Raw genomic sequence first — 57,858 nt, 5'->3', positions numbered from 1 at the left:
CAGAGGCTTCAACATCCTTTAAAGGATTTGGATTCTTCAAAACATGAACACCACTTGGTTCAATAGTAACAACATCTAAATGCTCTACTATTTACATTAGAGGTACTCTTTAATTAAAATTAAAATTAATATTACTTATATTAAAGGTGTTTTTTAATTAAAATTAAAATTAACATTATTTAAAAATTTAAAATATCATTTTATACACTATATTAAATGATAGATATTGCAACAGGTTAAATTGGTCTGTCATTTTATATTTTGTGACGGTAAGATATATGACATATGTCTTCCCTCACATGTTTTCTATATAGATAACGTTATGTTTTTTTTATAAGGTAGTAAGAATTCGTAAAAAGTATTACTAAGTTGTTGAATTTTTATAGGGCTACCTCAATTAATGGAATAATTGAGACAAAAGTTACTTTTATAGAACATCTAAGGTTTCTTTCTTTTGGTTAAACATGTTTTTTTCTCTTTGAATATATACCTTTTTGCTTAGATAGAACTTTATATTTTTAACGGTATTCCTAAAGGAAAGTTTTTGAAGCCTACCATGGGGAAAATCAAGATGAATCTTTAAAATTGGAAAGGTAAAATGTGAAGTATGATAGGCCAAATTCATTTGTTTAATTCTATCATTGGTGGAATTTTTAGGTTTTCTTTTAGAACTTTTCAATGGTTGATTGCTCTTATAAAGGAAATTAAGGGATGAATTGAAATTTTGTTTGAACTGGAGATTATGCTTCAAGAGTGGTTAGTGATGTGAATGCAATAACAAGAATACATGATTCTTTGACATTCTTAGGAGCAACTTGAGTTGGTCATGAAATGACACTTTACTTAGAATTGGATCAATGTTCTAATTCAAGAACTCACAAAGACTTTGCACCAAACCAAAGCTCATATGGAAGTCCATATATTGTCAAATGGAATCAAACAACAACGAAGGAAGAACAACAATTAAGAGCCGAACAGAAATGAAAGGTAAAGCTACTGCACCGAACAGAAAATGAACACAAAGCTGGAAAACATAAATTTAAACGGTGGAAATGAAAGGAAACACTAAGAACTAAAAAGCTACCGAATGGAATTGAAAGGAATGAGATAAAGAACACTTATGGAGTGAAGCTTGCTGAATTGAGACTTGGAAAATGTAGTCACGCCACTTGGAGCCTTGTTCCAAGATAAGTGATAGAATGCCGCCACTTGAAGCTCACCATTGGCACACAAGATAAGGCAAAGGAAGAAGAAGACACAAGACTCACAATTTCTCTCTAAATTTGAGTATAGTCTCTCTACTTCTAAATTCCAAATCTGATTTGTACAATGGCATCACCTTTATTTATAGCCTATAAGGTGCTGAAATGCAAAGCCAAATGTGCCCCAAATGACACTCAAATTCGACGCCAACTAGTGCATGAAGGAAGTGTGACTTTATTTCCTAGTTTGGCACCTCCTAACTCCTATCTACACTCCCCCTAGTATCCCTTACTACTTACATACCTATTTATTACATCCGCACCCCTACTCTATAAAAGAAATAAGAAGAGCCATCTTTTGATACTCTTGTCCCAAAGCTCTTGCCATGCTCCTAGTAATTCGTTGGGCTTGGGCTTGAGCATCCTCTACTTGGTTTCCATCATACTCCCCGGGTTGGAGAGAATTCGTCCACGAATTTGGGAAACCTGCAGCAAAAGGAGTGAGATCAGTAATATTGAAAGAATTACTTCCAAGATAAGTAGTAGGCATATCTAACTCATAGGCATTATCATTAATCCTCTTGATGACTTGGAAAGGGCCATCACCACGAGGCATAAGTTTGGACTTCCTTAGAGAAGGAAATCTATCCTTTCTCAAATGAAGCCAAACCCAATCGTCGGGCTCAAAGATTAATGCCTTTCTCCTTTGGTTGGCAGTGTCAGCATACTTACCAACTTTCTTCTCAATTTGTAACTTGATGCGGTTATGTAAATCCTTAATAAAAGAAGCCTTTTCAAAACCGTCATTGCATAGAACCTTATCAAGTACATGAATGGGAAGAAGATCTAGAGGTGTGAGGGGATTAAACCCATAAACAACCTCAAAAGGAGAATGGTTAGTGGTGGAATTTACTACCCTATTATAAGCAAAATCAACATGAGGTAGTAAATCCTCCCAAGCCCTTGGGTTCCCGGAAATAAAGCATCGCAATAATTGACCCAAAGTTCTATTAACCACTTCAGTTTAACCATCAGTTTTAGGGTGGCACGGAGTAGAAAACAGAAGTTTTGTGCCTAGTTTCCCCCATAAGGTCCTCCAAAAGTGACTTAAGAACTTAGAATCCCTATCGGATACTATACTTCTAGGAAGTCCATGTAAACGAACAACTTCCTTGAAGAAGAGATTTGCAATATGGCATGCATCATCCACTTTGTGGCATGGAATAAAATGAGCCATTTTAGAAAAACGGTCCACTACCACAAAGATGGAATCCTTACCCTTCGATGTCTTGGGCAGTCCTAAGATAAAATCCATAGAAATATCAACCCAAGGCATTGTAGGGATAGGAAGAGGGGTATATAAACCATGGGGTTGGACCTTAGATTTAGCCTTCCTACATGCTATACATTTATCACAGAAGGTATGTACGGATTTGCGCATGTGAGGCCAAAAGAAATGTTCATGCAATGTTTCTAAAGTCTTAGCTACCCCAAAATGTCCCATAAGCCCACCCTCATGAGCCTCTCTAACAAGAGATTGTCTTATGGATCCTTGGGGAACACAAAGTCTTTTTCCTTTGAAAAGAAAACCATTATGTAAGAAAAAGTCTTTGTGACCTCCCTTGGAACACTCTTGATAGATTAGAGAGAAATCTAAGTCATCATGATAAAGTTCCTTTATGTGATCAAATCCTAAATATTGAACATTCAAAACATTTAACAAGGTATATCGTCTTGAAAGAGCATCGGAAACCACATTAATTTTACCTTGTTTATGTTTGATCACATAAGGAAATTGCTCAATAAACTCCACCCACTTAGCATGTCTCTTATTAAGCTTGCTTTGGCTTTTCAAATATTTAAGGGACTCATGATCACTGTGGATCACAAATTCCTTTGGAAAAAGATAATGTTGCCAATTTTGCAAAGCTCTAACAAGAGCATAAAGTTCTTTATCATAAGTGGAGTAATTGAGATGACTCCCTTTGAGTTTCTCACTAAAATAAGCTATGGGGTGTCCTTCTTGAAGGAGAACGGCCCCAATGCCTATATTAGAGGCATCACACTCTATTTCAAATGTCTTAGCAAAGTTAGGAAGGGCTAAAATGGGGGCTTTAGTTAATTTATCCTTCTAAGTTTGAAAAGCGTTTTCTTGCTCTTGTCCCCACTTAAAAACCACATCCTTCTTTACTATGGCATTTAAAGGTGCGGCAATTGTACTAAAGTCTTTCACAAACCGCCTATAAAAACTAGCAAGTCCATGAAAACTTCGTACTTCATTGACATTGGTGGGTGTAGGCCAATGTTGAATTGCTGCAACTTTTGTTTGATCTACATGCACCCCTTTATGACTTACCACAAACCCTAGGAAGTCTATATGATCTAACGCAAAGAAACATTTAGCATGATTAGCATACAATTTCTCCTTCCTAAGGGTTTCTAATACTTGTCTAACATGTGACTCATGATCTTCTAAAGACAAGCTATATATAAGAATATCATCAAAGTAAACCACAACAAACTTGCCAATGAATGCTCTTAATACATGATGCATGAGTCGCATGAAGGTACTAAGAGCATTAGTCAAGCCAAAAGGCATGACCAACCACTCATATAAACCAAATTTGGTCTTAAAAGCGGTTTTCCATTCATCACCATGTTTAATTCGAATTTGATTGTAACCACTCTTAAGATCAATTTTGGAAAATATTTTAGACCCATGTAATTCATCCAACAAGTCATCTAACCTAGGAATGGGATGCCTATATTTGATGGTAATGTTATTTATAGCGCAACAATCCGTACACATCCTCCATGTCCCATCCTTTTTTGGGACAAGTATGACAGGCATAGCACATGGACTCATGTTATCTTGTACCCACCCCTTAGCTAATAAATCCTCAACTTGTTTTTGAATTTCTTTGGTCTCTTGGGGATTGGTCCTATATGCAGGGCGATTTGGTAAAGAAACCCCGGGCATGAAGTCTATTTGGTGTTCAATCCCTCTTAGAGGTGGTAAGCCTTTAGGAGGATCTTGAAACACATCTTCATATTCATTTACCAAATGGTCCAAACATGTGGGACTATCCTTAGCCGACTCACATTCAATAGGACTAGGAATAGCTAAAAAAATAGGCTTGTGAGTAACTATTACCTTTTTAACTTGTTGGGTAGATATGAGAAGGCTTCTCTTGGAATTTTGTTTATCATTTTCTTTCTCTCTCTTTTCTCTCATTTTGACTTGGTCCTCATGCACTTCCTTTGGAGAGAGAGACTTAAGAATGACTTTGTGCCCATGGAAGTTAAAAGAAATTTTGTTGGTAAAGCCATCATGAAAAACTTTTCTATCAAATTGCCATGGCCTACCTAAAAGTATATGAGTAGCTTCCATTGGAACAACATCACACAAGACCTCATCTTTATATTTGCCAATGGAAAATGTAATGAGGACTTGCTTGTTCACCACTAACTCACCCACCTCACTCAACCATTGTAACTTGTAGGGCTTGGCATGAGAGATGGTAGGCAATCCAAGTTTGTCTACCACTCTTGTGCTTGCCACATTAGCACAACTCCCCCCATCCACAATTAAAGAGCATACCCTATCATCAATAAGACACCTTGAATGAAAAATATTTTCTCTTTGAGTTTCATCAAAAGGTTTTAAAACTTGTCCAAGCATGCGTCTTATTACTAATAGGTCACCCTCATGTGGGCTTTCACTCTCACTTGGGGATCTAGAAGGTGAGGAATGTCTAGAAGATTCGGACTCATGCTCACTACCATCTACCCCATCATGCATATACATAGCTCGTTTAGAAGGGCAATATGTCCATAGCTTAAGCATTTAAAACACTTCTTACTAGACGATTTAGGTGGTGATTTAGGCCTAGAATTGGAAGTGGAAGGCTTAGACTCTCTAGGTTTGAAAGTAGAGTCCTTAGAAGGGATATTTGAAAAAGAGTTATTTTTATTTTTCCAAGAAGAGTGGTAGTAGTTATCCTTAGACAAATTTTTGAAAGCATTTTTCCTAGCAAGTTGACTTTCAATTTTACTAGCAAGGTGAACCACATTTTCCAAAGAAGAATATTCTTGTAACTCTACCACGTCTTGAATGTCCCTTCGAAGGCCACTCACAAACCTAGCTATCTTAGCTTCCTCACTCTCATCCATATTAATTCGAATTAAAAGCGTGTCTAGTTGGTTAAAGTAATCATCCACACTTAGCGTGCCTTGATGAAACCGTTGGAGTTTCAACATTAGGTCTTTCCTAAAGTGTGGGGGTACGAATCTAGCGCGTAAACATGCTTTCAAATCGTTCCAAGAGACCACGAACGGTCTCTTGTGTAGGTCAATGTCCATGAGATATTGATGCCACCATTGCATGACATAGTCCAAAAATTCAAAAGAAGCTAATCTAACCCTATGCTCATCTCTAACCCCATTTACATAAAAAATTTGATCAACCTTAGCCTCCCATCCTAAGTATACATTGGGATCACTTTCACCACTAAAACTAGGAAGTTTTACATTAGGAGAACAAGGGCCAGCCACATGTTGGCGCCTCTCTTCATGGTGATGATGCCTTGGCCGTGCATTGTCTTCATAATAACCATGAGAAGAATGGGAATGCCTTGAAGAATGCCGAAGAGGAGGATGAGGTCTTCTCTCCCGGTTTTGATGGATTTCTTCACGTCTTAACTCCAAACTTTGGAGCCTTGCCTCCATTTGTCTTATCACATCAAGATAGTGAGCATTTGATTGCTTGGCATTCTTTAAGTCTTCAAAAAGAGCTGCCTTTTGAGGTGAGCAAGGTTTGGAGGATTCTCCACTAGAAAAATGAGCGATGATCAAAAATACAAAAAACAGAAACAAACAGTGAAAGAAACTTGTTAGACAAATAAAGTGAGATGTAGGTTGTTGGAAAAATGCCCAAGAAAGTACTCAAGCCACTCCAAGAAAGTATTCTGTCCTCAACCAAACCTTTCTTGTGGAATGGAGGAGCTTCAAATGAAACAATGTCACAGCAAACCAACTTACTTAAGAACAAGTCTCCACAAAACTTTTAGAAGAACAAAAAGACAAGCAAGAAAAGGTATAAACAAGAAAAGCTAAACCAAAAAAACAGAAAGCAATGTATGACAAACTGGAAAAGAAAATGAATGAAAGACAAGCAAGAAAATAAGGAACTCAATGAATAAAGAAGGCACACCAAAAGAGTCCTAAAGAAAAGTGTTAGAGTAGATTGAATAAAACAGAAAACAGCTACTGGAAAAAAAAAATTTAAATGCAAACTGTGCTATGTTTACAGATTTAACTGGAATGATTGAAAGCGAACTGGAATGTGAAAAATTAACCACAGAAACTTCAATGTCTTAACTCAATAATGGCACTGGAATGAGGTAAAAACAGTAAGCCAATTGAGAGAAATAAATTTTTCAAAATTGCTGCCCAATTACCGTATTCTTTTCGGCAGTATTATACACTTTCCGTATTTTATTTATCATTTTGTCTGTACTTGGAATTTTTGAGTAATTCTTTTTTCTATGCTTTTGTAACACTTTGAAGAATGTAAATCCAAATTTTCAGAAATTTCCAGTGAGCCAATTAATTGCAGTAAATTGAAAACAGAGTATCCTATTTAGGAATGAAAAACAGTATGATGAACTAGCAAAGACATAATGGAATTTGTGTAAAGGAACTTGTATAGAATGCAAATACAAGCATGAACTCAAATCTAAAAATGAAAATGCACAAAGGATCAAGCAATAAACTCAAAAAACAGAGAGTAAACCGAAGCAAGAAACAATCAAAGCAATAAAAGTACTACAAGAAGTAATGACAATTATGGAATAACATGACTAAGACAAAACTTGACATGATTACAAAATTAAAAAACATATCACAAGATATAACAACAAGTGAAAGAAAGCTTAAGGTAAGCTCTAGGAAGGAGAGTGCCATTCCAAAAGAGCAGCCATACTCATATGAACAATGAGTGCCATAATCCTTTTCACAAACACTTGGTGTAACAAAAGAAAAACAGCAAGAAAACTCAAAATAAATCCTAAAACAGAATGGTAAACAACTTGAATTAAAGAGCTCTTGAAAGTAAAGTGCAATACAACTCAAAATTTAAGCAAAAACAAGCCTAGACTCTAGATACCACATGATGTGAATGCAATAACAAGAATACATGATTCTTTGACATTCTTAGGAGCAACTTGAGTTGGTCATGAAATGGCACTTTACTTAGAATTGGATCAATGCTCTAATTCAAGAACTCACCAAGACTTTGCACCAAACCAAAGCTCATATGGAAGTCCATATATTGTCAAATGGAATCAAACAACAACGAAGGAAGAACAACAATTAAGAGCCGAACAGAAATGAAAGGTAAAGCTACTGCACCGAACAAAAAATGAACACAAAGCTGGAAAACACAAATTTAAACGGTGGAAATGAAAGGAAACACTAAGAACTAAGAAGCTACCGAATGGAATTGAAAGGAATGAGATAAAGAACACTTATGGAGTGAAGCTTGCTGAATTGAGACTTGGAAAATGTAGTCACGCCACTTGGAGCCTTGTTCCAAGATAAGTGATAGAATGCCGCCACTTGAAGCTCACCATTGGCACACAAGATAAGGCAAAGGAAGAAGAAGACACAAGACTCACAATTTCTCTCTAAATTTGAGTATAGTCTCTCTACTTCTAAATTCCAAATCTGATTTGTACAAGGGCAACATCTTTATTTATAGCCTATAAGGTGCTGAAATGCAAAGCCAAATGTGCCCCAAATGACACTCAAATTTGGCGCCAACTAGTGCATGAAGGAAGTGTGACTTTCCTTCCTAGTTTGGCACCTCCTAACTCCTATCTACACTCCCCCTAGTATCCCTTACTACTTACATACCTATTTATTACATCCACACCCCTACTCTATAAAAGAAATAAGAAGAGCCATCTTTTGATACTCTTGTCCCAAAGCTCTTGCCATGCTCTTAGTAATTTGTTGGGCTTGGGCTTGAGCATCCTCTACTTGGTTTCCATCAGTTAGCCACGATTAATTAGAAAACTGTAGGCTTACATTTTAAAGTGGTATTAGAGTGATTAGTTTAAGATAAGAGAATTGGACCTCATCCATTAGGTTAACTTTGAGATTTTCTTTTTAGTTCCTAAAATTGGGTTGTTTTGATGAGATAAAGGCTTATTACTAAATTCAATACTATGCGAGTGAGACATACTTCTTCTACAATTCTATCTAGCATAAAACCTTTGATTAAAATGGTTAAGGATAAGGTTCGTTCGGTGTTGATAAATAGTAAGACTATTAATTTATGAAATGATGTTTGGTGTTGTAATACATCTTTGGTCAGTTTGTTATAAATATCGATTAATGTGTCTATCCAACTCTCTGTTAAGGTGATTAATATTTGGGATGGAGATTGATTCCTTTTATTATTATGTCAACACGTGTTTGCCTTGGTAACAAACTTCTTTAAAGGATTATGCTATAAAGAATAGTAAAGATGAATTAGTTTGGACTAATTATATTAATGGCATTATTTCTTAATAAATTGCTAAACAATTTTTGCACGAGAGTAGAAGTTAATGTTAGAATATATGGCCTTAAATGAGAGGGGAGTGAATTGTTTAAGGAGGATTTTTGAAAACTTTTAAACTTAGAATGGAAATTCTTTGAAAACCTTGATTAAGGATTCAGTTTTTCCAAAACAAACAGCAAAAACACAAAGCTGGAAAAACAATCGGTTGTTTTAGCGAAACAATCGGTTGTTTATACCAGTCTCAAAAAGACAAAACAGAATTTAAAGAGATAGGGATAGAGAAAATGTACACAGTTGTTTATACTAGTTCACTCCAAACCCAGAGCTACATCTAGTCTTCTCAGAACCCTGAGGAAATCCACTAAGTAATCACACCTTGATCACTTACACAACTACCAAGAGAATGACCTTGAAAACCTCAAGAAACACACTCTCCTTGGCCAACACTAAGATTGTTGATCTTGAACACCTCAAGAACACACAACCAATCTCAGCAAAACACACAAACAAAATTGTTCAGCAGTTTACAAAGATTACACTTGTTACAGATGAATATCTGAAATCAATACAAGTAGAATCCTATTCCAGCACCTTGATCAATCTCTAAACTCTTAAGCAATCTCAGAACTCTTTGAAAAACTCTTAGTTAAAAACTTTGTCTCAAGATTCTTAATCCTTAAAAACAGTTTTTCAGAATATATTCAAGGATATAGTTTGTTATCAAATCTTAACAAACTCTTAATTGCATTTAAAATAGATTGGTCAAAGCATTTAATGACTGGAGCGTATTCAGTTAAAGCATTTAAAGCTCAGTCAAAGAAAACAGTTTTTCTGTTATGGTTTCAAAATAAAAAATCGATTGTTTCCTCGAATCAATCGGTTGTTTTGTTACTTAACAGATTTCACCATTCAAAAACAGTTTTCAAACTTTCTCAAAACACCTAAGTGTAAACAATCGGTTGTTTCGACAAAACAATCGGTTGTTTTAACTTAGTTTGAAAAACATTTTACTTTGATAAAGATTGAGATGCTAATTGCTTGAGATTTAATCTAAGGGTGGATTACAATATTAAACTACCCCAGAACAAAGCTTAAACCAGCACAACAACACCAAGCAAAGCAGAGGCTTCAACATCCTTAAAAGGATTTGGATTCTTCAAAACATTGAACACCACTTGGTTCAACAGTTAATTCATGGTTGAGCAAAATCTAGAAGACTTTTATTCCTTTGACTAGGTTTTTGGTGATTTGGAAGTTAATTTTTAATAGATTGTCTTTGGATGTTAATTTGCATAAAACTGATAGTCATATTTGTTCTATATGTGATATTTGTATGAAATTTCAGGAATATGTTAAATATTTTTGGTGGTTGCTCAACTTTTGAATTGGATTCAAGGTATGATTTAATGTGTTATTGTTAAATTAAAATTCAATAGAACTCGAATTGTTTTGATTAAGTGTTTAACAGTTAAGTTCAAATCATGGAAATACTTCGTCCAACAAATACAAGACTTTATTAATATTAGATCACGACAAACACAAGTGTTTCATTTATTATCGAACACAAACAACACATGTGTCCTATTTGTTTCATTTGATAAAAGAAAGCCTTAATTAAACGATATGAACATAATTTTTAAACTAACATTCTTCATGGAATATTCTCTATGTTTATTTTGTGTTTACAGAGAAAGTCTTCATCTTATGTTAAACGAGAAGATCTCAAGAGCATATGTCTACATCAAATATCTTTTGGAAGATATGTTAAAGTTACTTCACACCATCAACCATCCAAACTTTGAAAAGACTATTTGTCTTGTACGGTGCCATGATTTTTGTCCAACTTTGAAAAAACACTTTGACCTAGCCATGTTTAGCCTTGGTGGCTTTCTTATGTTGCTCAGATAAGAGAATCACATTTAAAAATTCATGTCATGCATTTAATGCTTCTCCAAACTTGAACATGGGCAGACCCAATAAGAAGAAGAAGTTTTTTGAAGATCCTCATAACATCTACAAAAGACTTGTAATGACTATTTTCTTCTCAAGTTTTATATATAGAAGATATTCATGAAGAAAGATTGATGAAAGTCTTGCAATAAAACAAGCATAAAATCATAAGTTATCATTATTTTTTTATAGTTGTGAGAAAAAACATTGTTCATGTTTGAGAGCAACCTAAAGGAGTAAATCCAGCTTATATCTATCGTAAGACATAACCTTTCTTTAGTGAGCAATTTGGTGTTTTTTTTAATAAAAAAAATATGTATATACTCTATCCTAATTTATGTAACTAAACTAGTTAGAGTTTGAATCAACTAAAAGAACAACAATTAAAGTATGTTATATTTTTAATAATGTTAAAGTAAACAAACTAATAGGAAATAGTTATTTTGAGAAGACCTTTATGTAAATGTGTGTGGATTGAGCTTTATAAAAAATGGAAGGAAATTGAAAATCTCAACTACACCTAAACATATAAATCATTTTCATTACATTCTCACTAAACATTTATTCATCTCATGTCAAAATAATTCAATAACCAATATAAATAATGTAAGTTAAATAAGTACTATAGTTATTTGACATAACATTTTATGATCATTCAATAAAAAGGAATATCACATTAGTAAGAACCCCTTGCCTAAGCTACATTCTCTAGTATAATAGAAATCATATATAATGATCTCCTTGGTGAAATAATTAGTGAACAGTTGACTGAGAGACTCCTCACTTAAACAATATTTGGTCGCTTGAGAGAAGAACTTTTGAGTTGAAATCATGTTATCGAGTCCATATCCTCCTTAAAAGAGATAAACTTTGCTTGAGTGAGATATATAGAATTAGGAATAGAAAAACTAACAACATAACCAAAATAACAAGTTGTTCAATCTCATACTTTATTATATCATCTTTATTAAATTTTGAAGCTAATTTAAACTAGATTGATTCCATCATCTTGTCACTTAAAGACTTTAAATAAAAATCACAACTCATTAATTTCACAAAGTTAAAGTAATATATATCTATACATTTAACAACCTACCATCTTATTCAATTCATAACATACAAATATTTCCTTTTATACTCAATTTACAATTAACACAAAAAAATCATTAACTAACACATTTGTTTTCCAAAAATTACATGCACGTATTAACCTAAAATCATCAATTAAGAAAAATATAATTTGAAGGAGATGATGAATTAAGAAGATAAAATGAACTTCTAGATCACTTTAAACATGAAAATCCTAATTACAAAACATTTCAATAGTCAAACTCAAAACCCAAATACTAAACTTTCTGATACCCAACAGCTCTTTATTTTTATTTATTTTTTAACAAAAACAAAAGCTCAACATAACTAAAACCTAATTGTAGTTAATATCTAAACTCCCCATGAGTATTACTCTTATCACTTAATTAAATATACATTCACTTCTACAAATCATTCATACTTTAAACACTTAATTATTTAAATTGAAGATTCACACATTTTAAATTTAATTATTACTTTTCGATTATTTCATACTATACAAGTCGGTCGGTATTCAATATCGAAGATTCTAGGATCATTCGACCCGGTTCCAAGCAGTAGACTAACATTAATAACATCCAAATATCGAATACTCACTCGAATGTCAGAGAATATTTTGTAAGTGTTCTCCTGATCGAAATCAAAATGTAAGAAGAAGAGGAAGGAAAACGCAACTAAAGGAAAGTAATCAATTGTTCAGAGTCGGTAAGACGTACTATCTTAGTCTCTTACAAATACACATACATTTATTTATATAAAAAACACAAATACTTTAAGAAGTAAATGAAAAATAATAAACATAATTAGAAATTTGATGAAGATAAAAAATGAGAACAAAAATTGAGAATAAAAAATAAAATTCCCAAAAATGTTAAGAACCAAAAACTTGTTTAAAAAAATAGTATATAATTCATACTTAGTAGTTAATGACAATCAAGTACGAAATAAAATAAATCGAAAAATATAAATATTTTTTTTATAGAAACCATAACGATAACTTTTCATGATGAGCAGCAAAATGTAAATTTAAAACTTATTAGGAACAAAAGCTTATTTTTGTTTAATAATTATTAACACCTGTTTTTGTTTGATATAAGAGATGTAAACAGGTTGAATGAAAATAAATAACAAAATAAAGATGTTTGATTGGAAATATAAAAACAATATGAAAAATAGAGAAATGGTTAAAATTAGATAAAAAAAAAACAGAGAAATGGTTAAAATTTACAATTTTTTTAAAATACGGATAATGACATATATTTAAATATATTTTTGTTTTGTTTTTATCTTAAGAATACTATATAAGTCGATTTATTTTATTTATCAAAACATTATTTAAATCACTTTTAAAAAAACTTGTTTTAAGGGAAAATAATAGGTTTTTAATTAAGGATAAATAATAATAATAATAATTAAGAATTTTCATCAGATTTTGTTTTATTAAGCCATCATCAATATTTATTTATTTATTTTTCTATCCAGATATCACTTTCTGTTTTCTCATTTTCAGGCATAACCTAACCAGAGATTTCGCCTTGTCAGAAAACGATGACAGACGCCGTGGCCGATTCACGCAACAATGCGGCGGTGCAAGCCACCAACGACGACGCATCCGCCAGTAAATTGTAAGGGCACCTCCTCAATTAATAATTACACATTGGACTTATTTTTCTTATCATGCAATTGTTGCTGTTTCGAAATCAACTATGATGTTTTTTTTTGCCTTTTTAGTTTACTGATTAGCTATTTGGGATTTTCATTCTTCACCATGATAGGGATTAGGGAATAACATTCTTGAGTTGTTGTTTCATGTGTTTTTTTTTTTAATTTTTTATTTCAATACCTTTTTTTTTTGCTTCCCCATTTTAGTAGATTAGGAATAGGGTAATGTTTGGATAAACTTTCCCTTACAAGCTAAAATGAACTTCTGCAACTCAATTTTTTGGAGAAGTTGGCGAGAGAACTTTAACAGAAGTTAAGTGTACAGGTTGATGTAGCTTATTGGGGTTGGGGAAACTTATTACATTCTGCTGTCTTATTTTCTTCTCCTACATGTGCTTATGTATAATTTATCCAAACAGAGCCTATATCTAGAAGCTGCAGTGTTTGTTGGCTTGCGCTCATGGTGAATTATCCCAACAGGGCCTAGGTTTGTCTAGAAGCTGCAATGTTTGTTGACATGCAACATAGGCAATAGTTAGATAGTGGTTATAAGTTATATACCCCCCTTTTTTAAGACACTGTCCTAAGTATGATTCTGCAAGCCCTCTTAAGTAGCTTTCTAAAGAAAATGAGATATTTATTTATTTTTGTTTAGTGTATGGGAATTGCTTCATTCTCGTAATTGATGACTTTGTCTTTTTAGGTCATTTACTAGTTCTAAATTTTTAATGTATACTGATACACCTTAGTTTCTATGGAGCTTTCTCTTAAAGATGGCTTGTCAAGGGATGATGCAATGGAAAAGTTGCATTTTTTACCTGTGAAAATGAATATTGCAGGAGGTTAAGTTACAGGGTCCCTATAGCATAAGCACTAATGAAGGAAAATCTTGTCCCAGTATTGGAATTCTCTATGGTCGGGGAAACTGCTTTGGGTTTTTGATGAAATATAACAATGTATTGCATGTAAAGTGAATGTTATTTATTCATGACATGGTTTTGAGGAAACACTGGAAGGATAAATTACTTTTATCGGAGTGAGTGTGAAATTTTATATAATGAAACAAACACAATGAAACACATATTTTCTCTGTTTATTTTATTTTCAAATGCTATTATGTCAGACCATCTGAATTGTTATTGATAACAGCTTGGTTTAATTTTAAATGATATAATATTATGGTTACAGTGTCATCTATTTATTGTTTTACAAATATTGTAGACCGGAGAAGAAACTGTGTAGAGTTTGAAACTTCGTGTGTAAGAAGTCAGTCATCTATTTTTTTAAAAATATTATAGAAAACCAATTGAAAATATATGTGCTATGGGTTTCAAAATTGAAAATGGGTCTAAATTTTACATGGACTTTGATCCATAATAGCAATATGATTAGATCTACCTATCCTTTCTGCGTACTGGAAAAAGTCCTGTCCCACATCACAAACCTTATCAAAATCCATGTAACATTGATTCCGATTATGTTGGTATTATTCTCACCCTTTTTTAGTCATAAATTTTCATCTTGTACTCAGTTTTCGTCTGAGTTCTAATGAATTATAGTTGTTATTATTCTTATATAGTGACTATTTGCTCTCTACAAACTGGCTGTAGGTCATGTGTAAAAAAGGGCTACATGAAAGATGATTATGTTCATTTATTTGTGAGAAGGCCTGTGAGGAGATCTCCAATTATTAATCGGGGTAGGATTTAGCTTCTTTAAGTAATTTACTTGTTTAAGTACCCATCCTTCAAGTTGTTAGTTTATTGATGCATTTGAATTGTTTGAGTATGAAGGTTACTTTGCTCGTTGGGCTGCTATTAGGAAACTTCTCTATCAGTTTCTTGATGTTGAGAAGAAGGCAGATGGAGAGGCCCCAATAAAGAAGCAGATATTATCACTTGGAGCAGGCTTTGACACAATGTATTTTCAGTTGCAGGTGCCTGGCTTTCCTTGTGATTTGTACTGTGTATGTTGTACTTAAAAATTAATCAGGTTCTGACTTTTAAACTATAGGTTAGCTGTCCTTTTGGTGCCTTGTGGGTTAAGTGATGGTTTGGATTGAACTAATATTGATCCAATGCTTTTGCATTTAAATATTAGAGATTTTTTTTTTTACTTTGTGTTTTAAAGGACGTGAAGGCACTTTAGATTTCATTATTGTTGGTGCTCTTGCGCTAACTTGCTAGCTTTTAATGGTGGGTTCCCCAAGTGCTTATAATAATTACCTTGTACTTTACTTACACAAGACATAGACGTTGTGAGCATGAGTTATTCTTAATCTTGAGTTCTCATGCCACAGATTTGTTTTGGCTGAATATTTTTTTTGTTCTTTTGTGTGGAATGTATTTTCCTTTCAGAACTGTGTAGGTTAGTTAGACCAGTGTATTTTGAGAAAAATAAAATAGACGATGAATGCGGAAAAGTATGAATATGGTTGAATGACTAGTTAAATCACTAATTACCTTTTAATAAATTTCAAGGCCTTTGGACTTGTCTTTTCAGTATAATTTGAATTTGAATTAATGAGTGGTCGAATATTCTAATACAAGAATATGTAAGCAATATTCTATAGTCTATCCATGCCTTGTGAATTCTCCATGTCCATCTCTTATTCTTTTCCATCTGTTTCATGCTAGTTTTGGGCAAGGTTGCTGAAGTGCTGTACATATTGTAAAATGAGCTCATGCTTCACCTAGTTTTTAGTGTATATTTTTTATATAGTAATATGTGTGCAAAAAATACTTTATTTGTACCTAATTTAATCTGTTGTATAAGCATCTTAAAGTTTCTGTGTTTCCTATTATTTTAATAACTTGTGTAGAGTTATTGTTGTGTGGTAGTGAAGAAGAAGAATCCTTTCTTCTTTCACCCATGCACATCCAAGATGCAAAAATTTATTTGTATGCAACTTCATTGGATGCTTAAGCTGTTTTACAGTAGCCTCCATGTGACTCAGGTTGTGGATGGAAATTGTGAAATGTTGTAGTTTGTTACTCATTATCATTATTTCCATTTTTTCCTGGCAACCTGTTTGCTTAGCTTCACTAAACTAGTTTTCTGCTAATGTACAGTCATGTCATAACTTAAAAATTGTTTCATGGCAGGACGAGGGGAAAGCACCAGATTTGTATGTAGAAGTGGATTTTAAGGAGGTAGAAACTTGAATATCTTTCAAATTTTTAGTTTCTATGCAACATATATTTCTAGTTGATTTGGGTTCTGAGTGGGATTGTTCACATGTATTTTGTCTAGAAACTCATGCATAGATACTGTCTGTTTTGACTAAATTCATATCTAATTGTAAAATGAAGAGAGAATGATTTATATATTTTTTAAATTGTAAGTTTTTAACTGTCACCATTGTATTTGTAATCTAGGTAACTAGTAAAAAGGCAGCTCTTATCGAGACTTGCAGTCAATTGAGGAATAAACTTGGTGAAACAGCAACCATATCAAGAGGTAAGCAATGCTGAATATGATACTTTATATGGAAGGAACATCTCCGATAATTTGTATTCTCTTATTGTGGTGATGTCCTTTTCTTTTGTGGTAGCGCATGGTGCTGAAGTGTCAATATAAATTAAGAGTTATAAAATTCACACCCTTTAAAGTTTTCAAACCCTAGACATTTCTATGGCCCTTCAAATCTCTATATTAAAATTGCAATAGAAAATATTCATGGATGAACCAAAAGTTCTAATTCAGAAGGTTGAGGAACTTTGATTTGGTCCCCAAGCTTAATCTTAGAACTACAAAGTACAAACATCGAAAAACTGTCTCAGAGTTTGAGGGTATAATCAACATAGTTTTTTCATTATGATTTTTGGTAACATCAATACTGAAAGATAAAATTCATGATTACTTCTAATTAGATCTGATGCGTGCATCTCTCATTTTCTGCCAGAGAAAGGAGAAGTGATCAGTGCTCAATATAAACTAGTCCCTGCAGATTTGCGTGATGTACAACAATTAAATGATATTATATCTGTTGCTGCTATGGATCCAAGGTATGTATTGGGAGTCAGCTCTGTCTTTGCCTCTCTGTCACAGTTGGGAAATTCTATTACTTTACAATATAATTTATAATTTGTTTGAAGGTATTAGCCCCTTCTTTGGAAATAATAAAAAGGTTTTTGGAATCTGAAAAGTTTAAATAAAAAAGGTTATGAAGTGTGTTGTGCTGACAAAATGTCCTGTTACTTTGTTTTTCTTTAATGAATTTTGTCTCTTGTTATTTTTATGAAAAACAATGCTTCGGAATTTTATAGTTGGAGAGAAATATTGTATTTAATCATACAAATTTGTGACATTTCTAAATGCCTTTGCCATTGATATCAATGAAAGTTTGTTAATATAAACACGAAGAGTATATATGATCTACAAGTTTTAAAATTGACAATGACTTTGAAGATAATGCTTCTGAGTTTTATAATTGGAAATCAATGCTGTGTCCCTTCACAATGATTATCTATTTGAGAAAACGGAAAAGAACCAGAGAGGAACCAAGTTCATCCATAAAAATTCTTAATTTTCACTTTCTTTTTATAGTTTTGTGCTAAACTTGTGATATAAATGTAGGTGTTACTTTTTATGCTGAGGGATTTGATACTAATTTAGTAATTTGTTGTTTTTTTTACCTAATTTGCATTTTTGTGTGTATGTGTGTAGTTTAGTTGTAATTTCAGTTAATACTCACATTTTTCATGACCAAGGAATGATAAATTGATTCATTCTGTTATTGTTATCAGTCTGCCAACTTTTATAATTTCAGAATGTGTTCTGATCTACTTGGATCCAGATTCTAGTCGTAGAATTGTTGGTTGGGCTTCTCAAACGTTTTCTACTGCAATATTTTTTCTTTATGAGCAGGTAACAGCCTTCATAATTTCATATTCTATTACGACTGATACTTTCATGGGAATGAAGTAGGATCTTTTTTGCGTGTATGGTACGTTCTTAACAGATCCTCCCTGATGATGCTTTTGGGCAGCAGATGATAAGAAATTTGGAGGTATGGATATACTATGTATTTCAGGTTAAAATTGATTAATTTTAGTCTACCTTGATATGTCTCCTCCCAAAAGTGGAATTCTTTTCTCTATCTAGCACTACAAATGTACTTTGCACTTTTCCCCCTCTAATTGCAGTTATGTTGCTTTTGTAGTTATAAGGGTGCAATTAGTGGTAGCAAGCTGGAGTACCTTTTTTTTTTCAATTTTGGTTCTATTTTTTACCCTGAAATGGATAGATTTGCAATAAATTGCACAGTATAGGTAGATTTGAAATAAGTTGCCAGCATGGGTAAATTGTATTTTAAAACACGACTAAAGAAGTCATGTTTCGAATTAAAAGTATAATTATTAATTAAAAGTATCTTTGATGTGTATTAAACTATAATTATTAATTAAAAGTATCTTTGATGTGTATGAAACTGTAGTTATCAAATAAAATGTGTATAAAACTATAATATAATTTGTCTTTTCTGTTTTGCATCAGTCTCGAGGTTGTGCTCTGTTGGGTATTTACGATACACCAACTTTACATGCGAAGGAAAAATTATTTCTGGACCAGGGATGGCAGGTATATTTGTAACTTTTGCAAGAAAATATATCTTTGGTGTTTGTTTCTTCTAAAACATGATGTAGTCTTAATGTGTATTTATTCTCTACCATTAACATATTAACATTCTTTCTGTTTGTTTTTGTGTGGGCATCAGAAATCTGTTGCATGGGACATGCAGAGAGTTTACAATGATTTTATTGATGCTCAAGAGAGACGCAGGTACTCTGTTGAATAGAACCTGGGAGCCTGTGTATTATTAGATTTACAAAAGCTGTATTTGCTGTGTTTTGTTCCTAGAGGCAATTAACTAACTAATAGTTGATACTCGATACATGGTCCTCTTGTCATTTCTGGTCCAATACTGTATGGATTTTTCAGGTGTGTGCTTATATGTATTTATCTATTTTATTCAGTAAGCATTAAATATAAAGAAATACTAGGAGCCTAGTAATACACTCTCTAACACATTCTTTTGAACACTTTCTTGGTTGAAATTTATTGGAAATTGCATAGTTTGGTGGATCCCACAACTTATTTAATAACCCTCCTGATTTTGTAGTCCAATAAATTTTAGCCTATAAGAGAGAGTGTTTCTGACACTGCTCTTAAATATAGGATCCAATTGCCAAGTATGGGATTCTAGTGTGTGGTGTGGTTCCTATCAATTTAGAATTTCCAATTACAACAACTAGCTTTTGTTGTGGTGTGGTTCTCCCTAGGTTCCTATCAATTTGTATTGGACCCTTCCATCATGTCTCTTAGCTTCAAATAAGTAGTGCCAGTAGTAATGTTGGCATTGCAGTGTTTGCCAGCAATCCCACAATGGAAGTATATTCTATTCTAGTGTTGGTGAATGTATTGCATATCACATTGAAATTATATGGATTTAGAGTGAGAAGGAAAAGAGAGAATAGAGACAACAAACAACAACAAACCTGATCGCTTGGTAAGTCAGTTACATGCAATGCATGACACTGTTGGGCTCAGTTGTCATTTATAATGTGATGCAAAATACAATACATTCACACTTAAAGTAATTATAGACTTCCAATCTTAATAAAATCAAAGAAGGAAATAAATATGGAAATATAATACGGAATGACTTCCAATCTTAATTAAATCAAATAAGTAAATAAATGTGGAAATAATGAAATATGGAAATGACTTCTAAAAGGTAATCTAAGATGCTCAAATATTCTAATACAATACTGATGTTGTGAGATATTTCCTGTATATTCTAAATTTACTTTGGTATTGTGCTGTTATTTGGCTATTTCCATTTGTAATATTTTTCTTTTCCATTACTGCTTTGATTGACAATCAAACAAATCAGTATGGTTGGTGGGAATACAAATGAGAACATTGAGGTGGGGAGAATTCAAAATCATTATTGGATTCAAACAAATAGCTTTTCTTTGACAAATCTCACACTGATTTAGTAATGATATATATTAAACACTCTTAAAAATTGGAAATCGTTGCAAATAAAAACAATGAAATAATAGAGTTATACACTTGGAAAACATCATCTTTACGTACATGAACAAATAGAGTATTTCATCTTGGTCTATTAATGTGAAAGTCATGGTGTACAAACATAATAGAAGATGGCAACCAAATTTCATGAGGGGGAAACGGTGGTGGTCCTCCATTAGCTTTGCTTGAGTAGGCATCTGGACTGCAGTAGTTGCTTTTTCTTCTTACTTTCATTTCCTGGCTTTATTACGGAGGTCCTTTGTCTGGCCTTTTATTCCCATTAAGATTTTAGCCCCTATAATGTTCCACCAATATCTTACGATTGAGCCATTTGATTTCTATTATGTACTAAAGTATATGTCTTCATACAAAAAGGCAGTTTTTTCCTGATTGTTAACCTGTTGTTTTTGTAAATTATGTCAAAATAAACTAATTTTTTTATTCTTTACTGTTAGGATTGAACGGCTGGAGTTGTTTGATGAATTTGAAGAGTGGTACATGATGCAGGTGACTCCATTTTTTTTATTCCTGTTGTTAGGTGCTATAAAACTGTTATAAATTTTGCTGGGGCTCTGAAGGACAGGACTAGACCAGAGTTGATTTGCTCTCTTTTGAGGTGGGGGTGTGAGTTGCGGTTGTCCTCGTGTCTTCTATCTAGGAATCGATTGAATAAATTCAGAGTAGAAAACCCTTGTCCATAGTGTCTTTCTCCACCCCTTTAGTTTCTTCTGGCACCCCATAGCTGTAGTGTGCCTTTAGTAAAATACCTTTGTCCATTACCTAAATAAAAGACCCCACTCCTTTCGAAACACGTCAAAGACCTTCCAGATTGCATGTTCCGTAACAGTCTATTTGGAAATACATTCTGATGTTTTAGAAAGTTTGTAATTATTGTCTTAGTAAGGGTTTACGGATCTAGTAATATGGAATGAATTTTCCAAATCTATATTATGGATCAGATCAGACAATCCAGAACATTTCCAGATTGCAAAGTTTGGAATATAGTTTCGAATTGTTGGGATGTTATGACATAGACACTTTGATAATTTTGTATGTTGTGGCACTGGTAGAAGGAAGTATGGGGGAGCATGAAGAAATTCCCTAAAGTGAAATGTATGATGTGATCACTAGCCCGGTTTAATGCAAGCAATTGGTGACATGACCCACAGTCAAAACATGCTTTGTTATCAAAAGTCAAGAGTTTCTCTTTTATTTCTTCCACTACTATCTGAATTTTCTTTCTGTACTATTGATTTTCAGGAGCACTACTGTGTGGCTTATGCAATCAATGATGGCATGGTATGATCTTGATCATTTTTTGTTCGGTCATACGTACCAAATTGGTATAGGTTTCTTAATTAGTATGAGAAAATAAATCGATTCAATCAATCTACAAATTAAATATACAAGTGGCTATTTTTTGTAACATTTTAAGTGGATTGAATTTGGAGGCCTAGTTATTTGTAGCTTAGCATCTTCTGGCTATTTTAGAATATGATGATGAAATGACAAGCTATGGATGTGGAAAAAGTTTATTTTTTCTTTTTTTTTTCTTTGGGAGCTAATATGAAAATATAATATGATGTGATGAGTAAGAGTAAATTTATTGCATTTCTCCTATTTCTTGATGTATTATGGAAGTTTAGAGGGACAAGCAGTGGATAAGAATTTATTGTCTGGTCTGGTTTTCTTCCATTATGCAGGGTCTTTTTGGGGATTTTGGTTTCGTTGATGACAAGAGTGAGCTTCCTGCATGATGAGGCACGAGGGTACTCTCTATGGCATATATATTATATTATATTTTTCTTCCTTGTTGCCATATGTGGTTGGAAGTTTTGTAACTGTTAATACAGGAATCATGTGCCAGCTCATTCAGTTGGAGATGTTTGGTAAAAAAGTTTCTCAGAAATTTGTTATATATTGTATCAGAATATAGCCCAATGATTATACATGTGTTCCAAGAGATTATTTTAATATTTTACTATAGATTATTCTTATTTTTTTAGAGGTTGGAATAATAATGAGTACATATATAATCAGTTATTGTCATGTAGAAGTTATATGTTTAAATATGTCAAGTGAAAAGTTGTTTTAAGATAAACTATTTTTGAAAGGATTAATTAAAATATCAATATCTTTATAGTAAAATTATAAAAAGAAGATATGAATTTATTTGAAGTACTTGATTTTGTGGAATAAAAAATAGATAAAAAAGGTTAACTAAATGTAATCTATTAAATTTTAATCATAATTTGTTTTTAATCTTAAAAAAAAACCTTTATTAAGATGCATTAGAGTACTAAATATGCTTTGACTAGAAAAGATTATAAGAGTTTTATAATTGAATAAATTTTGCTTAGAAAAGATGTTAAGGCTTTGTAAAAAATATGATAAGAGCCATTTAAATTTGTAGGAAAACATTTGTGACTCATGTAAACTCAAGTCTTCATTTGTTGGATTCTGTATCATGACTTAGTTTTCTTAAAAAAGACTTGTTTGTATTCCTTAATGTTATGTTTATTTGATTTGGTTTATAAGTCACTTGCTTAGTTTGATTTGTTTTGCTACATCAACTAAAAAGGATGTTTCTGTAGTGATGGAACATATCTGGAGAATTTCTGATTCCCCAAAGTGATGGAACATATCTGTAGTTGATGCGAGGTCAATTAGTTCTTCAAATTTAGTTGGTTTATTGTTTCTTTATTCTTTTAGAGAAGCAAGATTATTCTCCTCTATATCGTTTACATAACTTTATAAATTATAGGGATATAATAGTTCTATACTTTCGGATAACATTATAAGGAAATAATAGGTCTATACTTCTGGTATGAAATATAATTCTTTATCACAATTTGGGAATGAAAAACATATTTTTACCTTTTTTTCAAATGTCGGCCAAACTCTAACTGAATCATCTAATCCATGGGTTAAACAAGATTGAAATGTTGGTCGAGTTGTAATATTTGTGATATTGTTTTTTTTCTTCAATACAATTATTTACTACTTTTAATGTGTAGGTTGACACATTGACTAGAATGTTCAATAATGTGTAAATGCTTAATTTATTTGTCCTATTATATTGGTTGGCACTTTGATTTTCAACTACTATCTTTAAAATATCACTTCCTATTAGATATAATCAATATACATTCATTATATTACCATAAAGATGTAAATAAATGAGGAGAACAAAACATACTTAAAAAAAAGTCAACCTACCAATCCATAATCCATGAGTTAAATCAAGTTACAAAATTTAATTTTTTAACTTGACTTGTTTTATCTTAACTTATATTAAGCCAACTTATACGAGAGATTTTCAGTTTGACAATCTAGTACCCTTATATCAATAAAAATGAATACACGAACCCTTTCATTGATGAGAGGAATGTCAATAAAATTATTTAAAATTATAACATATTAGTAAGAAAAAGAATCTATTGATACAAATCTATTTAAAGTGCACTAAAAATATTTAAATCACCATTTTGCTCATTTTATTTAAAAAAAAACTAAAAAGGGACATGTTACATTGGGTAATTAGAAGAAGGAGTAATGAGAAGAAAGAAAACTATTGTAGTGACAAGTATGTTATTTGTATAAGTATAAATTGGTTTTGTAAAGGACTAATTTTTTAGGACAATTTAACCTTTACTTAAAATTTTCTCTACATTTTTTTCATTCATGCCTCTCAAATGTGAGATTTTGTTTTAATAAATCAAGTCTATTGTCATTAGCATCAACAATTTTTTGATTGGGAAGAAAAAAACAATTTGATCTATATTTTTAGTAATTTAATAATACTATAAATTTCTTTCTTACCTATATTAATACCAAATGGGTTCCTAAGTCAAACAAATGAAGTAAAGTGTCTTACATGAGTAATATTGGGTGACTAAGGACATATTTTTCTTATAGAATATATATTTTTCTTATATTTTGCACACATTTTAACGTAAAATCTTTTGCTTACATTAATTTGGGTGCATATCCCAATTCCCAATCACATTCGATAGTTGAGAATCAATTTTATTTTATTTAATCATTAAAAAAATTGCCATACAAACATAAACTAGCACGCATAAGCTTGGGATTGAATGAAACAATACCATATAATATAGAATTTGGATTCTCATATACTTGAATATACAACAATTTTAATATAGCCCATGCTTAAATAAAACTTTAACATATTTATAGAAGAAAAAATAAAAAAACTTTTTCATGAATTAAAATTAATTTATAAACTAGTTAGTTTTGTTAGATAATTAGGTCAGTTCTTTGTGTTTTTAAAATTTGTTTTTTAATTTGTATGAAAAATAATATTACTTAAGCAAAAAAGTTATTTATTCTCCTGGAAATATTTTTAAGAAGTAATTAAAAAAGACGGATACAACAATTTTATAAATTTAACTGTTAAAAGATTACTTTATTGGATGAAGATAGGTTTAATACACTCCATGCTGCTATATTTAACATTAATCTTTATCTTGCTCCACCTAAATTACTTTTTGTAAGAAAATGCATGAAGTCTTGATTAATATTTAAATAAAATTATAAGCATTTTCACAAAAATAAAATTAATATATATATAAGCTAAAAATAATTTAAAAGAATAATATAAATATTTAGATACGTGAAAAGCCTCACATAATTTAATAATTAAACCCTAAATATAAAAGTTTATATATATTCCATTAATAAATCTAGATATATTTTGAAGATAAAATGGTTATAAAAACTATAAAATAACTAATGAATTATTAGTTTGGGTACAGTTTTTTTTTAATATTTTCTATCTTATTTTATTTTTTGATATAAGTTTTGTTAGACACATTTATATTCTTACTTTAGAATTGTCTCATGCAATGTTATCAATTATAAGATTAAACAAGCTTTGGGTAGATTGTTCATATTGTTTTATTTTTAGTATTCAAAGAAAATAAGTGAAAGTTTTCTGAAGAAAAGAAAAGAAAAGAAAAAAAATGATTATTTTTTAACAGAATTTACAAAATATGCTATAAATTATGATGCTAAGTGTAATTCTTATTCCACACTCTAAAAATCTTAGTTTTTTTTTGAAGTATTGAACCAAAAACTTTATCTAAATCAATCTCAATTGAGCATCTTAGGAGTAGTTTTTACTGTCAGTGCTTTATGCATTACCAAAGCTGCATTATGCAGTCACATAGGTTGGGCAATGAGAGAAAACCTCTAACAAGGAAGATGCCAACACAAAGAAAAGCTTCAAGATATATATATATATATATATATATATATATATATATATATATATATATAACAATTCTTCCTCTTTTTCACCATAAAGAGACAAATTTACTTGCATCTCAAGCATATGATATGCTTTATTTCATTCACATATACCATTTCTTTAAAGTGTGAGAGCATCTATACAGATAACTGGAATCTCTCTTTTCCTTTATTTTCAACAAGAATTTGGTGGTTGAGCACATAACTTCAACATCAAAAGTTGGCAATGTTTAACTTCTACATTCATGTGTGCAAACAACTAAGTACACAACAGATCAAAAAAATTGAAAACCCACAAAAGCATTTCTTCAAGTGAATGCTGCAAAATTTTCTAATCTGGTTTCTTCTATATGTAAGGAAAGACATTTTTCTGATATGATCAAGTGGGTGTGTTTGGATTTCAATCTGATCACTTTTTTCAACTTGGTTCAACATTATGCATTGGAAAGTGGAATTCTTCACACTGAGTATTTAGATTAACCAAGTTACAACAACAAAACAACTATTGAAATTGGCTAAAATAAAAATTTTCTCACTTTTTAGTATTTGTTTTTTTTGTTGTTGAAATGGGTTATTAAAAGGGACAGATATGTGCATCATAGTCAATTGCATTTACACTGGTGTGATCATAATTGGTAAACTCTGCTGATCAAGTATCCTTCAGTCACACTGAATCACCTAATTTTAGCAGACTCATTAAAAATAGTGCATAGCAAATGGAAAAACAAAAATAGAAGAGAGAATTAGATGAATTTCCTGAAATTTTTTGTCTTGGAGAAGCAACAATAAGTAAACTTATATATCCTAGTAGCTGTTAGAAGAACTTGTTAAAAGCAGAGAGAATGAAGAAAGTATATTATATAGTAATATTATACAGTTGCTGTTCATATAAGTGGAGCAAAAGAATTAACAAAGATTCTCTCACATGCTCCTTGCTTGAAGCTTCCTTTAATCAAGCAAATTAATCACACCTACCCTATAAATGGATGATTGCATGGACAACTCTCCTCATTAACACCAATTCTTCTCATTCTCTTCAATGGAGTGGCTTCTGCAATTCCTCAATTTCCTCTTCTTAGCTTCTCTTCTCATCAGCACCACAGCAATTTCAGATCAAACTCCAAAGGTTTACACACATTTCCCCTCTAGCTTGTCATGTTCAGTTTTTGTATGCCAGATTCACCAAAGCTTCTCTTGTTCTCTGCAGCCTTATGTTGTTTATATGGGAAATTCATCACCAAACAGCAAAAGGGTACAAGGCCAAATACCAGAATCAGATCATCTGCAACTACTTTCATCAGTTATTCCAAGGTTCATCATCTACTTTACCTCACTTCAATCTATATATATATATATATAACCATGATCACAAGAGAAATCAAAATCAAAATCAATTGAACTTATTGAATGGATTTCTCTTCCATTTTCTCAGTGAAGAAAGTGAGAGGATAGCTCTAATCCACCATTTCAGTCATGCCTTCAGTGGATTCTCTGCCATGCTTACAGAGAGTGAAGCTTCTGCACTGTCTGGTATGTTCTTGTCTTCTAGCTCCTTTTCCCTTTTGTCTGCTGCAAAATTCTTAACTTGATTCTTTGACTTTTCTAATGTTTAGTTGTCAATTTACCTCTTTTTTATGGTGATTATTATTTGGGGTTAATCACTAGAAAAAAAATCATTAATTTTACAATATGGTTTTCTTGCTTAAAGCAAAATCAATATAGCACTTATTGTGTGGTTGGAAATGAATTTTGGTGTCCTTTTGTCTATGATTGTTACTGTGAACTAATAATTTTGTTCACCAACCTTAACTACACTCACAATGATGTAAAATACATTTTAATAATAATAATAATAATAATAAAATAAAAAACAGATGGATAATAACTATATTTGGTAACTAAAATTAATTAAAAAAATAATGTAAAAGTAAAGAACATTAAATTAATGGTTCCAAAATAGAGATCTGAACTTAAGTGAGTTGCCTTGTGGGACATGTGGCACTCTTTCCTATGTTTTTGTAAATATTTTATAATTTTTTTTTTTGTAATTCAATATTTCATGTACATAAAAAAATGTACTTGTCGATGAATCTTTGGCTTTGTACTTTCAATTTCCACGTAGACATATAATTTATATTAATAATTGATATTGTGAAATTCTACACTGATTTAATTTTGATATAATTAATGTTCTTTTTGATAATTTTCATTATATAATGCAGCCACACATTTTTTAATTAGCATTACTTTATTAGAAGTGGGAATTTTGTAATTTTTTTTATCGAATTTGTAATATTAAAAATAATTATAATACAAAGTTCTGATTAATATTTTATTTTCTTATATCTTTATAAACGCACCTTTGAAAATATGGTTGACTCCACACTATCAATGTCTTGAAACTAATAAGAATTTTAAATCTAGATTTTAATTTCTTTTCAAGATTTTAACAAAAAAGGATTTAATTAAAATGAACTAATAGTAGATAAGATTTTTTTTTGTACTTTCATTTAATTGTGAAATATTATATAATTAAAAACTATTAAAGTTATCATAATTATTCTAGAAAAAAGCAATATTTTATTAACTTACAGTGAAAATTTTGCACTTTATTAAAACTAAATTCTTAATTTTTTAAATCTTTTGTATAGTAAAAAATTAGGAGGCTTTGAGAGCAATGGATTTTGGCAATCAATTGCTCTATTTATAGACGATGTTTCATACACAATTGTTTTTCCATGACATTTTACAAAATCAAGATAAATATATTTTATATTTCTGAATCTATAGTAGTTCTATCACTTTTATTGATAAATAATTTGATATAGGAATTCAATAATATTAGTGGGTAAATAAAAAATTTTGAATAAAAAATTTGTTATTTTAATTAATATTGATAATTTTAATCTTCTATTAAACTATTTTATAAATAATTTTCTCTGTACAACCAACTTCCACTTTAATTCTATTAAGTATATTATACACTAGTAACTAAGCTATGAGTTAAGTTAGAAAATCATTTTTTTAGTTGAAAATCTTCCTAACCCATAGAGGGAAAAACGTTGAATTAGATTGACCATAATAATTATAATAAAACATGTTTAAAGTATTACTAATAAGTTAACTTACCATATAAATAAAAATGTAAACTACTAATTATAAAATAAATTTAATAATATAATAACTTTTTAAACTAGTTTTTCCAAAAATGTTCACATTTATTCAATATACATGTATCACTAAATAATAGAGAGATCCACTTCAAACATAATTGGATTGAACATATTAAATAAAAAAATTAATAATCTTATTTCTGAATTATTTCATATCTTATTATATAATTTAGTATTTATACTTTAATTTAAAATATTTTATTTTGAATTTAGTTAAATCTAGAATTACTTTATAAAATACTTAAAATATGTAAATTGTATATATATAAATTATTTTCGAAATTTTTTTTACAGTTTGCAAATAAATCCTTATTTATTTTATGGACCAGTCTTAAAAATTAGAATCTATTAAACATGGACATTCTACAGATAAATCTTCATAATGTGATTGCACATATATTCATTACAACATAATACTATCAAAATGATAATAATTTTTAATTTTTCATTCTTAAATTTCAAAGACATAATAATTATGGAGGAATTTAATGACAAGGTTGTGTTAGAATTTATATTTTTTTAGAGGATTTTTTATACTATATTTTAAAAATATATTGATTTTGATATTTTAAAATATATTAAAAATTGAACAAGAAACAGGTGGCGATGGTGTGGTGTCAGTGTTCCCCGATCCAGTGCTTGAGTTGCACACAACACGATCTTGGGATTTCTTGGAATCAGATTTGGGAATGAAGCTTTCCAAAACCCTAATCCAACACTCTTCATCTGACACCATTATTGCTGTCATAGACACAGGTAATTGTTTTTTCAATTCACCTAATATTCTGCTTTCTGTTCTTGCTTTGCCATTTTCAAATGTGAATATCCTAATTCAAATTCTATTTTATTTTTGGTAAAATTTATTTTTAAATTCCTGTTTTGGTGTGTCCAATAATTTTATATCATTTAAAAATTAAGATAAAAATTAATTTGTGAAATGTAATAATTTATAAAATTAAAAAATATAGAAAAAAAAAATAATTGAACATAATATTGAATGTCCACTTAAATTTGTGATTTGTAATAGATTTCATATAATAATAATGTTGTCTTGTAGAAAATATATTATTAGTATTTAATTATAAACATTAAATGTAGATTTAGTTATGTTCTAGCCGGCTGATGCCGGTTGGATTCAAGAGAGTTCCTATCTAAAGTATCTTTGCTTGGGTGTTGAATCGAGTTAGGGACGCTTTGGGATGAAGGGGGCTCCACATGTTGATCACGATCACGTCAGTCATATAATTTTGTATCAATATAGGGTTCAAAATCACTTACCTTTATCCGAGGTCTTAAACCCCTCCTATAAACATTCATTCAACAACTTTCATCTACCAGAATATTGTTTCAACAATAAAAGTATAATTTCAACAACTGGAATATAATTTCAACAGCTAGAATATAATTTCAACACTAGAACATTCCGTACACCTTTATTTTCGGGTGCTATGCCACATCATTCTTAACAACTTTTATTTATTTTTAAAAGATATATGCTTTAATTAATTAAGCTATTCCTTCTATTATTTTTACTCTAATTATCTTTTTCGTATAAATTATCAAACATCTGGACCGACCTCGTAACATACCATTGAGTCCATACCTATCCCAAGTCGAGTTGAGTATAACTTTATCTAACTGAACTTACTATGCTTATGTGTTTGGGTCGAGAACCCGAGTTCTGGGAGTACAAATCCAATTCAATTAATCTATTTGAAACATTTTTCATCCATTTAATTGGATAGTAAAAAAAATTCAATTTCAATTGAAAATTAAATTCATTCGGTTAAACTGTAGATGAATCATACAAGTTTGTAGATCCTCAATATCCAATTGCATTAATGTAACTATAATTAAAATTTTACAATTAAGGAACTTATTTAACTTTTTTCAAAAATTATATTACCAATATTAATTACTATGGCACTTTGTTAAAGAAAGAACAAACTTTAGGATGAAAATTTACTATAGCATTGAAGAGAATTTAGAAGTCTTTTAATATAGGTTAATTTGAGAATTACTTTTAGACCAACAAATCTGCAAAACTTTTTTTTATATTAAATATTTTTCCTACTACCATTAATAAAAAAATTAACTACACATTGTCTTAGTTAAAAGAAAAACAAAAGTAAATGGAACTTTTGTAGTAAAGGGATTTCTAGCATAGATAAGGTTATGTTTTATTACTTTCTTTATTATCCTCAAAGGTTAATTTAAGTGCATTCCAACTAGATTTGGCTCATTATGTGGCATTACTTGACAACACTCATTTTCTTGCACCACTTTATTGTACTTACTCAAATAAATAAATCAATTTAGAAGAAAAACTCACCTAATCTTCACATGCAATTTATAGTGTTATTATCAATTTATAGTCCCTCATCCAAAAAAGACAAAATGTGAGAAAATAATTACTTTATAAATATATTTACAGACTAAAATTTTGTTTTAAAAAATGAAACTTCATTAGATCTTTATTCAATCAATTCACCTTCTTTGTTTATTAACCCTTCTGAAAACATAAAAAATAATATAATCTTAGGTTATTAATCATTAGAAAGAAAACCACAAGAACTTGTTTCCTATAGTTAAAGTCAATGATGATCCTAAAAGCTTCATTGATATCAATTTAAAGTTTTTTTGGTGAATAAATTAATTTGAAGTTTAAGATTAGATATTACATTTACAAAGGACCATTACCTAACCACAGTCTTTCCCAAAAGTTTATAATGAAAGAGATTGGTCACAGTGAAAGTGAACTGTGCCTTCAGACAAGCCTTACTTTCAATGTTAATGCCTTGTTTGTTTTGTCTGATAAAGTCACCCCAACCTCATTTGTTTTCTATGAAACTCACAAAATACTCAATAAATAATCAAGAAAATATGTTTTGATTTAAAGTTATCTTTTCATAAATATGTTGTGAAATAATCAAGAAAATCAGGAAATGCTGGAAGAAACAATTTTATGAAAAATATCCAGTGAAAAACCCAAATGTGACATTAGAGTGTTGAATATCATACCATAGTTGAAGCATGAGATGGACCCAAAACAAATGGTCCTCTCATGTGAAACTGCTTTGTCACTACTCAATGCAACTTTTTAGGCCATTCACCAGTCTAGTCTTGTGGTTGAACCCTATTGACAGTTGCAGCATCAACATCTATTGTGTGGAAATGGCAAATCATTGTGCCCCACAACTAGCTGTTATGATTAATACCCCATATACATATATATATATATATGTATATATATGTATATATATTTTAAGAGAGAAAAGCAAGCACAATAACTTCTCAGTTTCTACCTAGCTCAATTTATAACAACTGAGACCTTCAATGGCTTTTCTTGGTATAGTGTATCCTATGGAGATCCTGTAAGAAGTGTGTTTCTGTATTTTAAGTATATGTTTCTGTATTTTATGTATAGGATGTGAGATTGGTTCTTTAATGCTCAAGGAAAAATTAGAGTTAAGAAGTGGAATTTTGGACTAAATCAATCTTATAAAATTGGTTTAAAGTCTATTTTCTAATATGATATCAGAATCATTTAAAACTTATTCTAATAAGAGTTTGTTGGACACTGTCGTGCCATCCGCTATTGAACGGTTACCGTATCATCTCTAACATATATTTTCACGTACGAGTTGGTAGCCTCGACATGAGAGAAGTGTGTTGAAGATCACACATCAACTAAATATTAAGATATTTTATCAACTAAATATTAAGATATTTTATCCTTAAGTGATGCAAACTTCACTTTATAAATTGGTTTTATAAGGTTGAATTAGGTTTAATGTTCACTTTTTTAACTTTTAGAAAATGAAAATGGTAATTAGAGATGTAATTAGCTTTTTCTCTGATTACTCTTCCTTTATTTTTCAACCCTAACAAAAAAAACCAACTTCTTTCTTATATTTTTTTGTTCTTTTCTGTGTCATGGATCTTTTTAATCTACTGTAAGTTAATTTTGTTTTTGGTAGTGTAATTACTGTTATTGTGATTATTGCTAATCAAAGATTAAACTATAAATGAAACATTTAGGAACTATTTTAAAGAATGCTAAAGAGACTTGAAAACATCCTTACACAACACATAAAGCTAACCTTTGTTTATCTAACACCATAGATTGCATTATGCAAACAAACTTCTAGAAGTTTAGTGTAGAAAAAACCATGAGGTTTAGAAGTTAAAAGTTAAACAATGTTCATTTTGAAAACTTTTCAAGATACTGCATTCAATTTCCTGCTGCATAACAACCAACAGAAATTGTTAAAACCTGAGGCACACAGAACTTTACATTAGTGGCACCACTCCCCAGAAACCCTTTTCTTCCCCAATTGAATGATCAAGCTAGAGTGTGAAGTGTGAAAGAAACCACTTTTTTTCGGTTGCTTCATACCCTGGCTTTGGCATTGAAACCCTTTTGAAAAGAAGCCAGAGGAGAGGGCCTTTATAAAAGAACTGACCAAATTCCCCACAATAGCATAAAAAACATTAAAGGGAAATTTCTCACACTTTTTTTGGTTTTTGTCTAGGGAACTTCACTAAAAATTTGTCCTAGCTTCTATTGCTTAATTGTGGGACCCTTCTTGGTGTTCCTTTAAGTTCAGAGCCACAGGCATGAAAGTGTAAAGTTGAAACAGCACAGAGATGCAATAAGCTGGCACTTCTTAATATTCTCAACTTAATCTTATGAGGGTTTACTGTCACTTTGATTTAACAAGAGATTCTTGTTTAAATTTTAATTACAAAAGTATTAAATGACTTTTTGTGAAAATAGTCTCTTAAATAATGTGTACGAGTTGGGTGTTGGATACAGTGAAATGTCCAATTTAAAGATATTTTTTTATATCTAACAATTTTATTATGATTACAACACAATTTTTTTAAAAAAAATAGAGTGATATTCTAAAAGCTCAAAATTATGATATAAATTTTTATTATGATCATAAAAAAATAAATATTTTTAAATCAGTCATGGAAAACATCTTTATGTCATAAAGAAAAAACTCAATCTACTTATTTACATAATAATATAATAATATAATATAATATATAGTGTCTCTATATCCTATATTATAGAGATTATACGTATCGAAGTGTGTATGTGAGTGTCTGTGCTGCATACAAAAATAATATACATTAATAGTATAAACAATTTTAACTTTTACTTTCATTGTCATTTTCAATATAAAACTTTTATGTCCATAGTACAATAAAATCAATCTCTATATCCATTTTGCTTTTTTATCTTGTAAACTATTAATAAGGACTTTAGTTTAATTGATTGCAAAGTGTGTGACTAGTTATGAAATCTGATTTCTCATTGTTAGAAATGTAAACCGGGGGGTGTTGTAGCAAGTTATTGAAGGGAAGGAAGAGATAAAAAAAATACAAACAACAGTATTCTAAAATGGATAGATCTTCTTCAACATCAGGTGTGCATATATTATGTTCACACTGGGATATGTGACAAAATTTTAGTGTAGTGTACAAAAGACAAGGTGGATCAACAGTAATTGGTTAATGAACAAGTGAAAATGCATGTACAATTATTGTTCTAAATTAGAGTATAATCATGTTGAACAATTCATAACTTAAAAATGCAATCAGCATCTGGATTTCATGTGTTACTCTCAATGAACAACTTTCCTCTCCTAAAATAGAAAACCCTTCAAAAACTAAATTCATTACTGATCCATGAACTACAAGGACCTTAGTGTAGAGTTTGCATGTTACATATTATGGACAATTATGTTTGACTATTATTCAACCATTTGGTGGTATGGGTATGTAGAGTTCGAAGGATGTCTGTAGTTCAGGTGTTGAACAGGTTGATCTTGACCACTGTAAAGTTCGAAGGATGTCTGTAGTTCAGGTGTTGAACAGGTTGATCTTGACCACTGTAAATTAGGTATTAAGTAGATTCTTGGTCACAAGGTTGAAACATTCTTGAAGTGTTTGTATAAAGTTCAGATGTTGAGCAGGTTGACCTTGACAACCGTAAGTTAGGTATTGTCTTGGTCATTTTCTGTATAAGAGTTGAAATATCATTAAAGTGTTTGTATAAAGTTGGACACCATAAGTGTTTAATTTAATTTTTTTTATTCTTTTCTGATAAAAGAAAATAAAATTCAACCATTTTATGCCTTTGTCTGTTCTGCTTCAGGGATATGGCCAGAGTCTCCAAGTTTCAGAGATGAGGGTATAGGGGAGATCCCTGCAAGATGGAAAGGAGTTTGCATGGAGAGTCATGATTTCAAGAAATCCAATTGCAATAGGTATCATTCATTCTCTTACAAATGTTTTTCATAAAGAAATGCTCATATCTATTTATAAGGTCTTTAGTAATCATAGTCTAGCACTGACAAAATTGCTAATTGATGATCATATGTTACACTTAATAAAACTGCAGAAAATTGATTGGTGCAAGATACTACAATATTCAAGCTGCACCAGGTAGCAACCAGACTCATATAGAAGCAACAAAAGATTCCCCAAGAGATTCTGTTGGACATGGGACTCACACTGCATCAATAGCAGCAGGTGTTTATGTCAACAATGCCAGTTATTATGGTTTAGCACCAGGCACAGCAAGAGGTGGTTCACCTTCTGCTAGGATTGCTGCTTATAGAACATGCTCAGAAGAAGGATGCTCTGGTGCCACCATTTTAAAGGCTATTGATGATGCTGTAAACGATGGAGTAGATGTAATCTCAATCTCCATTGGACTCAGCTCACTATTTCAAGCAGACTTTTTGAGTGATCCTATAGCCATTGGAGCATTTCATGCAGAACAAATGGGGGTCATGGTGGTGTGCTCAGCTGGCAATGATGGCCCTGATCCTTTCACAGTTGTGAATTCTGCTCCATGGATATTTACCATTGCAGCTTCTAATATTGACAGGAACTTCCAATCAACTATTGTCCTTGGAAATGGAAAATACTTCCAAGTAGGTTTCTTGATCTCTTCTTCCAAGCAAAAAGAAGAAGATTTATTACCAAGAATGATTTCTTATTTTCACCCCCTCTGTGTTTTCAGGGTTCAGGCATTAACTTCTCAAATCTTACTCATTCAAAGATGCATAGCCTTGTCTTTGCAGAGCAAGTAGCTGCCAAATTTGCCCCTGCATCGGAAGCTAGGTACCTAATTGTGATTTATGAAGTTATTTTTCATCCTTTTAAGCCTAAAATAGCTAAGAGTTATCATTTCATATCTTCTAATTTCCATGGTCATTTTTTTATCGTCAAGAGATTGTAAAAATTGCATTAGTACACTCAAATGAGATGCATAGAAATTTAACACTGATGTTACTATTCATGTACATTACTAGTACATTATACCAGCAGGCAATGACCTTTACTAAAGCAACAAACATTGATACTGCACATATGTTATATAGTAGAATAGTATCACTAATAGCAGTTAAATTCAGATGTTAGGGTTTAAAGATCCCACCTTAGAAGTTATGTTAATTGTTCTTGAAATGCAGGAACTGTTATCCTGGATCACTAGATTACAGCAAAATTGCTGGCAACATTGTTGTTTGTGCTAATGATGATCCAACTGTCTCAAGGAGAATCAAGAAGCTAGTGGTACAAGATGGAAGAGCCTTAGGGTTGATACTCATTGATGAGGACAACAAAGATGTTCCCTTTGATGCAGGTGTGTTTCCCTTCACTGAGGTTGGCAATCTTGAAGGGCATCAGATCCTACAATACATAAACTCTACCAAGTAAGCATCATCAGCCTTAACATTTGTTGATTAGTGATTTAAGGTAACTTTTCCCATGTTGTATGTGTTGGGAAGTCTCATATAGCCTGTTTCAATTTTGGGATGCAGCTTATATATCTATTGGACCCTTTTATTTAATGCCAATTGGTTTAAGATGAAATCTGACACTATATACAAACAAGAGGGAATAGAAGCAATAAAGTGATGATAGAAAATGTATAATGCATGTAGTGAGGTGGTTTGTCTAAACAGCTTTCAATGAAGAACAAATAGTAATTTAAGACACACATATTTATGTTCATAAATGTAAATGATGAAAAATAATCATGGCTCCATTACAGGAACCCAACTGCAACAATTCTTCCAACAGCAGAAGTTGCTAGATATAAGCCTTCACCAATTGTTGCATCTTTCTCATCCAGAGGTCCTTCAAGCCTTACAGAAAACATTCTCAAGGTATTTTTCTTCCCTGTGTTGTTTCATGCACTTTTCATTTTATCCTTGAAATTGAATCACATAAGAATCTTGAGAAAAATGCATTCACTGTTTCTTTTACATTATTGGCAAATTTCTTGTCCAGCCTGATATCATGGCTCCAGGAATTGGCATTTTGGCTGCTATGATTCCTAAAAGCACTGAGCCAGGAAGTGTTCCAATTGGGAAAAAACCATCCTTGTTTGGCATAAAATCTGGTACATCTATGGCTTGCCCTCATGTGACAGGTGCAGCAGCATTCATTAAATCAGTACACCAAAATTGGACTCCTTCAATGGTCAAATCAGCATTGATGACAACAGGTACTACACCAAACACCCTCTTCTAGGCTTATTCATCTTTGTGAGCACAATTGAAAAATTTGTTCCTTTGTATATTTCTTCTTTTCAAAAGCTTTGGCACTTGAACAGAACACTTGTTCATCTTTGTTGCTGTTTGTTCCTATTCCATTGTTCAGCTACAAATTACAACAACTTGAGGAAGCCTCTTACTAACAGCTCAAACTACATTGCTGACCCACATGAAATTGGAGTTGGGGAAATTAATCCACTCAGAGCTCTTCACCCTGGCCTAGTTTTTGAAACAACCATGGAAGACTATCTCAGATTCCTTTGTTATTTTGGCTATTCACAGAACAAGGTAAGGTCAATGTCTAAGACCAACTTTAATTGCCCCAAGAACTCCTCTGAAGACCTTGTCTCCAACATCAATTATCCATCAGTATCTATAAGCACACTTAAAAGGCAACAAAAACCAAAAGTGATTACAAGAACAGTTACCAATGTTGGATCCCTTAATGCCACATACACTGCAAAAGTGAGATCACCTGAGGGGTTGGTTGTGAAGGTCATCCCCAATAAACTTGTGTTTTCTGAGGGTGTTCAAAGAATTACCTACAAAATCTCCTTCTATGGCAAGGAGGCCAATGGTGGATACAATTTTGGATCTCTAACATGGCTTGATGGTCACCATTATGTTCATACAGTGTTTGCAGTCAAAGTTGAATAGTTTTTCACACACATAGAGCTATTTGAACAGGTCACAGAAAATGTAACTACATGATTGTGGTATTCTTTTGCCTAACTTTATATTGTATACAGAAATTAGCTCCATACAAAAAGTATAAATTTCTCTGAGATATTAATATTATTAACTTGTGATTTTTGTTTACCTGTTGTTGCATTATAATGAACCTACAATAATGGAAACTTTGTTATTTTGTCTTGCTATTTCTTGTGTCAGAACAAACACTTGGCAATTAGCATTTCTTCCGATTTCTAAAGAATAAAAGCACACAGAAATAATCATCCTGGAATTAATCTCCCAAGTTGCATGTTAATAATTGTATAAAAGAAAACATGTATCAAAAAATGGGATTGGGGTAAAATCACTGTAATTTATTTTATCTTTTTTAAATTTTAGATTGACTAATTTTACTAAAATACACTAATGTTTGTATGTGCAGCGTGGATGAGAGTAAAATTATTTTAACAAGTGACAGGTATTATGATAAAAGATTTGAAAAAAACTTCTGGATTAAAGTTAAAAAGACTTTCAGATTATGTAATCCGGAAACTAATCATGCATTTTAATAAAGGCTTTCGAATTATGTAATTTGGAAGTTAATTACGAATTTAAAAAAATACTTTCGAATTATGTAATCCAAAATATTACAGAGGAATGTTTTTAGAAATACGAAAAATTTATGGAGATGAGAGAAGAAGATACGGAAGTGCAGGAAGAAAGAGTCCTTTTCAAGTTGAACTGATGAAACATTGTACATGATTTACAATTAGATTTAACAATTATTTCCTATATATATAAAACATTGTATGACTTATAGTAATCAATTGAGAGTTGCAAGTTCACTAAGAAATTTTTGAGTTGTAATATCTGTGATAGTGATTTTATTTTATGAAGGTAGATTGAAATTAATTAACATTTCGATTGAATCACGTTAAATTTAAATTTTCTGTGTTTTCTTTTACATTATCTTGTTTAACCATCCAATTATTCTTGTGGATTCTTTGTTATCGTTTTTACCATTTGTGTTGGTAGACAGTCTAGTGAATTTTTTTAACTATTCCTTTAAACTATGTAATAATTTACTTAGAAATTTACAATTTCTTTTTTTAACATTTTATAATGAAGTGTTTAAGAAAATTATATATACTTTTAAAAAAAAGTACAAACTGAAGATAAATTATTGAATATTATTGAAAAGTGAGAATAATATATTAGAAAAAATAAGGGTGGTAATATATTAACACCGTGAACCGTAAAAGCATAGACTTCACATTTTAATAAACTAATATTTTATTTTATTTTTTAATTTAAAATATTATTATAAACAGTATTAAATATATGTATTTTACTGTTCACAGTGTGAAAATTAAACTTTTCTCAAACAAAAAAAATCACAGCTCTTAATATACATTACAAAATAAAAATAAAAAATAAAATTACATTTGTAAGTGTACTACCACTACTGAAAATCACGGAGAATTTGATGATCGCTTTTCACGCTAATATTGGAAAGTAAGCACTTTTACATACCCATCAAGATCAACTTTACTTTTAATAATTGAGACAGAGGTGTTTCTTTTTGCACCCCTATATTTTTCTTCCCGCACCTTTACATTTTTTTGAAATATCTAATAAATTTGTATTGACTAGTCTTGCATTCTATGCATGCTATTATTTTTTGTCTCAACTTGGTTCTATGTGAACCATTTTGATCCACTTTAAAAAAATAAAAATAATTTTCACTAAAGGAAAATCATTAAATATAAACAAATTTTAGAAATAAAAAATAATTAATTACTATATTGACTAAATTAGATACCATTTTAGAGATAAAAAAATTATTGGTATCTAAAATAGTTTATATTATTAAAAAAAATTATACATTAATTTCCAAATTAGTATCTAATTAGCTATCAATGTTTTAGCTACCAACAATTGGTTTCTATACAACATCATGATTTCTACGTTGCCTTCTACCTCTTTAGGCCCTTTACAAACTAATTTTTCTACCATAATGGTTGTCCACAACTATGCTTCACCTAACCATATTTACCACCTCTTATGTAACAAAATTGTAGCTTCTATTAATCTTTTTACCTTCCAACAAAACCCTTCCAATATTCATCCTTCCAACCCTACCCAACATCAGGATATTACCAAACTTTTACAAACATATTACACAATTTTTCCCATCCTCACAACCTACCCCCTCACTGACCTTATAATCATCACATTCCTTTCCTTCCCTAATCCTCCCTAGTCAATATCAAGCCATACCATTATCCACATGCTCATAAAGAAACTAAGACATCTCTCATTCAGGAAATGCTAGAAGAAGGCATCATCTGCCCCAACAACTGTCCCTTCTCATCTCCTGTCATCCTAATAAAAAAATGACACTTGGCGGTTTTGCATGGACTATAGAGCACTAAACGTTATCACAATGAAAGATTGCTTCCATATTCCCACAATTAATGTGTTATTGGATGAATTAAATGTTGTTAAAGTGTTCACTAAGCTAGATCTTTGCTCAGGGTACCATCAGATAAGAATAGACCCTAAGGATTTCCACAAAACAACTTTTAGAACTTTTGATGGGCATTACGAATGCGCCCTCTACCTTTCAAGCAACCGTGAATGATATTCAAAGACCACATCTACGCCATTTTTTCCTAGCATTTTTTGTGATATCATCTATAGCCAGTGTATGTCCAAACACATCCAGGACCTAACTTTCATTCTCCAATTGTTAGAAATCCACAAACTCTTTGTTAAGGAGTCAAAATGTGTTTTCACAACTACCCAAGTTTCTTATTTGGGTCATCTTATTTAGGAAGGCACTGTCATTCCAGACCTAGAAAAAATACATGCCATTCTACCTTAGCCCAAACCAACATCCATCACCACTTTACCAACATTTTTGGGTATCACGGGATTCTACAAAAAAATCATTCATGGATATGCCACTCTTGCCTCTCCACTCACGAATTTACTAAGATTACCAAAGTTTACATGGAACACAACGGCTCAAAAGGCTAGGTTAAACATCTCATGCCAGATCACAAGGCCTACCATTCCTAAAAAAATCATAAGGAGCAGAACACCAGAGCATGGGCTAGGCTACTAGCTATTCTTTCTTTTAATCTTCTTAAAGAGGAGGTGTTAAATAGCATAAATTGGGCTTGTTCATGGCCCATAGAAGTGTGAAAACCTAGCTTCTAGAATGCATCACATGTGCAACCCACATAGTCACATTTTTTACATCAAGCACATGCTTAAATGTGTAAAATGTGACCCTTCTAGGTCCACAATTAGTGGCACATTTTTAGTTGTTAAGCTAGCTTATTTTGAATTTCAAATTTCCATTCATGCCTTAATCACATGTCACCTATCAATATAAATAGGTGGCCACCTCCTCGTGTAAATCACATTAAATTTTGAGTAAAAAAACTCTACTTAAGTAAATTTCTGAGTGTTCTAAAATTTCCTCTGAGTCTTATCTTGGATGACTTTAAGTGACAATTCCTCTTCACTTATCTTGGATCCCTCCTCCAAGTGGCGTGACTACCTCCTTGCTTCCAACTTCATCGAATCCTCTTCATCCATCTAAGTGTCTTCATTCTTGCTATCTTATCTTGTTCAATTCATTTTATTCATTTTCTTTACTTGTTGTTTTTTGTCATTTTTGTAATTCATCATCAATTAGAGTGTATGTATTTTTTCTTTTTCCTATTTGAAGAGAACCTTCACACTTAATCACTTGGTTAAGTTCGTTTCCAATAACGATCCTCACCAAGTTATCACCATAATTGTCAATTTAATTTCTAATCCAAGTAAAACCTATCAAATTATGTTAATTCTCAAATCAACCTTCCTCCACAATTTAGTCAAACGGGACCAATTTACTCAGCCCAACTCACACCCCAATTGAAACCCCACCAACACTTCCCACAACCCAATCCATATACCTTGAAGCCCAATAATCTATTTCATCAGTTTCACTCCAAAATAACTCAACCTACCTAATAACCACAAACCTTGAGAACAAGGTTGTTCCCTAAGAGAAGACAATTGATATAAGGTCCATATCTTCAAAACCCATAAGAAAAACATCAAAGTCCACAATTTTTCATATTACATCTAAAAGCATTAAATATCATATATGAGAAAAATCTTTTTGTTATACCTTTTTATTAAATAGTAGAGAAACAATTGTCCTACAATTGAATCACAATAATTCTAAGTCTCTATAAGACTTCTCTATGTAATAAGAAAGACTTAGAGAGAGTAAAATTTTAATTTTTTTCTAGTTAATTCTTCCCTATTTTTGCCTTTGTCTCCTTCTTCCATCCCTACACTCTAACATAACAATTCTAATGTCGAGTATTTAAGATTTTAAGAAATGTTAAAAGAGAATTATAACAATTACATATTTTTTTTCCTACATTTTAAATGTATAATTTAAAATTTTAGAAATCTCCTCTATAATTAACATACATATTTAACAACTATTACTTAGTTCATTTATTAAGAGGATACGTCGTAAATAATTTTTGGAATATCAACTTAAATGAAAAAGTTTTTCACACCCATCTTTTTATTGTATTTTATTACTTTCTTCTCGAAGTTTCTCTTTTTGAATCCTCGTACTTTGTGGTGGGTTCTTGAGTTAACCATTTCCTACCCATCATCTTCAGCTTCAGGGTTTCAGGACCCTCTACTCTAAAAGGTTAGATTTTTCATGTGGGTCAATTGTTTGATTTGTAAAGGGAAAACTATGTTAAGAGTTGAAGGTTAGAAAGGAAAAATAGTGTAGTAGACTTTTTTTTTCAGCTTGTGAATCTTTATTTTGTGTTCTTTGTGTCAAAGTGTGTGTAATGGAAGAAGGGTTGGGCCAAAACTCAGTTCCTGGTTCTGGTTTGGTTGATAGAACTAGGATTGTAGAGGTTAAACCCCTGCGTAGTTTGGCACCTGTGTTGCCAAAATCTCTTCAACTTTCTACCTCTGGTCGGTACCCATCTGGGTTTCCTCCATTTGTTCTGTTTGAGGGACCCCAAGAGTCTCAGCCATCACCAACTCATATGCCAACTCCAATAAGGTCCTACAGGAAGCCACAAGATGGTGCAGAAGAAACCCCTGCTGGAGTCAATGGAGACACTTCTTCACCTATGGAGGATGTCAATGGCAAGAGTGTCGATGATAGCCCAAAGCGTCCTCTGCAGCCTATGAAGAACTGCAAATCATCCCAAAAAAGGCGTACAAAAACTCAGGATTCTGGTTCCAGTTCTTTGGTTGGTGGTATTAGCATAGCCCAAAGGGATGATGGTGATCGGGAAGTGGTTAATCTTGTGCTCATGACTTTTGATTCTCTTCGGAGAAGGCTCTGCCAACTTGAAGAGTCCAAGGAGTTGAACACAATATTGGGAGCCAAGCGCCCGGATTTAAGAGCAAGCAATGTGATGACAAGCAAAGCGTTTCGCACGAACATGAGGAGGAGAGTAGGAGCAGTGCCTGGGGTTGAGACTGGGGATATTTTCTTTTTGCGGATGGAAATGTGTCATGTGGGTTTACATGGCCAGTCAATGAGTGGAATTGACTACATGAATGTCAAGGATGAGCTTCAGGAAGAACCGGTGGCTTTAAGCATTGTCTCTTCAGGAGTGTATGATAATGATGCAGAGGATGAAGATGTTTTGATTTATACTGGTCAGGGTGAGAACTTCAACAAGAAAGACAAGCATGTGGTTGATCAGAAGCTTCATAGGGGTAATCTTGCTTTAGATAGAAGTTCATACCGAAAGAATGAAGTAAGAGTCATCCGGGGCTTGAGAGATGCTGGGAATAAAAATGCAAAAGTCTATGTCTATGATGGTCTGTATAAAATCCAAGATTCTTGGATAGAAAAAGGGAAGTCTGGTGGTGGTGTATTCAAGTACAAGTTTGTTAGATTGCCTGGTCAATCTAGTGCTTTTGCTATTTGGAAATCAGTTCAGAAGTGGAAGACAGGCTCATCTTCAAGGACCGGCCTTATTCTAGCTGACCTCTCCACAGGAGTTGAGAGTATTCCTGTATCACTTGTCAATGATGTTGATAACGAGAAGGGGCCTTCTTTTTTCACCTATTCCAACTCTCTCAGAGATTCAAAACCATTCAGTTTAGTGCAATCTTCATATGGCTGCAACTGTAACAAAACATGTGTCCCTGGTGATTTGAGCTGCTCTTGCATCCAAAGAAATGAAGGTGACTTTCCATATATTGCAAATGGTGTTCTAGTGAGTCGTAAACCATTGGTTCATGAGTGTGGCCCAATGTGTAAGTGCTTTCCTAACTGCAAGAATCGAGTATCGCAGGCAGGTTTGAAGCACCAAATGGAAGTTTTCAAAACCGAAAATAGAGGGTGGGGACTTCGATCATTTGATCCTATTCGTGCTGGTACTTTTATTTGCGAGTATGCAGGAGAAGTAATTGATAGAGCCAAGGTATATAAGAAAGGGGGTATTAATGATGATTATGTTTTTGATACAAGTCGTATTTACAATCCATTCAAATGGAATTATGAGCCTAGCTTATTGGAGGAAATAAGCTCAAATGTCTCTACTGAGGATTATACTATACCGTCTCCTCTAACTATCAGTTCTAAAAATTTTGGAAATGTGGCTAGATACATGAATCATAGTTGCTCCCCAAATGTTTTCTGGCAGCCAGTCTTGTATGCAGAAAATAATCAATACTTTCTTCACATTGTATTTTTTGCCCTTGGACACATTCCTCCAATGACAGAGTTAACGTATGATTATGGTTGTTCTGGTCATGGTGATGGTAGTAGTGCACCCCAAGGGATAAAGAAATGCCTGTGTGGATCATCAAAATGCCGTGGTTCTTTTGGTTGATGTTTTGTCGCAGTTGCTCATGCACCGGCATGGTGTTGGAAAATGTATTCATGGCTAAAAGAGGTTGGTTCCCAAAAGCCTTGGTTAGTTATATCTATGCTTGGTAACAAACAAATATTTTAGTTTGTTTAATAATGATCTCATTCTTTTAAGTGTCTATATACATCATGTTTTTATCAAATTTTATAATTAGACAAGTTTATTTTATATACACTTTGAGTATAATATTTTTACAGGCATCCTGTAAGAATTTATCTTTTGCCTACATCATTTTAATGAATAGGGTGATGAAGTAAAATGGTAAAATTTGATAGGATGCTTGTTGTGACCAGAATCACAACTAGAGTTGACATAAGAAAGAAAAAGAAAAGACTTTTGGACTTGTTACCAAATTTTATTAAACTGGAAAATCCATCTTATTAAGATAAAAAAGTCATTGTCACGATGCTTTTGTAAAAAAGTTTTATATTAACAGTTTGTATAAATTTAACTCTTATAGCTAAGGCAAGTGATATATATTAAGTCTGCTGTATTAAGAGTATATGAATTTAACTTTTATAAGTTACAGCTAAGGCATATAGCATATAGCATATAGCATTTTGGATTGCTTACTGCCAAGTGCTATTTGACAGAAATAATGAGCTTTGTTTGGGAGATAGAAGTGCAGAGGAAACAAAAAGCAGTTAAGTGAAATGAAATGCCTTAAGTTTAGCTTTTTATTTTAATTTCTCCCATTTTCCCTATACTGATTGATGATGACACTCTTTTCTTACACTGAGTCTTCCTTGTCAGGCTTGTCAATCAAGTTAGATTTCTCTTATTCTAAATATTTCTTAGATGTTCTGCTTGTGGACCTATTTTGGTCATTCCATTGTGTAACGTAAAATTAAGTTATTTAGGTTTTGTTTTTATTTTCCTTATCTTTTCATGTGTGGGGATTTCTGGTTTGGGAGTTGCCTAAGGAGGGTCAAGCAAACTATGACTTTAAGAAGTTTGCTAACACTTATTTTGCTATGTGGCTATACTACTGTGGGGAAGAAAGTTCTGCTGCTTTACGACTTTAAGTGCAGTGAAAAATAAGCAAGGGATTCTTGATGTGACGAGGGTAATGAGTGATTGCCACAACAGAAGCCTAAGGATTTAGATGATGCCAATTGAAGGAGTGAAGTAAACGACTTCTTTAGATTAATATTTTTAAAGAGATTTGGAATGCATAAGGAAGTGCTAATGGTTTGTGGAACTAGAAAAAAATGATGGATTCAGAAGGTAGCTGATGATGCATTTGGCGAATCAAGAGGCTTTGGACCTTATGGAAAAAAAGTCTCATGCATATAGGTTTGGCTTAAGTATGTGAAACTTTTGAATGATTATACCAATCTTAAGCACCAAAAACGTGGGTGTATATAGGCTTGCCTTTGAGCAGAAAAAGAAAAACACGAGACTCAAATCAAGTGTAATGCATTTGGAGCAAAGAAGGTAAAGTCTTAGCTTCTGAATGAGATATTCACATACGATGGAAGAGTTATTTTCACAAGTTATTTTATGAAGGACATACAAGATTTAAGGTATTCAGAATACTTTATGCAATACAATGACGTAGATGACCACTATTATATATTATACGTTGTACAATTTGAAGTTGTTGGCAAAAGAAGAATCAAAGAGGATGTGAAAATGGTAAAGCAGTTTGAGCAAACAAAATATCTATTGAAATTTGGAAATTTCTAGGTGAGGAATTAGAATGGTATAACTAGGCTTGTGAAGTTGTTCAAAGAAAAGATGAAGTTTAAGAAAATGACAACCAAGGATAAACATTTTGATTTCTATTTATAATAACAGGGTCAAAATACATAATTGTGTTAGTTTTAAAGGGATTTAAATTTTAATGCATATACTATGGAATTATGGAAAAGAGTAACGATTGATAGGTTAAGACAAACGAGTTACATTTCAAAGAACCGATTTAGTTTTGTGGCAAGGAGGTTAGCCTTGAAAGCAATATATCTTTTGGCAAGTTATTGGATGAAACAAAAGTATCTGCATATGTTCTTTATTAACCAAGAAAGGCCTAGGATTGTTTACCAAGAAAAGCTTTGTAGAAGTCTTCAGAAATTAGTTCATGTTAGACTTGAGTTGTGAGTGCTTTGGAATCATATGGTTTTAAAATGAATAGAATTAAAACAAAGTATATGAAATGTAAGTTCAAAAAGAGGTGTCAGCTTTGACATGGAAGTGAAAATTGGAGATCATACTACGACAAGTCACTGTTTTGGTACTTGGGATTATGCCTTGGATGTTATTTGTAATTGAAAGGTACCTATCTCATAGGAAAACCTTACCACAACCATTAGATTAACAATGCTTTGCAGTACTAAATGTTGGGAGGTAAAGTTTAAGCAAGAACATTGCAAAGTGTTGTAAATATGAGAACATTGCGATGAATGAGTGGAAGTGCAATGAAAAGATAAGCCTAGGAATGAATGTGTAAAGACAAAATACTCAATAACACCTATGATGAAAGATGATTGAATTTTTTCCTAATATGGTTTAGCCATATGAGAATAAGACCAATAAACATTACACTACGAACAGGTTCAAAGATGATCTTGTAGAAATGTAATGTTATTTTATTAATATATCCTTCGTGTGTATCCAGCTTTAGGGTTAGGGTTTTAGGCAAGTGCCTTGCTTCTTTTTGTATCCTATATATATACATCAATAAAACTCACAACATTGTAGGTTGAATACATGGTCCTTTATCCATTTTATTTGTTCAAGTTGGTATAGATTGGGTATGATTCCACTCTGACTTCTTCGTTGTCTTCGACAACATCCGCTGCTGTCACCGTTGTCTAGTGTCGTCCTGTTAAAAAAAGTTAGGGTGCTACTGGACGATACCCAGACTGTCTACTGGTACCAGACTGTCTACTGGTTATTGTTATGCGAAAATCTTCAAAATCATTTTTAAACTCTATTCAACTCACTATTTCTAGAACTAACATGTTATTTTCAATATTATTTTAGAATTTGAACTTATGACTTAGTCCAACAAAATCGACTTATGAGGTGAGATGGACATTATATTGTATAAGGATCAAAGGTGATAGTCCACTAAATAGATTTGAGGAAGACCAATAAAAACTTAGAGAAACACTTGAGAGACTTATATCTATGGTGCCTATGTGAGTCTTTTGGTATTAATCGGAGCACAAAGGCCTTTTTAGTTCATGTAGCTAATTCCACCTAATCAAGAAATGCTTTTGCAGTAATCCTTTTTTTTCTTCTGCTGTTATGCTTGTTTGCATTAGTCATACTAGTGCAACCTCCCGTGTAAGTTTCCTCATTTGTCTCCATGTAAGATTTTCATTTTTGATTTATGAAGCAAATCCAACATTTATGTAATGTGCTATACCACATGTTTGTTCTCATCTAAGCAAATGCCGATACTTTCATTATCCTATCTTCTTCTTTTATCTTTAATCTTATCTGTTTTATTTGATAAACAGATGATGGAATTCAATGTGAAGAAATAGATACAGCTTGGAAGTTCCTACTTAGCAGAAGCTTGCTTCCAAATACCTTTGTCAAGGGTATATATAATAGTTAACCATGTTATTCTTTAAGCATGGCCCGCATCTTGGCTTTGACTTGTATTAGTCAAGTGACTTCTGATCATCTTACCCTATTCCTGATATTAAGGGAAAAACTTTTAGAGAGCCACTTGTATAATTATTGTTGTAGGGATGGTGGTGAGCCCTAGAAAATATTATTAACATTCATATTTTTTTTACCCTTGATGGCTTTTGTAATCGTAATACATCAAGGCTTTTGTAACCATAATACAGTTAATGGTGATGTTTATTGAAGGCTAGATCTGTATATCATATTTGTGTTTCTAGAAACTAATTTGTTAGACTCTGCTATGCATCTTTTCTATGCTAATTGTATAGATCTGATATCATGACTCATGATTGACTATTGAGAGACCAAATTCCACTTATATTTACAAATTAGTATTGTTGGATTAAGTTTGGTTTAAACTTACTTTTTAAGACACTATCAAAATCTGTCTTAGAGAAGGTTTTTTATTCTCCTGCATGTAGTTGCTTGTCATTTACTTCAAAATGGTTTTGAACAATTTCAATAGTTATGGAAATTAAAGGATGGCAAAATTAGCATAGTTTTTGATAAATGATTTTAATATTATTTTTATAGACATGTGTAATAAGATATGGATAAAAAGAAATTATTATGATACTCTAATTTTAATGAAATAGAAGTTGAGAGGAGTTTTTTCCTGCACTTTCATGTTTTTTTTAATATATATTAAAACTATTTAGATATATATAAATAGTGTAAAATAAATATAAAAATTATCTTTTATTTCATCATATTTAAATATTGATACACATTTAATTAATAGACATATCAGATATATTACGACAAGATCATACATATATTGAACCATTATTAATATACAAAACAAAATTAGGGTAATCTCAATTATATTGAAAGAGGTTGGTGCAAAACTTTAATTATAATCAGAAAATTGTATGATGGTGATAAAAATAAAAGTGATAGTCCAAGCAAACTAGGCTGACCAGGCCATTAAGGACTGAGGCTGCTGCAGCCTGTAATCCCTCCACTGTCAGGAGTGGGAGGTGGTCGCTGCTCTGTGAAACCAGCCTCACGCTGTGCCCTCCACTCTAAGAGTCAAGAGACCTTAGCCTTCACTAAAGTCCCCAGACTCAACTCTGGACTTGGAGTGGGCAGGCCAACATATTGCAAACCCAGCAAGCCTCGATGTTGTTCGATCACAGTAATGCTCCCACTTGGGTCACAAGCTGGAGTAACCCAGCTCAGCGATCTGACACCTTGTCAGTGAAGTTATAAAGAATTTGTTCTTTCATTTTCTTTGGGATGTGGGATGTAATCATCATGTTATAGCCACTCACTTTGTTTTGGGTGTTGCTTTTATGTATAGACAGTATTATGTTAGATTGTCTAGTATAGTCTTATGTAGTTACTCTTTTGCTAAAGCATCTAGTATTTGTGTAGATGATCTTCGTTAAACCGTCTAGTCTATTTTTTTGTTTAGAATATCTAAACATCAAGTTGTTTATTCTTACTAGATCGCTTAGTTGATAAACAGTCTAGACCTCGTGTTTTATATCAGATCGTCTAACATGTTAGCATATTGTTTAGACCATCTTGATGGTTAGTCAGTCATGCTATGTTAGTTTGTTTTCTATTGGTTTTTGCTTATGTTTTCGCTGTATGTACAATACATGTGCTCTGTTTTTTGTTTTCTTTCCATTTTCCCTTTGTTCTCCCTCTTTTTTCTCTTTAAGTTTTCTTGCATTCATGGAGAATTCCATGAACTTGTAAAATCATCTCAAGATCATCTTGCATACCATGTTATTAGATTCAAACATTTAATTTAGTCTTATTAGGAAAATGGAAGAGGAGATTGAAAAAAAAGTAAAGCCGATTGTGGAAAGATGTTTTAGAATCAAAGTAAGATTATTGGTGAGACAGAAAAATGAATGAGCTGGGATAAAACTCCAGTCACCACTGTTTTTGTAGGAATAAAAAATGGAAGGAAGAGAGCATAACTAATATTGGTTTTCTGCCAACAGTTCCATGCCATTCTCTGACAGTGAATGACTACAAGTAATTTGTATCCACTATGATAGTTTAATTTTATTATAAATGTCTTGTTTTGTAAAGAATTAACACCAAGAGGGTAGCTCTAATAGTGCAAGTTGAGATCTGAAATGTTCAAGGCAATATATGAAACAACATGAACTACTCACACAGAATGGCTTTTTCAAACTATTTGGATCTAGCTAGATACGCTCTCCCTACCATTTGAAGTAAGGACAAAGTTGGACAAAGTTGGATTTTATTACACGCATTGTTTATTGAGTTTAATATAAGTAATTGCAGCCACAGGGGTGTTCCATCATCATAATGTCCCCACTTGTAACTCACCTCGGCAATCTGATATCCTTGACAGAGAAATTATAGGTACATAAGTGAAAAAAAGCCTGTGAGAATAAATACACTGAAAAACATATTTAAATGAGTATATTAACAATAAATAATAAATTAAATTGATCACTTAAGTGATCCCCATTTACATATATTAATCAATTTACAGGTAATTGATTAATACAAGATCACACAGTGGTCACAGTGGAAGAGTAGTTCTGCTGCATATCCAACCCTTTATCAGCTGGGGTATATGAGCATGGAATTCTCCACACTATTCATACCTATAATTTCAAGAATGCACATTAACCCTTGATGATTGACATTTTCTTCATATAATGTACACTATATATAAGACGAAAAAACCAATATATAAACATTATAAACTTGTTTGGAGTGGGATGCACCAGGCTCTTGCAATAGTGCAACACAAGAGCAATGCCTAAGAGTCCCAATAGCAAGCTATTGTAATGGACACTTTCCCTCAAAATATTAATTTAATATCGTGTGAATCAATGATCCACATATCAGATATTAAACTGATAAGAACAGATACTACACTTGATCTTAGCCAAAAGGCCGAGAAAGGTATGATTTGTTTGAGGTGAGTATTTTGGTTTTGTACTATGAGCTTCATCTTCTTGACAGAGTCCTGACAAATGTGGAACTTTTTCAGTTGAATAAGGATAAAAATAATTTTATATACTTCCATACAGTTTTAAGTTTCATTTTGAATGTCTTGGTAGGAGACAACTTTGGTTCAACAAATCCGACACAGAAACATAACAAACTTGAACCTGTTAGTTTAATATTTTCTCATAAACAAAGAAAAAGTCATGCTAGTTATTTGTAACAATGTGTTTAATATAAAAGGGAAAGAAATGAAAATGACCACAATCCTGTTTTCTCATAGTTCACATGTTTATGTGAGAATGAACTGTAGAAAGATATTGAGCCTCATGCATAAGAACAGGCACAGCTCACAGGATGGAAGACTTGCAATCAAAAGAACAGACACCTCATAGGATGGAAGACTTGAAATCAAACGAAGAGCCTCATGTAGTGGTGAAGAGTTTGTTAACATAGCTAGTAGTTAGTCATGGTAATTCATGTACTTGGCATCAGGCAAAACATCCTCCAGATATTTGTAAATCAATTTAACACTTTTTCTTCTGATCTGTGAAGACCTTTACCATTCCAAAAGGATTTTGACAAAAAAAAAAAGTGATGGCAGACCAGCCTCACCAGCCTCTGCAGCAGTGATCCCTCCACTGTTGTGAAATCAGTCTCACACCAATAATGTAGTATAAAATAGTTAAATGTTTGAACCTGTTAAAATTTGTGTATGTTCTTTCTTCATATTTCTGTTTTACAAAGTATCTTATAGTATGATGAATTTTATAATATAACTAAGCTCTAAATTCAACACAGTAGTAGTAAAAAGGAAAAAACATGTAACCTTCCCAAGTCAGTAATAAATTATTATGGTTAAACTATATTAAGGGGAATGCAACACACTTTTGCACTAGTGCAAGCAAAATAATCAACTACTATAGTTAAACTGTTTTTAAAGGGATTGATGCTACATGCTAAAGAGCCCATTAGTTAAATAGTTCACATGTTCCTTGATTTAGAAGCTTCAGGAATGCTAGAGTGCAAAATAATTTTAGAATTAAATCAATGTTCAAATTTGACACTGAGAAGTGAGTATATTCTTCTTCCAATAGTTTACTTGAACTTATTATGTGTACTATGTTGTTTCTTTCTTTTCATAGTCTCTGAAGTTTGATTTTGAATGCCTCAAAATTGTAGGAGAGAGTCTTTTTAAACAAATAACATAAACATGACAAGCTTGAAGCTGTGAATGTTCTAAACAAAAATTTAATTCATGATAGTTATTTTTGTAACACTGTCAATGCAGCTTCTTGAGACCATATTGTTGTTCAATAACATTACAAAAAGATGAAAAGGACGACAATTCAATTTTCTCAGATTTCACATTGTATAATTAGGAAGGAACATAGAAATATGTTGAGCCTGATGAATGAAGAGAGCACACCACATAGAATGGAAGACTTTCAATAAAATGAATCCCTTCTTCTATTACAGTCAGACGAAGAAGATATAGAATTCAGTGCCACTAAGCATTCAAAGTATAGTGAATTGATAGTGGCATTTATCAACTTCATATATATGTAGACAAAGTATCCAAACACCAGCTAGATTCATATTAAGTTTTATTCTTTTTTGGTAAAAGTTCTGCAAATCTGTTCTAAGTATGATTATCAGATTTTGAAAAAAAAATGGTGTAGTTAGTCAAACTAGGCTCACCAGATCATTAGGGACCTAAGGAGCTCACAGTGCAGTCCAGTGGGAGGTTTCAACTTCCTTACATTGTCGTGTAATACACCTATTTTAAAGGTTCAAACACTGATTTTAGTGAAAATCTAAAATATGATTGAACAGGTGTATAATCACAAATTTGATTGAAAGTCTAATTTAATTTGTGATTATATAAATAACATAAAGAAGAGATTTAAGAAAAGATGGTAATAACCATAAAAAAAACAACATAAACAACATAACACAAAAATATAGCAGATTTGATAAGAGGGCTAAAAAATAAGAACAGTTGTGCGTGTTTGGAGAAAGAGTTTTGGGGGCATTGCAGGATCTTGGTGTAGTTTTCTTTTGCATATATTGATAACAAAATCTAGGGTACCAAATGAATGTATCATTATAACAGAAAAATCACCGTTAACGGACATCACCTATTTTTCAGGTGCTAACAATAGGAAAATATCCTGTTTAACATGTGCACAATTATTCTAGGATCCTCCTCTTTCATTCTCAACAACTATTAATTAATATGTAACTAACATGTATTAATTAATATATAACTAACTTGCATATTACCACAAGAGGTAAATATGTCCTTATCTTCAGAATAATATGATAACATATTTAAACAATAATAATTATATCTTTCATCTTCAGAATAATATGATAACATATTTAAATAACAATTATATCTTTCATCTTCAGAACAATGTGATAACAAATTTAAATAACAATTATATCTTTCATCTTCAGAATAATATGATAAAAGATAAAATATCTCTTTATCTTTTATCTCAATTATCTTTTCTAGGCTAACCAACATTTGGACCGAGCTCACGACCCACCTCTTGGGCTTAAACACTGAGTTGACCTCCCTCAAATACCTGGATTGAGGTCCCGAGCATTCCTGTCTAGTACATAAGCTCCTCAGACTTGAGCCGAGCTTGACTAGGCGAAGAGGCTTACGAGAATATAATCTCAACTGAAAACATATAACAAAAAAATATTTTGCCAATGGGCACCTTTACTCACGGTGCTAACAACAGAAGAGAATCTCGTGCACCTTTATTCACGGGTGCTGTTTTCACCCAGGTAAGGACGCACAACCATAAACAAATCACAAAAATAAGATACAAGGTAGAAAAGCTAGGACGTTTTGTTTTGGGAAAACCAGTTTTTTCACTCTTGGGACTTACTACGCCTTACTCCTTGGGTATTTTTGTCTAAATTTTTTACTAGACATTGGTCATTGCGTCTATTGAGTTTTGGCTGAGATCTGAGGCCAGATTCGTCCCACAAGATTCGCAATAAATTTTTTATTCATCACTGTTAGGGCAGAAAGGAAGGTTAGTTTGTGTATTAAACTGTCTGATTTTTTCCTAGGTGAATACTGATCCATTTGACCTGAAATTTGCAATGTTTTGTCCCAAATTTAGTCGAGATTCTTACATGGAATTTCAGGAAAAAACTATTTTGCGAGAATTTTTCAGAAATTTTTTTCAAACCAAGGCTATCGTCTACAAAACTTGTGAAATTTCGCCCTACTTTTGGCAATTTTTTTTGGGTCCGTATTGCGATGAAAAAATTCACACAAGTACTTTCATATGTTGTTTTGACCAAGGTAAGGAGGCACGTCGATAAACAAATCACAAAAAGAAAATACGGGGCAAAAAAGCCAAGACGTTTTGTTTTTGTAAAACAAGTTTTGTTCACTCTCGGTCTGGGACTTACTACGCCATACTGCTTGGGTATTTTGGTCTGAAATTTTTACGAGACATTGGTCACTATGTCTATTGAGTTTTCGATAAGATTCGACCCCAGATTCGTCCCACAAGATTCACAATAAAATTTTTATGCGTCATTGCTAGGGCTGAAAGGAAGGTTCATTTTTCTATGAAACTGTTTGATTTTTTTTTTCTAGTTGAATACTCATTCATTTGACCTGAAATTTGTTGCGCTTTGTCCAAATTTAGTCGAGATTCTTAAATGGAGTTTTAGGAAAGAACTATTTCGGGAGAATTTTTCAGAATTTTTTTGCAAACCAAGGCTATCCTCTACCAAAAACTTGTGAAATTCCCGCCTTGCTTTCTACAATTCTTTTATGAGTTCATATTGCGCTGATAAAATTCACACAAGTACTTCCATATGCTATTTTCACCCAAGTAAGGTGGCACGTACATAAACAAATCACAAAAAGAAGATACGGGGTAGAAAAGCCAGGACGTTTTGTTTTTGAAAAACCAGTTTTTGCACTCTCGGTATGGGACTTACTACGCCTTACTCCTTAGGTATTTTTAATAGAAAGGAAGGTTAGTTTGTGTGTGAAACTGTCTGATTTTTTTCCTAGATGAATACTCATCCGTTTGACCTGAAATTTGTCGCGTTTTGTCCCAAATTCAGTCGAGATTCTTACATCGAATTTAAGGAAAAAACTATTTTGGAAGAATTTTTCAGAAATTTTTTTCAAACCAAGGCTATCCTTTATAAAACTTGTGAAATTCCGCCCTACTTTTTGCAAAAAAAAATTGGCTCTGTATTGCGCTGAAAAAAATTCACAGAAGTACTTTCATATGCTGTTAAGGAGGCACGTCGATAAACAAGTCACAAGAAGAAGATACGGGGCAGAAAAGCCGAGATGTTTTGTTTTTGTAAAACCAGTTTTGTTCACTCTCGGTCTGGGACTTACTACACGTTACTCAATGGGTGTTTTGGTCTGAAATTTTTACTAGACGTCCGTTACTGTGTCTATTGAGTTTTGGCTGGGATTTGAGGCCCAAATTCGTCCCAAGAGTTAGTTTGTGTGTGAAACTGTCTGATTTTTTTCCTAGATGAATACTCATCCGTTTGACCTGAAATTTGTCGCGTTTTGTCCCAAATTCAGTCGAGATTCTTACATCGAATTTAAGGTAAAAAACTATTTTGGAAGAATTTTTCAGAAATTTTTTTCAAACCAAGGCTATCCTCTATAAAACTTGTGAAATTCCGCCCTACTTTTTGCAAAAAAAAATTGGCTCCGTATTGCGCTGAAAAAAATTCACAGAAGTACTTTCATATGCTGTTAAGGAGGCACGTCGATAAACAAGTCACAAGAAGAAGATACGGGGCAGAAAAGCCGAGATGTTTTGTTTTTGTAAAACCAGTTTTGTTCACTCTCGGTCTGGGACTTACTACGCCTTTCTCCTTGGGTATTTTGGTTTGAAGCTTTTATCAAACATTGGTCATTGTGTCTATTGAATTTTGGATGAGATCTGAGCCCCAGATTCGTTTCACAAGATTTGCAATAAATTTTTTTACACATCACTACTAGGGCAGAAAGGAAGGTTCTTTTGTGTGTGAAACTGTATGATTTTTTTTCTAGGTGAATACTCATCCGTTTCAACTGAAATTTGCAGTGTTTTGTCCCAAATTCAGTCTAGATTCTTACATCGAATTTCAGGAAAAAACTATTGTCGGAGAATTTTTATGAAATTTTGTGCAAACCAAGGCTATCCTCTACCAAAACTTGTGAAATATCGCCCTATTTTCTGCAATTTTTATTATGGGTCCGTATTGCACTGAAAAAGTTCACACAAGTACTTCCATATGTTGTTTGCACACAGGTAAGGAGGACCGTCCATAAAACAATCACAAAAAGGAGATACGGGCAAGAAAATCCAGGACGTTTTGTTTTCGGAAAACAAGTTTTGTTCACTCTCGGTTTGGGAATTACTACACGTTACTCCATTGGTGTTTTGGTCTGAAATTTTTACCAGACATTCGTCACTGTGTCTACTGAGTTATGGTTGAGATTTGAGGCCCAGATTCGTCCGACAAGTATGGCAATAAATTTTTATTTGATCACTGGCAGGACCGGAACGAAGGTTCGTTTGTGTGTGAAACTGTTTAATTTTTTTCTTAGGCGAATACTCCTCCGTTTGACCTGAAATCTGTCACATTTTGTCCAAAATTCAGTGGAGATTCTTACGTCGAATTTCAGGAAAAAACTATTTCGGGAAAATTTTTCGGAAATTTCATGCAAACCAATGCTATCCTCTACCAAAACTTGTGAAATTTCGTCCTGCTTTCTACAATTTTTATTCTGGGACCGTATTGTGCAAAAAAAGTTCACACAAGTACTTCCATATGTTGTTTGCACCCAGGTAAGGAGGCACGTCCATAAAACAATCACAAAAAGGAGATACGGGGAAGAAAATCCAGGACAATTTGTTTTCGGAAAACCAATTTTGTTTACTCTCGGTCTGGGACTTACTACGTGTCACTCCTTGGGTGTTTTGGTCTGAAATTTTTACCAGACGTCCGTCACTGTGTATATTGAGTTTTGGCTGAGATTTGAGGCCTAGATTCGTCCCACAAGATTGGCAATAAATATTTTATTGACCACTGCCAGGGTCGGAAGGAAGCTTCGTTTGTGTGTGAAACTGTTTC

The 57,858-nt window shown here is 32.2% G+C and overlaps 3 protein-coding genes and 1 non-coding gene across 8 annotated transcripts; 3 read left to right on the top strand and 1 right to left on the bottom strand.

The window, feature by feature from the left end:
• Window positions 1-13,276: 13,276 nt before the first annotated feature.
• On the top strand, window positions 13,277-22,482 carry LOC137817927 (leucine carboxyl methyltransferase 1 homolog). Its single transcript, XM_068621154.1, has 13 exons — window positions 13,277-13,433; window positions 15,081-15,169; window positions 15,264-15,406; window positions 16,575-16,622; window positions 16,848-16,929; window positions 17,375-17,477; window positions 18,219-18,339; window positions 18,434-18,481; window positions 18,967-19,050; window positions 19,187-19,251; window positions 20,964-21,015; window positions 21,769-21,807; window positions 22,212-22,482. Exons 1-13 carry the CDS (start codon window positions 13,357-13,359, stop codon window positions 22,263-22,265), a joined length of 1,005 nt encoding a protein of 334 aa, XP_068477255.1. The 5' UTR covers window positions 13,277-13,356; the 3' UTR covers window positions 22,266-22,482.
• A 3,901-nt stretch (window positions 22,483-26,383) lies between these two features.
• LOC137817912 (CO(2)-response secreted protease-like) lies at window positions 26,384-38,353 on the top strand. Of its 4 annotated transcripts, none has more exons than XM_068621149.1 (11): window positions 26,384-26,905; window positions 26,987-27,090; window positions 27,212-27,309; window positions 29,553-29,708; window positions 35,122-35,233; window positions 35,368-35,905; window positions 35,995-36,095; window positions 36,446-36,688; window positions 37,030-37,144; window positions 37,269-37,485; window positions 37,641-38,353. In XM_068621149.1, the coding sequence occupies exons 1-11, from the start codon at window positions 26,819-26,821 to the stop codon at window positions 38,189-38,191; spliced, it is 2,322 nt and encodes a 773-aa protein (XP_068477250.1). In that variant the 5' UTR covers window positions 26,384-26,818; the 3' UTR covers window positions 38,192-38,353. The 4 variants fall into 4 exon arrangements, with proteins under 4 accessions (XP_068477250.1, XP_068477246.1, XP_068477243.1 ...); XM_068621145.1 differs by having other exon boundaries at window positions 26,668-26,905; window positions 29,547-29,708; XM_068621142.1 differs by having other exon boundaries at window positions 26,668-27,090.
• A 4,385-nt stretch (window positions 38,354-42,738) lies between these two features.
• On the top strand, window positions 42,739-49,001 carry LOC137828130 (histone-lysine N-methyltransferase, H3 lysine-9 specific SUVH1-like). Of its 2 annotated transcripts, XM_068634591.1 has the most exons (3): window positions 42,815-45,162; window positions 45,732-45,782; window positions 48,606-49,001. In XM_068634591.1, the coding sequence occupies exon 1, from the start codon at window positions 43,087-43,089 to the stop codon at window positions 45,097-45,099; it is 2,013 nt and encodes a 670-aa protein (XP_068490692.1). In that variant the 5' UTR covers window positions 42,815-43,086; the 3' UTR covers window positions 45,100-45,162; window positions 45,732-45,782; window positions 48,606-49,001. The 2 variants fall into 2 exon arrangements, with proteins under 2 accessions (XP_068490684.1, XP_068490692.1); XM_068634583.1 differs by lacking the exon at window positions 45,732-45,782 and having other exon boundaries at window positions 42,739-45,162.
• A 2,488-nt stretch (window positions 49,002-51,489) lies between these two features.
• On the bottom strand, window positions 51,490-51,685 carry LOC137811882 (U2 spliceosomal RNA). The gene has a single exon (XR_011081190.1). It is a non-coding gene; the product is annotated as a U2 spliceosomal RNA (small nuclear RNA).
• Window positions 51,686-57,858: the final 6,173 nt, after the last annotated feature.

This window comes from Phaseolus vulgaris, chromosome 11, assembly GCF_000499845.2.
Source record: "Phaseolus vulgaris cultivar G19833 chromosome 11, P. vulgaris v2.0, whole genome shotgun sequence".
In the NCBI taxonomy this organism is placed as follows: domain Eukaryota; kingdom Viridiplantae; phylum Streptophyta; class Magnoliopsida; order Fabales; family Fabaceae; genus Phaseolus; species Phaseolus vulgaris.
Note: the sequence above shows the minus strand (reverse complement) of the source record. Positions and strands in the feature narration are given on the sequence as shown.

Coding starts and splice junctions, on each gene's coding strand:
- LOC137817927 (XM_068621154.1), top strand. CDS start 13,357: ATGACAGACGCCGTGGCCGATTCACGCAACAATGCGGCGGTGCAAGCC. Junction 18,340..18,433: donor TATTTTTTCTTTATGAGCAG/GTAACAGCCTTC, acceptor CGTTCTTAACAG/ATCCTCCCTGATGATGCTTT. Junction 21,808..22,211: donor ATGCAATCAATGATGGCATG/GTATGATCTTGA, acceptor TCCATTATGCAG/GGTCTTTTTGGGGATTTTGG.
- LOC137817912 (XM_068621139.1), top strand. CDS start 26,819: ATGGAGTGGCTTCTGCAATTCCTCAATTTCCTCTTCTTAGCTTCTCTT. Junction 36,689..37,029: donor CAATACATAAACTCTACCAA/GTAAGCATCATC, acceptor GCTCCATTACAG/GAACCCAACTGCAACAATTC. Junction 37,486..37,640: donor ATCAGCATTGATGACAACAG/GTACTACACCAA, acceptor TCCATTGTTCAG/CTACAAATTACAACAACTTG.
- LOC137828130 (XM_068634583.1), top strand. CDS start 43,087: ATGGAAGAAGGGTTGGGCCAAAACTCAGTTCCTGGTTCTGGTTTGGTT.